The sequence below is a fragment of the Jaculus jaculus genome, chromosome 3 (genome assembly GCF_020740685.1).
Source record: "Jaculus jaculus isolate mJacJac1 chromosome 3, mJacJac1.mat.Y.cur, whole genome shotgun sequence".
NCBI classification, from domain to species: domain Eukaryota; kingdom Metazoa; phylum Chordata; class Mammalia; order Rodentia; family Dipodidae; genus Jaculus; species Jaculus jaculus.
This window is the reverse complement of record NC_059104.1, coordinates 45538074-45610162: the sequence shown is the minus strand read 5'-3', so window position 1 is coordinate 45610162 and position 72089 is coordinate 45538074. Positions and strand designations below refer to the sequence as shown.

At 36.1% G+C, this 72089-nt stretch overlaps 1 pseudogene; it reads left to right on the top strand.

The window, feature by feature from the left end:
- The first annotated feature begins 32296 nt into the window (after positions 1 to 32296).
- LOC101610661 lies at positions 32297 to 52844 on the top strand (annotated as a pseudogene).
- Positions 52845 to 72089: the final 19245 nt, after the last annotated feature.

Genomic DNA, 72089 nt, shown 5'->3' with positions numbered 1-72089 from the left:
GATTTCCATGAGCCAGGCCCAAACAATGTTATGAGTTGGACCACAATTAGGATGTTCAAAAGCCATGAGTACCTGGAGTGTAGACTTATTGATGGTGCATTGGCGTGACACATGGTATAGGAGATGCTTAAGGAGAAAAATTAGAAACAAAATAACTGCCCATAATAGAATATGTAACAATCCAGGGATCAAATAGTCTTTTAGAGCATGTTTGATTACTGAAATAGATTTAGTTAAATAATGGCACAAGGGCTTCTAAAATTATTTTGTTCAATCTTTAAAAGTTTTGTTGAACTGTGGCAGCATAAACCATACATATGAGGTATAGAAAGTAAGCACCTTTATAAATATAGACAGAACCTGTTATAAGTCTTGAAAATAGTACCAATTGATATACAAACTAACTAATTTAACCTAGAAATTATCAGAAAAGGACAGGTAAGACAGTATAAAGTCTTAGCACTTGCATTTGAAAACATCTTTATTAGTTCAGATACCTGTGTTGGTACTAATTACCCAGAGGACATTAGAAACAGAACCACAGAGCTTGAGTATTATTTTTCTCAGATGAGGACCATTGTTTGAGCATGAGGCTGTACCCTAAAGTAGGGAATATTTGTTAAGAGTTAATTTTGTTATAAGCGCTGGTTTTAAAATGTCAGAAATGAGATAGTAACTTTACAAACAATAGAGCAGAATCTGGTCTTTTCTGAGACAAAACAGCTAGCTAAATTTTAGTATAACCCTTGATAAATCTTTTTTGAAAGAAAAGACACCACTTTACAACCAAGGATTTTGGCTTCATCTTGATAGCTATCGATTTTATGTACCATAGAATTTTGGGGGGGAGGGGATTTTTTCTTTCTTTTTTCTTTTATTAATTATTTATTTATTTTTATTTTTTTAATTTTTATTAATTAGTTTTCTATTCAGCAAATACAGGCAGTTTGGTACCATTATTAGGCTCATCCATGGCCTACCCCCTCCCCATTGGCCCCTCCTTGTTGAGGTATATGGGTCATGCCTTGTGGAGTTAGCAGTTATTGGTATAATAATTTCTCTGCATATACTGACCCAACATGTGGCTCTGATGTTCTTTCCACCCCCTCTTCCTTAAAATTTCCCTGAGCCATGTTGGGTTCACATAAAACAATTTTATGTGTTGCCCATGACTTAAATTTGATAAGCTTAAGCAAACTATCACAGTATATGTTGGCCTGAAAATTAGTTTTTTGTTTTAAGATTTTGTTGAAAATCTCTAACTTTAGACATGGTAGATATCTAGGTTTAGCCTGAAAATTCTTTCCTACACATGCACATCTTCATACACATACTTTAACACTTTGATCTATTTACCACTCAAAAAGCATTTTTTAATGAGCATTCTATGTCCCAACAATGAAAACTTCCTTCCCATTTCCTTCAATCAACTAATTTCATCCCATTATAAACATCTTTCTTATAAGGCTATTAAGAAAAACTATACCATATTAATTAATCCTATTACTCACTAAAAAGCAAGTCGTCTAAAGACAATTTTATGTCATTAATACCAATAACACACTTGGAAATGACTTTATTAGGAGTAACTAAGGCAAATTTTGTTGCTATCTTGCAGCGGGATGGCCTAGAAATCAGGTCAGTCGCCTCCTCCTTTTAAGAAACAGGACATTACAATCTTTTTTATTTATTTATTTATTTTAGTACCTGACAAATTATAAGTTACCACTTCAGAGAGAATTCTTTTTTTTTTAAATAATCTTCTATGTAAGTTGAAGTTGACCTAGAACATAAACTTAGTAATTATATTTATGATATCATGTAACAAAGTATGGCATTGTTAACATAAAACTTCAGTTCACCAGGACAGAGTTAAACTTGACCTTATTTATTCATTTATTTATTTTGCTGCTTCTTGGTGCTGGCGCTGTGGCGGGTATGACTTCTTCAGGAGAAGACTTCAAACTTGCTATGATGGCAAGGGGCAAGGAAAAGAACCCTCATCCATAAGTCTGGGTCCCACATGTTCTCTGGAGAGATCAAGGGTGGCAGTATTGCAGCCTCATTCCAAAAATCCTCCAAATCTGCAGACTTAACCTTAAGTTCCCGAGTTACAAGAAAGTATTTGAGTGCCCTGACTTGGGTCTTCTTGCAGTGTGATGGCAGGTGCCCATCTCATAGGCAAAGCGATAGTAGAAGAGACAAGAAATGTGTCCGACTTGAGTGTCTTGTGCTTAGCGGGGACTTCCGTGGTTCCTTAGGCCATGGCTGTATGCCCACATAGTGTCTCCGGTTAAGGAGGGCCAGTCGGGTGACCACCCAGAGGTTCCTTCTCCTGGGGGGTCAGCCCTTATGGTGCCTGGAAAACCGAGAATGAAGAATATACCTCCCTAACATTCAGGTGGACAAACACGGAGAGAATAACAGCGGACCCCTAGCTCAACTTCAAAGGGCAAAGAACATGGAACACAAAAGGGGCCAACTTACTGGGAAATCACTGAGTAGGGGGCAACGCATCATGCCGCGTGAGAGAAAGAGTTTTCGCAAGGTTGCCAGCAGGAAAACTCAAAAGTATAGCTAGCAAAAGGGAATAAAAATCAGGACCTAAATGGGAGGTGAGAACCTGTGCCCACATTGGTAAGGAGCACCACATTGGGCGCCAGCTGTTTCTGGATCCACCCCCTCAGCAGCCCTTGGGGGTGGGATTAAGAAGATTCAGAGTCAATGACACAGACTCCAAGAGTCAGGCGAGAAGCTGAAAGCAGAGTCCTTTATTGAGGAAAACAGACATCTCTATATACCCCTTCCCTGCTTCCCATTGGTCCCTTTGTGTACACCTTCCCTTCTTCCCATTGGTCCTTTCATTGCTTGGCATGTGTTGTCCCTTTTTCATTGGCATATGTAGGAGAAGCATAGCCAGCGGGACCTGGGACTAGGCCCTGAGATTACAGCACATGTACTAAGGCTACTTCCCCTGTCAGCCAACCTAAACCCTGCCTAAACACCTGGATACCGCTGATGCAGGAAGCAAGCCAATGAAAAAAGGAAAACACAGAGCCAAACTATGAAAGGACCAATGGGAAGTGGGAAAGGGGCATATAGAGATGTCTGTTTTCCTCAATAAATGAGTCTTCTTTCAGCTTCTCACCTGACTCCTGGAGTCTGTGTCCTTGACTTTGCACCTTCTTACCCCCATCCCCAAGGGCTATCTGGGGGATCCAGCAACAGGAATGGATAGTGAGTTTTCTGCCATAGCCTCTAGAATGCTGGGATAAAACCATGCTTTTGAAATGAAAACATTATAGGTGAACTCATGTCACTTAGAGGAATGAGATCCTAGCTCATTTAGTCCAAAACACCAAGAATAAAAGATAAAAAGAAGAATTCATCTCCTATATTTAGAAAGATTCACTTACATTCAAATGTAAGAAGCCTATTGTCTGTTTAGCAAATTAAATGGACATGCTATACAGCAGTCTCTAAAATAGAGTTCTGATGCATCCAATAAACAAGCATGCAGTCCTGGACTCTACTGCATTGCCTGTGATGATGGCATCCCAACAACTCTTGCTGTCATTCTATTCTGGCTGCCATTTAAACTGCCATAGATGGCCTATCACCACCACATTTGCATGTGTCTTTCTGTATATTCAAGTAATCTAGGATAACTGGATACTGGCTAAGCAGGATGAAACCTCAAATAAGCTTTTATTTATCATCTGACTTTTATTTTTTAAAATATTTTTAGATGCTTATATGCCATTCGCATTTCTTCCTTTGAGAATGCTCTATTTAGCTCCATAGCCCATTTTTTTATTGGCTTGTTTGATTCCTTATTATTTAACTTTTAATGTTCTACGTCACTAGTCATCAGAGAAATGCAAATTAAAACTACATTGAGATTCCATCTCACTCCTGTCAGATTGGCCACCATCATGAAAACAAATGATCATAAATGTTGGCAAGGAGGTGGAAAAAGAGGAACCCTTCTACACTGCTGGTGGGAATGCAATCTGGTCCAGCCATTGTGGAAAACAGTGTGGAGGTTCCTAAAACAGCTAAAGATTGATCTACCATATGACCCAGCTATAGCACTCCTAGGCATATATCCTAAGGACTCATCTCATTTCCTTAGAAGTACATGCTCTACCATGTTTATTGCTGCTCAATTTATAATAGCTGGGAAATGGAACTAGCCTAAATGTCCCTCAACTGATGAGTGCATAATGAAGACGTGGCACATTTATACAATGGAGTTCTACTCAGCAGTAAAGAAAAATGAAGTTATGAAATTTGCAGAAAAATGGATGGATCTGGAAAGGATTATACTAAGTGAGGTAACCCAGGCCCAGAAAGCCAAGTGCCACATGTTCTCTCTCATATGTGGATCCTAGCTACAGATGATTGGGCTTCTGCGTGAGAAGGAAGATACTTGGTAGCAGAGGCCAGTAAGTTAAAAAGGAGACATAAAGGGAAGAGAAAGGAAGAGAGGAGGATACTTAATAGGTTGATATTGTATATATGTAAGTACAATGATTGTAATGGGGAGGTAATATGATGGAGAATGGAATTTCAAAGGGGAAAGTGTGGGGGTGGGGAGGGTGGGAATTACCATGGGCTATTTTTTTATAATCATGGAAAATGTTAAGAAAAATTAAAAAAACAAAACAAAAAAGTTTGGCAATTGAAAAAAAAAAATATATATATATATGCAAGCAGGGAAAGAGAGATTGAAGAAAGACAGGCAAAGAGAATGGGCATACCACGGCCTTCTACTGCTGCAAACAAACTCCAGGTGCTTGTGCCCCTTTGTGCATCTTGCTTTACTTGGGTACTGAGGAATTGCTCCCCCATCATCAGGCTTTGTAGGCAAGCACCTTCTGTTGACTCTCCATCCCCCTCATTTGACTTTTTAGCAGTGAATTTACCCTCCCTTCTGCAAATAACAGCAGTAGCAGAACCCAAATTCCTATTATTTGAGAAAACATACTAGAAATAGTGGCTTCCAGAAAAAGGTGAACTGATCTAAATATGGAGAATAAATAAGCCTTGTATTTGTCCAGTCATATTACCTCAGATTTTCCAAGCCATAGTGAAGGGAGAAATATCCATAAACATAATGTGCTGGCTTTCCAGCATTGAAAACATGAAGGTAAGATTCCATGATCCAGGAGGGAGGCCCAAATTCCAAGAACAAATCATGGAGGAATAAAGGACTCATGAAAAGGAATTCTGGAAATTTTGAAGATCTACTTGAAGGATTCACTCCTGCATGGTTAAGAGTTTTGGATAAAACTGAAGCCGTTAGCTGCTGCAAACAAGCTCCAGATGCATGTGCCACTGTATCTGTCAGTACTTCATACTGGGGAAATGAACCTGGGTCGTTAGGCTTTGAAGTCAAACACCTTAGCCACTAAGCCATCTCTCCAGCCCAAGAGTCAGTAGTTTTAAACCCTCAGTATACAATTACTCCCAGACTGGGCCCTGCTGAGATCTTCATGTAAATTTTAAAAACAATGAACAAATAAATTTTTCCTTTCTCACATAATTAATGTTTTCCATTAAATGTTTTGTGAATAGAAATCTATCTAGCATCCAGTTAAGTAAAATCCACAATATATGACATCAAATCAAAGATTAATTATGCAAAGTAGAAGCAAGAAAAAAATATTGAAGGTTAATAATCAAAGTCAGCCCAGAAGTGGCTCACAAGTTAGAACTGACAAGGAATGTTGAAAGAGGCATAATTAACTTTTATTCCCAGAAGTTCAAAACTATAGACAGATAAAGATATTTAGGTTTAGAGACAAGATGAGCCATTAAAGACACCTGCTTTTAAACCCTGCCTGTCCAAGTTCAATTTCCCAGTACCTATCTAAAGATAGCTGGATACAATTGTATAAAGTGGCTAAGTTTCCTCTCTCTCTCTCTCCCTCTCTCCCTCTCTGTCTCCCTCCCTCTCTCTCTCTCTCTCTCTCCCCACACCACACACATACAAATAACTAGCTAAAATAAATATTTTAAGACGGAAATATTTTGAAAAGGCATAGTCAAATTCTAGAGAGGAAAACCACAATGTCTGAAATGAAAAATAAGAAAAAAAACTGATGGAATAAATTACATATTAGATATGGCAAAAAAAAAGTTTTTGAATTTCAAGTAATAGCAATCATTAAACCAAAAAATGATATAGACAGACAAAATCAATGTATAAAAAATTAAATGAGACTATAGGGTATAATATGTATACTTTTATACCCACTTTAAATTACATTCAAATGGAAACAGAATTTTTGAATGAATAATAATTACTATTTTCTGAATTTGACACAAACTATAAATTCATACTTATAGCAGAATCTCATCAAAATGTAATAATGAGCACTGGAGAGATGGCTCAGAGGTTAAGGTCCTTTTCTGCCAAATATAAAGACATGAGTGCCCATGTAATGCTAGATTTACAAGGTAGCACATGCATCTGAACTTAGTTTGCAGCAGCTTGAGCCTTTGGCACACCCATTCTCTCTCTCTGAAATAAATAAATAAATAAATAGATTTTTAAAAATATAAGCATCAGTATATATTTGACAGTGCATGAACATAGACTGAGTATTGGGATGTATAGACATTTGGCACTTCCAAACTTTGGACTCTATTTAACATATTTTAGTGATAATACATTCACAAAATTGACTTATCATTTATAAGAAAATATGAAGGTCTGAAAGCATTGGTTTATTATTTAATCCTGATAGAAACACTCTGTGGTTTCTTACATTAATAATCTCTTTTCATATATCAGTAAACCTCTGATAACTATGAAGCTTTAGTAACTTGCCTAGTATTTTATACTATGTTGTGGTGGTCAAACATTATTTCTTGTCTAAGGCAAACATTATGATACTAATATTTTTTGGTCAATTTCTGATTATGTTTTTTTGAAATAATGATTTTACTATTATTAAGTACAAACTTTGCATGGACACATCATATGTTGCTACCATCCTTCCCATCATCACTTCTCCTACTCCAGAGAGGCTTCTCCTTCATGTGATTGCCCTGTATTCACCATGGAGTTGTGGGTTTTGAGTTGTGACAGCAGCAGTCTGTCATTGGGGAAGGTTATGGCTCTGCATATTCCTTCCAAGTTTGTGGTACTCACAATCTTTATGTCCCCTCTTCTGCAAATTTTCCTGAGCCTTGGTGGGTGTGTTTTAATTCTACATTGGGGTTGAGCTCACAGCAGCTTCTGGATTGCTGCTGCTTTGGTGCATTTGGAGTATCCTCAGTGTCTCTCTCCATCACCCTGGATCAGGTTGTCAGGCTCACAGTGGAAGCAGTACTCTTGCTCATCTCACCAATTCCTCTATCATTTCACCTGATCCCTGGATATTGTGTGAGGTGTGGTTCATCTGCTGCCAGGGAGTGAGCAATCTACCTTTGTCTGTTGATAGATTTTGGTTCTCCTTGGTTCTCACTGATTTCTGAGAAAGAAAAACCAGATTCTCCAATGGAGAATGAGACAAGCATAGGTTAAATGGGATAGACAGTGTTAATTTAGAGAGATTTTGATGGATGTAGCCTCACTTTTGGACAAAAACTGGTTGTAACTTCTCATTGGAATCCATTATCTTGGTCTCCATAAGATTCTCACTTCATTCCTAGTACTAGGTATGGGTTCCTTTCCACTGAGCAGATCTCATACCAAATTAAAGTACCTTTGGTTATCCATCTAGCCTGTGTGCCACTATTGCACAGCTGTGTATGTCTTTTGTTGTTGTTGTTGTTGTTGTTTGTTTTTGTCACCTTGGTTGACTATTTTCCCCCAAGAGTTCATGTAGAAATTTTTCAGTACTATATGGTATAAAAATCCAGAAACTAGCTTTCTTCCAGATTCGGTTGGAACTCTCAGTTTTTGTGCTGGTAACATGTGATGTCTTTAGAAATGCCCCATGTGGATAATCAAGTGCTTTTGACAGAAGCCTATCTTGTTTTGAGGACCTTGAGGTCTCTCTGATCAACACCTCAGGATAAATTTTAACCAGCTTCTGGTACTGGGAGTTACAAGTCAGAGCCACTTGTTTTATGGCTAGGTTTCATCCAGCCTTATCTAGGGCCCATCTTACCAGATGATGCTCCATGCATCATCCAGTTGACCCGGCCTTTACTCTACTTGGCATCTACCCTTAATGCTACACTCTTCCCTACAGAGATATTTGCTCAAACATGTGTATAGCTGCTCAATTCACAATTGCTAAGAACTGGAATCAACCCATATGCCCATTGTTTGACAAATGGATAATGAACAATGGAATTCTATTCAGCACTAAGGAAAATAGTATAATGAAATCTGTGGGAAAATGGATGGAACTGGAACCAATCATACTAAGTGAACTCTTGCAAACACAGAAAAGCAAATGCCACATGTATGTTCTCATCTGTGGTTCCTAAACTAGAACAATTTGAGTTACAGACATACTTGACAGACAACTAAAAGGACAGATAAGAGAGATGGAAGGGTTTGGGAGATAGATACTAGAAGGAGTGAGATATACACAAAATCAAATCTAAAATGAGTTGGTATTATAGAAACCATCCTCCTGGATATCAGACTAAAAGATTTAACCCACAATAGAAGCATGGAAGGCTGATTGATAAAGGTGGATAATGCTTTGGATGCATTTGGTTTGCAAGGATTTTGTTTAGAATTTTTTCACCTAAGTTAATAAGGGATATAGGTCTATAGTTTTCATTTCTGGTTTTATCTCTACTTGGTTTTCATATTAAGATGATGCCAGCTTCATAGAAGTAGTTAGCATGCAGTCTTTGTGCTCCAGGTACATAAAAGAGCTTAAGAAAAAGTTATTTCAATTCTCTGGTGAAAGTTTGTTAGAATTTAGATGAGAATCTATCAGGTCCTGGATGTTTCCTTTTGGGCAGATTTTTAATGACATTTTCAACCTCGGTAGATGTAGTCAGTTTGTTTTGTAGATTTATCTGCTCTGAATTTAGTTTTGGTAAGGAAGTGTGTGTCTAGACATTCATCCATTTCTTCCAAGTCATCCAATTTTGTGGAGTAGAGGTTTCGTGGTTCCTCCCGATTTCATAGATGCCTTTTGTGACTTCTGCCTTTTCATTTATAATTTTATTAGTTTGAGAATTCTCTTTGTTTAGTTTGATAGGAGTTTATCAGTCTTAATTATTAAAAAATTCTCTTGTTTTGTAAATTTTTCATATTGCTTTCTTAGTTTCCAGTTCATTCATTTCTGCTCTGATCTTAATTATTTCTTCCCATATGAAACTCTTAGGATTTGAATGTTCTTTATTTTTAATGCCTTTGAGTGGATGGATATATTCCTAATTTGAGATCTCCCTGTCTTTGTTATGAAGGCTTTAATGCTATGAATTTTCCCATTAGAACTGCCTTCAAAGTGTTATACATTTTGGTATTTTGTATCTTCATTATCATTCAGTTCAAGAAGTTTTATGATATCCTGGGCTAGAGAGATGGCTTAGCAGTTAAGCGCTTGCCTGTGAAGCCTAAGGACCCCGGTTTGAGGCTTCATTCCCCAGGACCCACGTTAGCCAGATGCACAAGGGGATGCACACATCTGGAATTTGTCTGCAGTGGCTGGAAGCCCTGGCGAGCCCATTCTCTCTCTCTCTCTCTGCCTTATTCTCTGTTAGTCGCTCACAAATAAATAAATAAAAATAAAAACCAAAAAAAAAAAATTAAAAAAGTTTTGTGATATCCTTTTTGATTTCTTGCATGGAACGTGCATTACTTCACATGCAATCTCTACAAGCTGGTGTAATTTCTGCTGTTGCTCTTGTTACTAATTTCTAGCTTTAACACATTGTAGCCCAATACCATGTAGGAAGTTATGTTAATTTTTCAAACTTATGGAGGCATGTTTCATGCCCTAATATATGATCTATTTTGGAGGAGGTTTCATGTGTGTTCTATAGAATTAGGGTGGAATGTTTTAGTTTTAGTTGATTATGATGCTGTTAAGACCTATCATTTTCCTGTCATTTCTGCTTGGATTATCTGTCTACTGAGGATAGTTGGGTATTGAAATCCCCTACTATGATGTCACTTAGATTTGTTTCTGGTGTTTTGTCAAGTAGGTTTTGTTTTATAAAATATGGTACATCTGTGTTTGGTTCATATATACTTATACATGACTGTGATTTTGTATTATTCCCTTGGTGAGCAAAACGTGACCTTCTTTGTTCTTTTTGGTTACTTTTGGTTTGAAGTCTATTTTTTTTAGGTATTATTATAGCTACACCCTTTGTTTCTCATTTCCATTTGCTGGAAACATCATGTTACATTCTTTTGCACTGAAGAAGTACCTATCCTTAGTGTTGAGGTGGGTTTCTTGAAGACAACATATAGAAGTGTTCATTTTTTTCTTATTCACCCTCTTAACTTGTATCTTTTGATGGGAGAGTTAATACCATTAATATTTAAGGTTATACTTGTGAGGCTTTATTTAACCCCTGTTATGTTGGAGGTTTTATGGAGCTTGTGCTTTCTTGGGCTTTTTTTTTATTTTTGTGCCTGCTCTATTTTTGTTGTTGTGCTCTTCTTGTGTGCTATTGGGGTTGATTATCTGACTTTTCTCTGTGGAATATTCCTGAAGTATTCTCTGCTTCATTGACAAAGTTTTAACTTTTTGTCCATATAGTCATAGTGCTGGCTTTTATCATGGAAGGTTTTCTTTTCAATATCTATTGTGGGGTATATGTTTGCTGGGTACTGTATTTTGGGATGGAAACCAGTTTTTCTTTAGACATTGAAGTGTTCCATTCTAAGCTCTTCTGGCTTTCAGGGTTTCCACTGATAAATGTGAGTTAGTTCTGATGGGATTACATATGTAGATGAGTTGCTTCTATCTTTCTGCTTTTTGCATTCTGTCTGTTTTCATTGTTCAAGGTTTTAAATATGGCATACCTTGGAGAGTTTCTTCTTTGGCCCAGTCTGTTTGATGTTCTTTGAGTTTCTTGTATCTGGATTGGTCTTTCTTTTGTGAGGGTAGGAAAGTTTTCTTTAAAAATTTTGTATTCCCATGTCATTAGCCTGAATTCCCTACCCCTCCTTTTGGTGTAGCCATGATCCTGATGTTTAGTCATTTTGGGGTATCCCGCACTTGTCTTATATTCTGTTTGCATAATTTTGGTTTTTTTACTTATCAAAGGATTATTATTTCTTATTAATTTCTTCTGTCTTGTCATCCAGATCAGAGGTTCTGTCTTCCACATGTTATTTACTCTGTTATTGAGGGCTTCAAGAGGCTTTCAAATGCTCTATTTGATTTTTGTTTTTAATGTGTTTTTCTGCATCATGTCCAACTCATTTTTGAGGTCTGCTTTTAGGCTAAGGTTTGATTTTCTTTATGTCTCCTGGAATTTATTCTTGTATTTCTTGTACTTTATTATGTCTTCATTAATCTTAATCAGCTGGTTATTGAGATCCTCTATTTTTGACTTACCTTTGGGTTTTCCCTCTCTCAAGGTGTGGGGCATGGAGGAAAGCTAATTGCCTGACTGACTGTCCTGCCCATCTGAGCTCAGCCTGCAGTACTAGGCATCAGCTCACTCCAGAGGCCAAATCCTAGCAATACCTGAAGACATCTAAGAATCATACACCCCAGTGGCCCCCCAGTGGAGGTCCTTCAAGACCTACCACTACTGAAGCATCTCTCAATTCCTGCCTTATATTTTTCACAGAGCTCTAGGATGGGTTGTGAGTGCACCATCTTCACCAGAAGTGAAATAAATTTAATAAATGGTCTCTTGTTATTAAAGAGACAAATGAAAAGTGATTCAAATAAAGAGACTATATGAAACAACCACAATGACATGTAGGTTATGAGCACAGTCATGTTAAAGGACAAACTCTAATTAATGTCATACTCTACAATATTATCTCAAATAGATTATATCTTTGATGCTCCTCAGAAAGTGATAATCACAGTAACTGTAACTGGGAATGTAGGTATAATTTTGTAAGGCCACAAGATCAATACAGTTTGCAATTTAATATGAGATCCCAAGATTTTTGTTTTTTATTTGCCAGTTATTATGATAAAATTATCTTTAAATGACTAATATACCAAGTAATGATTAAAATTTATTATTAAAATAATAAAATCATATGTCAAAATAGACATATTTAATTGAGAAGACAAAATATAAAACTCGACTTCAAAACTACTATGTAGTCGTTGAAAAGTCAGTCTCTAATTTTAACATAAAACCAATATACACATGAATTTCTTATGTGATCTCTTTATCTTGCTATTTTATCTATGTACATTAAAAATCCTTCTAAAAAGTCATCTTAGGATAATTTAATATAAAACTTAGCATTTAATGTATAAGTCATTACATAAGATCAGAATATAAATTTTTTCAATAAACATTGTGCCTGACTATGAAATCTGCTTGATTGGATCTTCCAGAAATGATAGCCATTCTGTATTATTGCCAATCGCAACAAGGGAACATTGTGAAATCTCAATGTGGGAAAAATGCTGATGGCACAGTCAATAACCATAAGACTCCATGAAATAAACACCACATGGGAGAATAACTCACAGCAGGACAATAGCAATGTACAAAATCTTTACAAATGTCAACTGGTATCTATACATGGCCAAGAAGTTACTGCATTTCATTTGAGCAGTTGCTTCCTGTATCATGATTTTGGATAAAAGCTTAAGCTATATAGGTATGGACAACTTAAACACTATCATTAGGTTTTCCTCATAAAATCCATATTTCTTCAATTGCTGTTCAAATTTTAGCAAATTTCTGTATAAAATATTGTTTAAAACTAGGATAGATTTTTTTTCATTTTAAAGAACAGTTGTCATATGTGCATGTATTTATACATAAATATATTTATGCTATCAATTATGCTTTAAAATTTCTTTAAAATACAAATGAATCAATTTCATCTATCTGTATGATTTATGAGTATCTTTCATTATTATAGTGTCCACTACTACAAAGTCTCATGTTTATATGATGTTAAAGTAAGTTAGGACACAGTACAGCAAAATAAAATATATTATCAAAGGCTTCAAAATCAAATAATATAGATTTGTGCTTTGGCTTGGGAAGAAAGGGGGTATTTAAATCAGTAAATGAAGTGATATTAAGCAAATACCTAAAATATAATGTAATAAACACTGGTAAATATTAGTTTTCAAATCATTATTGTCTGCTTATACAAGAATTATGTGTAAGATGTCTATGAAAAGTTGTTCTTCCACTGATGAAGGAAACTATTATACTTCTTGTTACAAATGAGTACTTATTGTAAAAAAAAGTAATAATCATAAATTAAGTCTAAAATATAGTCCTTTTTCTTTCTTTACTTGGTGATAGTGAAAATGCACTGTCCCTCGAATTTTACTAGAAAAGATTAACCAAATAATTTTTGAATGTATGAAGTTTTTGTACTCAGCAAATACCGTGAATGTGATACCATTGTTAGGCTCATCCATGTCCTACCACCTCCCCCTAGCCCCTCCTTGTTGAGGTATATGGGTCATGCATTCTGGAGTTAGCCCACAGTTATAGGGAGGATAAATGTCTCTGCATATCATGACCCAACATGTGGCTCTGACATTCTTTCCACCATATCTTCTACAAAATTTCCCTGAGACATGTTCTGAGGGAGTTAATGGGAACTATTACCATCAGCAATGTTTGGGATTTTGAGGGTCTCATTTATGAGTACTTTTCTGATGTACACATATGCAGGGGCAAATATAATGGCCTAATAATGCAAAGTAAGTTTTGACATAGTACAGCACAATGAAAGGTAGTAGCAAAAGCTTTAAACTCAAAAGGCATGGTTTTGTTTCTTTGACATGGGAACAACTAGCCTAGGTTTGAAAGAGTGAGTGTCATTATGAAAAGCTGTGGGAATTCTCCAGTAACATTGGGAGGTAGATCTAATGCACATGAGTGAAAATCTAATAGTAATTCCATCCATTTACGGCAAAATGATTGTTGTGGCATATGTATTCCCACATAAGGATGTTAATATGAAGTCCAGACAGCACCATGTTCATTGCCACTATTTCATGGACATCTAGTGGTAAGAGATAGTAGAACACAACCCAAATGACATATGCAGGATATTAGCTCAGAAAAAGCTGTTTCCTTAATTTTTCAATTGTTCTTAAAGAAAGCTTGATAGAACCAGACTTCAGTTTTCCCTTTGCATCTATTCAGGGTGAAATTATTCTACCAAGTAGAAACTATAGGGATTGTTAATTGACTATTCACTTAAACTTTGTAAAAGAAAGACTTCCAGGGTTATTTTCAATTTTTTTAAAAAATTTTAATTTATTAATTTTTCTTTTGCTAATTAGTTTTGTACTCTGTGAATACACTCAAGTTAGTACCATTGTTAGGCTCATCCATGTCTTATCCCCTCCCCTTGGCCCCTCCTTGTTGAGGTATATAAGTTATGCATTGTGGAGTTAGCCCACAGTTATGGGTAGGAGAAATGTCTCTGCATATCACGACCCAACATGTGGCTCTGACATTCTTTCCTGCCCCTCTTCTGCAAAATTTCCCTGAGCCATGTTGGGTTCATTTTTGGTCTGCTTCAGTGATGAGGTGATGGGGGTCTCTGGGTCTCTGGATATCAGATTGGAAAGGAGTTGATTGTTCTTTGGGTTGATCTCCTTCCCCCTTGTGCTGGTACCCTTTTCACCAAGAGAACAGCACCCTTGCTTGTTTTGCCCATCTTTCTTAGTTTCAGCTGGGGCCCTTAACCAGCCCATCAGACTTCCAGGTTTTGAAATAACAATAAACCCTATATTTAAAAAAAAAAATGCTAGAGCTGTCCATCACTGAAAAGTGTGGAGCAAGTTGGGCAAAGTTCTTCCTTCCAGGCTTTTCACACCTCTGCAGGAAAAGATCCCAAAGTATTACTGATCTGTAGCAGCTGTTACAAATCAGTACTGCCAGGAGACAAACTTGTTATCAGTTAGCAAATCTCCTGCCAAACTTGTCTAAAAAAAGAGATTAGGTGATCTTCACAGTTGCCTACATTACTACTAAGTCAGGATTGAAAAAATCTGCCTACCATTTTCCACTGTTGTCATTCAAAAGATTTTCAGTCTTTGGGAACTTCATAAATGCATTGCCTTCTATAAGATTATATGTTCTTTTTAAAGAAGAACATTTTATGTTTCAATCAGCAGAAAATTCATCTGTAATATACCAACAAATAGATCCATGATCAGATTCTTTACTTTCCATTTTTGTTTATCTCCCATAGGTACACAAGACTTTAACTTGTAATTACTGTCACATTATTGTGATAAGCACCAAAACACAAGTGAATGAAGGGACTAGAGGTAAGGTGTTTTCCTTTCTTTTGGGGGTGGGGGTCACAGTCTCATGGGAAACCTTAATATTAGTAGAGGAAAGCATGGCGTGATTAGAGGTTGGGTATAACCTTTTCTGCCACAGCAGGTAGAAAACAGCAGCAGAAAAGTGACCCAAGTCTTAGGAAGGGGAGCTGCCTACAAGTCCACCACCACCACCATCGCACCTCCTCTACAAGTTTCACCTCCCATACTGCCACCCCGAGTAAACCAAGCATTCAGAACACAGGAGTTTATGAAGGACATCTGATTCAAACCCCCACAAAAGTTACATTTTATCCATTTAATTTTCTTTTGAAACACCAAAACTAATTTCTTCTTTGATATACACAAGTAGCTGATAGATATGAACATGAAATGCAAACGTTCATTGACTCTCACATATAGAATTGAAAATTTTCTCTGGCCCTTACTAGCCTTTTGCTAAGCATATCCCTTAAAGACCTGTGCCTCAAATTCTGCATCAATAGTTTGAGGTGGTAACACAGGCTTGGTGATATTCAAGTATCCTTGTCCTTCAACTAAATTTTTCTAAGCATATAAAGACAACTATTTTTCACAACTTATATCTTGATTATCAAAAATGCTACTGGTACCTCCAGAAATATGTATTTTGACTACTTTTCAATTCCTCCAGGTTTTTTTTTCCCCCATCATAGGTGTAGTGCAGATAAAATAAGACTAGGAAACTCTTAGCAACAGCCCAGAGTTCAGGTGTGAATATTGCTCAGTAGCAGAGCCTTAGCCCACTGTGTTTACAGCCCCAGGTTCAAGATCAAGCACCAAAACAAACTAAAAAAGTATCTAGATTACAGTGTTCCCTGGTATTTTCAGTTTTTTCTAGAGTTGATGAATCATGTCAAGCTAAATAAATGTATCATTTTATCTTATTCTCTCTCTTATTACAAGGAACACAGCCATAAATATTGTGATGAGTGAATAAAATGCTATTATATTATAAAGAATTTAAGTTTATAGTCAAAGCATTCTCCAAAATAGAATCTCAGAATATAGTGGTTAAACTACTCAGTATTTCAAATATCTACAGGAAAGAATTGAGCTTACACAAAATGCTTTAAAAATAGAGACAACCTCCTAGAAAACAGACTATTGTAAAACATACCTAATTATTTATAGAAAATAGAAACTGCATATGGATATTCTTCATAAACCTGAATAAATGTAACCATTTAAAGGAGTAATAGCAGAAGAATAGAATTTAGCTCAGAGATGTAAAGTTGATTAACATTATGAAAATAATATTAATGACCATTTTAATCAAGGAAGAAGAAAATATTATACATTTCATAGATGTAAAAAACAACTTGTAACAAAATTAGAACTGTAAAACAACTTGTATTTGGGCATCAGCACACCCATATAAAGCATAAACAGAGCAATTTCATTTCAAATTTGAGATTGAAGATAATTTAGACAAATGATAAGCTATTGAGAAAATAAGATATGTTTTCATGCCCTGTTTCTTTACTTGAAACGTTCATTTATTTATTTGAGAGAGAAAGACAAAGAGAAAATAGGTGTTCCAGAACCTCTAGCCACTGTAAATAAACTCCAGTTGCATATGCCACCATGTGCATCTGGCTTATATGGGTTCTGGGGAATTGAACCAGGATCCTTTGGGTTTGCAGGCAACCGCCTTAACTGCTAAAGCACCTCTCCAGCTCTCATTCATTATTTCTATTTAAATGAAATGCTGAGTTCTATGCAACTTTCAATTAGGTCAAGGAGGTTAATATTTTTAATATAGCCTGTACTCAGTAGTAAAAATTTGTCAAATGTCATGATATGGGTAACAGGTATTTAAACTATTGTAAAAGCATAATACATATGTCTTAGAGGGTAAGAAATAAACCAATAAAATATTACTTTGAAACGTTTGTGGAAAAATTTGATATTTTTCTAATGAATGTTAAAATGTTGGTAAGGCAACATAGATATTACATGTCTCAGATTTTCTGGGAATTTCTTGTTCTACAGAAGTTTCATTTCCAGCCCAGTAATCAAAACCCTAAAAACTGAAAAATGACATGGATCTGCAAAAAATTAATATAAGAAGTTACAATACTTGAGAAGTAACTTGGATAACTATTGCATTCCATATATTTTTCACATATATTATTTTTCTAACTTTTTCACAAGAAATAAAATATTTAAATATTTAAAAATTAAAATATTTAGGGTACTATAAGTTAAATTAAGGCTTATATTTTAAAATCAGTACTTTTTACAAAATTATATTTTAGAATACATAAATTTTTATTTAGAGAAAAGAGCAGAGAATATGTGGTTCTTTTTTATGAAGATATCTGGAATGATGTAAAGAAGATGTTTTAAAATCATGTTCATTGATGTTTAGTGGAAGTGTTTGTATTGTATATACCATGTTAAAAAAGCAGCCATTTCAATTTATTTATTTATTTAGTTTTTTAGTTTTTTAAGAAAGGGTCTCACTCTGGTCCAGGCTGACCTGGGATTCACTATGTCACTATGTAGTCTCAGGGCAGCCTCAAACTCATGGCAATTCTCCTACCTCTTCTCCCTGAGTGTGGGGATTAAGGGTGTGTGCCACAATGCTTGGCTCAAATGTATTTTATATATTTAGTTTCTTTATTATGTCTTATTTAAAAAAAAAGATACCTACTGTGTATAAAAGTGACACAGCAAATTTATCTTTATTTCTGCATCTAAAATTGGAATCATGATAGACTTGTGTTATGGTTCAAATGAAATGTGATTAAGCATAAAAAATATTCAACATGTCCATAAAAAAAATGTGAGCTATACTGATATTTTAAAAGCTAAAAATATCTATTTTAAGCATATTAAATGGTAAGAAATACATAAACTAGGTCTATCAAAAAGTGGTAAAAGTATTTTTCCATATCCAAACTTAGAGATTCATGTGCTTTAGCTGTTAACATCCTTCATAACGATCCTAAACTAAAAAAGTTTATTTAAATTAAAAATCTATACAATAAAATGTGTTTTACTTTCAAACAGATTTAGTATTATTAAGGAAATGAATTATGACAGTCTCACATAAAGAAAAGAGAATCAAAGTAAAATATAGCATTAGTTATGTTTACAGTGCAAAGACCAGGAGACAGGTTTTAATCCTGGCTCCTTGAATCAGTATTATTACCAAGGAATATAGAGAACTTAATAAATCACGAGGTGTGTAAAATTAATGACTCAGAAAACAGCTTAAATTCTCAACTCATTTAAAAAATCTGTCGTTAACATGAAAAATGCAAGAACAGTGGCTAACTTGGAAGTGAAGAAGACCTTGTTGAATTACTTATTGACAAACAGAAGATAACAAAGTACTGGGCTCATATTAAAATGAGGATAAACAAGCAGGTTGCATCAGCTGAATTCCAGAGAAAATTAGAAAATCTGCTTACTCTGTCGAGCTGTATTTTAAAAGCAAGGGAAATTGCAATGATTTATTGAAAGAGAAGGTGATGATAGAGACAGGAAACAGGAAAGATTTTTAACTTTGTATCATGATGAGATACTAATAAGATATATATGCTTAGTAACCCGGTCATAGCTTCTTATTTTCTACTAAAAGATTATTAAAATATAAAATAGACAAAAAAAAACTTTAAAGCCTAAGACTAAATAAAAATTAGAATAGTTAAATAATGCAATGTTAAAATTTACATGATATATGAGTTGATTAATTTTGGGTATGGATTTGACTGAATTAAGAAACCTCTAAAGAAGTGGTCACACATTACTTGGGGCTAGTTCCAGTGAAGGGTTTGACAGTGGACTATGGAATGGATATTTGCCCACAAAATGGACTGACACCATCCATCTAATGGTGTGTTCACATAGAACAAAACCAGGATAGGAAAACTTTTCTATCTTCTGGACCTGAGATGCAAATTTCCTTTCTACATTTTAACAGTAGGCCTAAAGGTCCTCTAGCCGTTATTTGTCTGTGGCTCAGGGATCCTGTAAACCTCTGATCCTGGACTAGGAATTACTGCCAAGATTGTCTACTTCTGAACTTCTGGGAAAAATTAGTCTCAATTTGGGATACTCAAGGTCTGAGTGTTATAGTTGTCCGACTGGGGATTTTCAGGCCCCCATAAATCAAGGTGTCTGTGTTACTTAACATACACCTATGTACGCAGGCACACACACATACTCGTACTCGTGTGTGTGTGTGTGTGTGTGTGTGTGTGTGTGTGTGTGCATGTGAAAAGAAATACCAAGACTTCCCAGAATGAGAAAAACCACATGTTCTTTCTCATATGTGGATTGAAACATTCAATGTTATACATAAAAAAAAAGGAATATAAAAGTGGAAATAAGCTGTGGAAGTAGGCAATCAACCATAAGAGAAGAACATCTGATATTGAGAGAAAGGGTGGGACAGACAAAAGGACATATGTGGCACCAGAGGAGACTGGAGGCTATGGTATGGGGAAGGCACACGGATGGAAAGAATTGGGAAGAACCTGACTAAAGAAACAGCAAAAACACATTTTGTTTGAAAGGTAACATAATAAAACCTAAACCTTTGTATGCCAATATAAATTAAAATTGAAAAAAAACTCAAAGTTTTTAACTCAGATAAATAAGGTGACTGAAAAATAATACCACTTTCCTTCCATGTCTACCTTCTAGTAATTCCTCTTACTTAAGGCCTCAAGAAGAGTACCCTTGAACTCTCTTCTCAACCAACTTCCCAAGATACCCAAATAAATGAAAGGCAAAGTAGAGCAAGTAAATATGAACCCTTGAAAACTGTTTAGGATAAACTAAGCTCCATTAGTATTATATTTGGGATTTGGGAAATACCAGTTTTCTCACCATCTTCATTTCGATCCTTGATTATACAGAAAAAATCGATTAATATTGTACTCTGTGTGCTCAGTTCATTTAATAGGTAGGGATAAATTCTAAAATCAGTACCAACTGTATTAATTCCCCAAGACTAGGGTATATGAGTCACTATGTGAACCTTGACGGATCTGAATCAGTCTTGGGGTTTAAATCTTGTAGGTTTTATTTTATCATGCACTCCTTCTTTCTATTCTTCCCTCCCTCTATTTTCCCTCCCCTCATTCATTTGAATATATTAATTTTCTGGTGTCTTAGAAACTTTAGGAGTTGCAGCTAGCTTTTCTTTGTGTATAATATTGCACTTTAATGCAACATTGTAGCATATCTTTGATTGACTTAACAACAACAAATTGCTGTTCTTTTGCCTATACTCTATTACTATATGCCTATTCTCTAAGATGTCAGAAACCTAAATACTACTGGTCAAACATATACATTCTATTCTTATTCCTAAGATTCTAGACAGTTTATTTCATTTCCTTTTTTTAAATTTAGGATTTTTTTTTTATTATTTTCCACTTTAAGAATTAAAATGTTAGAGAATTCTAGCTTCTTCCATTTAAATGCTACTCTATGATAAGAATACTGCAAATTTGTTAGTTCTTTTGTATATTTATTTCTTACCTAATTTTACATCCATCATGTCCCAATTATCTTCTCCTTGATGAGGCAAAACTGACCAGAAACAGCATGTATAATGAAAGAGTTAATTTCAGCTTATCACTTGAGGGGAAGCTTCATTACAGTGGGGAAAATATACCAGATCAGGCAGCAGAAGGATTTATATCTCTCACAGTAGCAGAGAAGAAATGCTCTCAGTGAGCTAACCATGAACACCTCATAGGCTGGAGTAAGAAAACTCTAGGTTCTCCACAGCAGCATAACTCCTACAGGAAGTTCTTCCTTCCCAAAGTTCCATCTGTTGGGAATTAAGTAGGAGATCTAATCACAAATACTTGAGGATATGTGGGATATTTCACATTCAAACACCACACATGTTCTATGCTCATGCCTCATCTCATTTACATATCCCCTCTCTAAGAAAGCAGGTGCAGTATGATACTAGGGTCAAACTGAGAACATTACTTTGTCGATTAAACTCTTTTATATTTTTTTTATTAGCTTTCTATTGTGCAAATACAGGCAGTTTGGTACCATTATTAGGCTCATCCGTTACCTACCCCCTCCCCATTAGCCCCTCCTTGTTGAGGTACATGGGTCATGCATTGTGGAGTTAGCCCACAGTTATTGGTACCATAAATGTATCTGTATATCAGGACCCAACATGTTGCTCTGACATTCTTTCCGCCCCCTCTTCTGCAAAATTTCCCTGAGCCATGTTAGGTTCATTTTTGGTCTGCTTCAGTGATGAGGTGATGGGGGCCTCTGGGTCTCTGGATATCTGATTGGGAAGGAGTTAATTGTTCTTTGGGTTGATCTCCTTCCCTCTTGTGCTGGCATCCAGTTCATTAGGAAAACAACACCCTTGCTGGTTTTGCCCATTGTTCTTAGTTTCAGCTGGGGCCCTTAGGATCTGCATCTATCTGAAAAAGAGAAGCAGATGCTCCAATGGAGAGTAAGTTATCACCAGGACAAATGAGATAACACTTTTTTTATAGAGAGTTTAATAGGTGTAGGCCCTCTTGTAGCCCATGATTGATGGTAGCTTGATATTGGAGAGTGGGCTTATGTTTGGATATGGATCTGACTTGTTTCTCAGCTCCAGCTATGGGTCCCATACCACTGAGGGGATCAGTTAGCCAAATCAAGAGCAATTGGTTCCCCACCATGGCTGTTGCATGACTATTGCACTTGTGTGGGCATCACAACAGGTTATTTGCTGCTAAGTAGGTTGGACCATGAGTTGCTTGGACATATATTGATCATTTCCCCCAGTCGCCCATGTAGCACCTTCTGGCACTAGACGCACTGACTGGGGACTGACTCTCTCCTGGCTTCCAGCCATGCTGTTCCATTTTACGTGTCAGCTGCATATGGTGTCTCAGCAATAGGGTCTTACCACCAACCTTTGGTGGGTCATCAATTACTCTGACAGAAATCTGTCATTCTTTTAGGAAACCTTGTAGGTTTCTCTTATCAAAAGCTCATTGTTGGTGATAGCCCCATGCTGGTACTGGGAGTTACATGTCAGTGCCCCCTAAGAAAATGAGGGTTCAACATACAGAAATCTATCAATGTAATACACCACATAAACTCTTTTAAATGCCTCATATTATTTAGGAAAAAGTTCAGCATCCTTGTTTCTTAAGGTGATGAAACAATATTAACTAGACTTTTTTTTGCCTGGTCATACATGCAGACATTTCAATGAGAAGACAAAATTATAGAGCAAAGGAACTTATTGAAAAGATGTGAGAAATATTTGAAAAAGCCGGAAGCTGTGATGCACCGTATGAGGTCTTTTTCTGATGGGGACTGTTTTCTGTGGCCTGCCTTGACAGGTAGTTATACAGAAGGTGTAAATGTTGTCAACGTTTTACACTTTTTACAACCTTACGTAATTAGTTCCACTGAGGTTCTTTCAAGTTATAAGATTTTGACTGAATCCTTCATGAAGCTAGTACAAGAAGACATTGTAGTCTCTATGGTTTACTATTGAAAATCTTTTCATTTCCAATGATTAAGAGACCTTAAGTTCTTTGTTGGTGGTTTTCACATAAAGGTGTGTAATACCAATCTATAGTAGTCTGAATTCTTGACTGAAATTGTCTAGTGAATGGATAGTCAACCAAGTACGAATGGTTGGACCCTTGAATATTTTTCTCAGGTCTCTATTACATATCCCTGAATTATTGAGACACATTTAACAGTCATAGCACTATTTGCAGGGAAGCATAGAATTATGGATCAAAAACACTATCCAATGGACAGTAAAACTCTTATCATATAAATAAAATACTATGAACATGAAAATAACAGTAAGAGAATGGGTGGAGATGTATCAACAATTCAAAATAAGTTTTGATGCTATAATGTAATAAATAAAAAATGTTTGCAATATGTGAAGAGTAAGATATAAATATTAAATTTTATAAATATTAGATGTGAAGAATAAAGTTAAATATGCCATATAGTAGTATATGAAACAAAGAGAATTAGTCTATAAAACAAATTAATGATTTCAAATCTTATATCTATTTTCAACCTTGATGAAAAAAGGAATGAGCTTAAAAGCATAAGAGGTTTCTTTTCCTTTGATCAAGAAATAATACAAATTATTTTAGGGAATATAACATACTTATGAAATAAGTATAAGTAAACTTTCATTAAGCTACAAACTAATGTAGGCAAATTGCATAAAATGAATCAGAATATTTGTGTTCAATAATATAATCAAATTAGCAATAATAAACCAGACACATTTTCATATTCTGGTAATAAATATAACATAGTAAAAATAAAATTTTGAGACAAAAGTAAATTCTAAAAGAGGTTACATAATATTTGGAAATATTATGTAGTGAAATTGTGTAAGACAATGAAAACAGTTTTTAAAGACATTTTAATATTTCATTTATTCATGTGAAAGAGAGAGAAAAAGAGAGGCAGAATTAAATAGAGACAGAGAAAGAGAGGGAGAGAGAGAGAATGGGGGCACTAGGGTCTCCTAGCCACTGCAAACAAACTCCAGGTGCATTTGCCACCTTGGGCATCTGGCTTTACGTGAGTAGTGGGGATTTGAACCTGTATTCCCTGGCTTTGTGGACAAGTGCCTTAAATACTAAGCCATCTCTCCAACCTGAAAGCAGTTTTAAAAAGAAAATGTACAGCATTAAATGAAATCATCACAACACAAGAAAGTAGCCGGCAACCCAAGTAAGTAAACTGGTTTATCATTTAAGTCAGGTGTTTGGTAAACACATAACAAAACCAAAGAGGGAAAAAGGGAAAAGTATAGAAAAAATATTAGACATTACATCACCATAGAATATTATTTATGATAGGCCCTCATTAGTCTTTGGCCAACGGAGGGGCTATATCCTTCAAACTCTCTAAATTAATAATGCTTATCCCATTTAACCTATGCAGAATTCATTCTTCATTGTGGAATCTGTTTTTCCTTTTCATAAAGTAGCTAGACCTGAGAAGATAAAGCACTTCTCACACTTCAGCCAAGGCCCAGGTGAAACAACAGATAAATTGGTTAGATGAGCAAGAATACTGCTTCCATGACAGCCTGACAGTCAGGGCCAGGGTGAAGGAGTCCCACACCGGGAATACTCAACACATACCAAAAACAGAAATCCAGGTGCTCCTGAGAGCCCAACACTAAAGTAGACTTAAATAACAGCCACCATGGCTCAGGGAATTTTGCAGAAGAGGGGTCAGAAAGATTGTAAGAGCAATAGTTTTGGATATTGCCTACCTCCCCACGGACTGATGCTGCTCTCATAACTCATAATCCACAACCCCATGGGGAATACCAATAACCCTATGGAGGAGGGCCTTCAGTGGAATAGGGACAGGGGAGAGGAAAGCAATGGTACTAACATATGTATGTTGTGTCCATACAAATTATTCTAATAAAAAAATGAAAAAGAAGAAAACTATTTTGTTTAAAGTCTTCATATGGAGCCTTTGAAAGAATGTTTTAAAAAGGGAATAAAATAAAATAAACAAAATAGAGAAGAAAATGTTCTGGATAAGTTCAGATAAAGGGGAAACATACATTTCATAGTGATTAAAAATTGAACACATAAAATATATTGAGATAGTACAAAAGGATTTTTTAGTAGCAATAAAGAAAACCCTATTTAGTTTATATTATGAGAGTATTCTACCAAACTCTTTTTGGTATCATAGTTACTTTATATTATTTTTACTTTTTATTATTCATAATTATTTTATTAGTTATGTGACTTGTATGTACATTTTTCCTGTTGGTCATGTTCACATTGGGTTTTACTCTTCTCTCCCATCTCCTTTGCCCTGACTCCAATGAGGGCCCTTCTCATAATGGTAGAATTATTAAAAACAACTAGTAAACAAAAAAAAAAAAAGAAGAAAGCCACAGAAGAAGAAAATATTCACCTAAGTCTAGAAACAGACTCATGCATAACTATGGTTTTCAAAAGTATGCACAAAGAAATGTATGAAAGATATTATCAAATATATTAAAATGAGTGTAAATAAGTAAAGGCACAATGTATAGATCAACAGAAGAAAAAACAATTGAATAACCGAGAACACATGAAGGCCCCTACAGAACTCTATCAGATTCATTGTTCTGAGCTTCAGATTCAAAATAACAACAAAAGATTCTTGGAATTATCTTTCCTGTTTTAAAATAAATTATTTATTTGAGAGAGAGTGATAAATAGGGAGAGAGATTAAAATAAAATGTGCATGCCTGGTGCTTCAGCCACTGGCATGAACTCCAGACCTATGTGCCACCTCATGCATGTGGTTTTCATGAGTACTAGGGAATTGAACTGGCTCCTTAGGCTTCCCAGGCAAGTGCCATAACATTTAAGCCATCTCTCCAGCCCTCCTTTTTTTGTTTAATTTTTGTTTGTTTGTTATTAAGAATATACATTGTATGGACACATCATAGGTTGGTACCATTTTTCCCTCCTCCTTGCCCTTATTCTGCTGAGGGCCCTCCTCAGTGGGTTTGCTGGAATTCCCCATTGGGTTGTGGGTTATGAGTTGTGAGAGCAGCAGTCAGTCATTGTGGTGGTGGTGGTGGGGGGGGGTGGCAGTCAATGCCTCTTGATATGCCCTCCCAACCTGTGGCTCTTACAGTCTTTCTGCCTCCCATTCCACAAAATGCCCTAAACCATAGTGGGTGTGTTGTAAGTCTCCTTCAGTGTTGAGCTCTCAGGAGCATCTGGATTTCTCCTTTGATATGTGTAATAAACAGTTTCAGGTTCACTGAGATGAACTTTCAAATCAGACATAGTTATGGAGGAAGGGATATTTACTGAAGTTTGCAGATCCAGGAAACGTTCCATAATGGTAGAAGAAGCAGGCCTCCCTTCACAGGTCCACGTAGAGAGCAATGCCCCATGTGTGTTTGTGTGCTTATTTATTTGTGCTTAATTTTTGCAGTTCCCTTCAGTCTCTGATTAGTAGCCCTCTGTCCAAAGTATAGGTGTCATAGATTTTTCTTCCATTCTGTAGGCTCCCTATGCACTTTGCTAATATTTTCTTTTACTGTGAAGAAACATTTGAAGATTCATGAATCCCCATTAGTTGATTCTTGGGAGGATTTCCTGTGCTGTCGGAGTCCCGTTCAGAATGTTCTTGCTTATCCTATATCCTGGAACGTTTTGCCTATTTTTTATTTTTCATTCTCTATCACTGTTTGTGCTTCAGATTGTAGATTAGGGTATTTGATCCACTTGACTTGATATTAGAACAGGGAAAGAGGTATTGACCTAATTTGATTCTCCTGAAGGTAGATGTCCAGTTTTGTCAGCACTTTTATTAAGTAAGCTCTCTTTATTGGCACTGCAGAGTTGTGACATCTTTGTCAAAGATTAGCTGGTAAAAGCAATATAGGTCAACTGCTTGTTCTTTCCTTTGGTTACCTTGGTCTGTAGGTTGCTTTGGTGCCAGTGCCATGCTGTCTTTATCACTGCTGTACCACAGGAAATTTGAGGTCAGGCATTGTGATGCCTCTTGTTGTGCTCTTTCTCCTTAGAATTAATATGTTATTTCCTGCTCTTTTGTGGTACCATAAATATTCATGGTTGTCTTTTCTAGCTCTGCTAGGAATGCCATTGGAATTTTGATGGAATTTTCATTGCATATATGCATTACTTTTGTTCGGATAGTCATTTCACAACATTAATTCTGCCAAGCCTGAAGCATGGAATATATGTGAAATTCCAGGTCAGTCTGAGCTAGAGTGAGACCCTACCTTGAGATGCCAAAAATGGAAAGAGAAAGATGTGTGTGTATATACATATATATATATATGTATATGCGCACTAGGTAAAGTTTATGATTTCTATATAATTGTTAACATCATTGTTCACACACCTACAATGCTTGCAATGGAAATCTAAATAATTTAGAAAATTGTGCAGTACTATCTTCAGATTATAAAATGACAATCAAACACATTCAAGCAATTAATACAGGGAACAAATAAAAAGGCAGAATAAAAAAAAATCCCTACTTATGCCCAAATCAAAACAAAGCATAATTATGATATGAGTTTTTAATATAGAAAAAACACACTGAGTTTTCCAATTATTCAATTTGTTTATAGATAGATGTATGAATATGTAATAGGTAGAAAAGCAGATAGAGAAAAGATTGATACTTTGATAAAAAAACTTATATTCTGTAATTTTATATATTTTTTTCTATGAATTAATTTTACTAAATATATATAAAGTTATTGATGACTAAATGCAAATGCTAATTTTATAGAAATAAGTGTGTAGTTATTTGAATCTGTGCTGATTAGCATTAAGTACAATGATAATAACCATTTAATAGCTTTATAAATTAGGATAAAATGCTCTTGATAAGCTTCATTTGCTAAAAGCATCCTTTCTCTGATTCTGCAGAGTGGCTGACAGGTTCTATCTCAGAAAATTTAAAAACGTTTTACAAGTGGAATTTTTTAAATTTGTGTATAATTATTTATTAATTGCTTTTTGATACACTAAATATCATTTTATAGAAAATATTTATGTTGGAATTGACCTTATCAATACACAGACTTCTTGAAACCCATAGTATACTAAAAATTATAGAAGCACAGGTCAGGTGTAATGGTAAACACCTTTAATCTCAGCACACAGGAGGCAGAGGTATGAGGATCACCATGAGTTTGAGGCCACCCTGAGACGACATTATGTATTCCAGGTCATTCTGAGCTAGAGTGAGACCCTACCTTGAGAAACCAAAAAGGAAAAGAGAAATATATATATATATATATATATATATATATATATATATATATATATATATATATAACATACATACACATACATACATACACACACACACTGGGCAGAGCTTATGATTTCTATATAATTGTTAACATCATTGTTCACAGTCCTATAATGCTTGCAATGGAAATATAAGTAATTTAGAAAATTATGCAGTACTGTCTTCAGATTATAAAATGAAAATAGGAGAGTGACTATGAACTAACATATACAAAATGAAAGTAAATATATTCCAGTCATGTTTGTGTTAAGGTTAAAATAAATTTAAAATATTATTTAATAATTATTATACTTCAGGCAGTTAATTAGTCCAAGAAGCCTTTTCTCTTTTAACTGTATTGATTCTTTTTTTTTTTAATTTGATTTATTAGTTGTTTTTTTTTTCATCAAATACAGGCAGTTTGGTATCATTGTTTAGGCTCATCTATGATCTACCCCCTCCCATTAGACCCTCCTTATTGATGTAAATGGGTCGTGCATTGTGGAGTTAGTCCCCAGTTATTGGTATGCTAAATGTCTCTGTAAATCATGACCCAACATGTGACTCTGACATTCTTTCCACCCCCCTCTTCCGCAAAATTTCCCTGAGCCATTTTGGGTTCATATTTGGTCTGCTTCAGTGCTGAGGTGTTGGGGGCTTCTGAAGCTCTGGCTCTCTGATTTGGTAGGAGTTGATTTTTCTCTGCGTTGGTCTCCTTCCCCTTTGTGCTGGTATCCGGTTCACCGGAAAATATTACCCTTGCTTGTTTCACTAATTGTCCTTAGTTTCAATTGGGCCCCTTTTGAGGTATGTTGAGGCAGCTCTCTCCATAGGATCTGCATCTATCTTTTTCTCCCTGGTATTTGGAGTGCAGCTAGGCGGTCGCCATCTTGGCCGGAAGTCTGCACATGATTCTTAAGAAGCAGTCCCTCTTGCCTTTATTTATTCTCACTGTTTACTTTTTTGTGTCAATTCTTACAGAAAAGTGTCTCTAGATGAAATAATATTTTTCCCTAAGTGAGGTCAGGGGAAGAGATTGAGTAAGGAAAGGAGGAGGGAGGGCTAATCAAAATCTAAGAGGATATAAATAAGTCATATGGAAACCTATTTTTTTGGACAGTGGAACACACAGAAGCCATAGATTGTTACTAGAAAACTTTCAGTGTCAGGGATGGGATACCTTCCAGTGAGTTGTTGGCCAGGGAGGTCTCTGATGTTCCCCAAACATTACAGGTCATTGCTGAGGCACTTGGTTTCTCATCAGGAATAGATGGTAAGACCCTATTGCTGAAGACTCCACATGTTTGGGCTGCAAGGTCACTGAGAAACCCTGCTGGAGCTGAGCTGAAAACCTCCTTCATGTAGTCCAGCTGACAGAAAACTGGAAAAAGCCACCACACTGCATGCAATTCAATGGGAGAGAGAGAAATCACCAGTGAAGATGCCCCACATTGGATATTGCCTTATATTTGTCCAGCCATGCAAAATGAGTCAATGGGTGCAATTGTGGCACATCTGGTATAGGAGAAACCAACAGCTGTCAAATTTGACTAGAGGTTTCTAGATTCCCTGATACTAAAAAGCTACAACAGGGATAGCATGAGCCCTAGGAGTGTAACTTCTGCTGCTGTCTGGATAAAAATACATACTATGCTAACTAAACTGCCCAGTAAGCACTTCTCTTAATATTCATACCCTTGTATTAGTGCTACTCTCACTTTTAATTAGAGAAGCTTCTCTTTTCAAATTACAGTGTCCTTGAAATGACTCAGAAAGCACAGTGGTGCTGAGAAGAAGTGATAGATGAGAGCTCAGCGCTGATATATCTCAAAGACACCTTCCATGGCTCAGGGTCCATCGCAGAAGAGGTGGCGGAAAGAATGTAAGAGCCAAAGAAGGGGTAGGACTCCTTACAATATGCTCCTCCAGACACAAAATGGTCTGGATATCCATGACCTCACAGTGCCTGATACTACCTACCCATTCCATCATAAAAGGAAGATCATGACATCAAAATAAAAGAGAGACTGATTGAGAGGGGAAAGGGATAAGATGGAGAGTGGAGTTTTAAAGGGGAAAGTTGGGGGGAGGGAGGGTATTACCATGGGATATTGTTTACAATTATGGAAGTTGTCAGTAAAAAATAGTCCAAAGGTATTTCCCTTCATTTTCATAGTCAAGTGAAGGAAGGCATACAATAAAAATTATATAAAATTTATGGATATTAGGCAGGATACCTAGTTGTGAAGTATCTAATTTATCACTGTTAAAAATCAAAAAAATGCCAGTTTAAATTCAGAATCTACAGTGTAGATCTTTAACTTTTATTGTTTTCTGATATAATAGACTTCTTGGAAGAGATGTAGAATTCGTAAAACACTCATACAGCATAGTGATCCATATGCAGATGCCTTAATATTTCAAGAGATAAATACTTGAAGTGATTTACTATATACTTGTAGCTTCTAGTTAACAATGAGCTTTCTTTTCTGCCATATATTTATATATGTTCCTGTTTAACTCATTCTATTCACTTCCTGCATATGTCAACTTAAAATATAGGCGATTCTTATACTTTTAAATCCCATCATTTTTGCAGTATATATTGAAAATATTTTGTGTTATTTAATGTCTCCTAATTATTTTGACTGATTATAGCTGTCATTTTTTTTTCTTTTTCTTTTTCTTTTTTTTTTTTTTTTTGAGGAAAGCCCAACAGATTGGCATTTTTTTTTTTTTATGTGAGAGAGAGAGAGAGAGAGAATTGTCACACCAAGGCCTCTAGAAACTGCAAATGAATTCCAGACACATGTGTCCACTTGTGTGCATGTGTGACATTTTGCACTTGTGTCACTGTGTGTCTGGCATACCTGGTACCAGGAGAGACATACATTAGTCCTTAGGCAAGCACATTAACCCCTAAGCCATCTCTCTAGCACTAGAGCTTTCTTTAGTACAATGCTATTCTACACTGTCTTTTAAAATAGTTTCCAGTATGATTCCTCAGTCTTCTCAGTATTTTAGTGGTTTGATTCAGGTATCCCCCAAACACTTATGTATTTTGAATGCTAGGACCTCAGTTGGTAGTAATTTGAGAATTGGCACCTACTGGGGGCAGTGAATTATGGAGGGCAGGCTTATGGGTGTTATAAATAGCTTTTCTTTGGCAGTGTTTGGCACACTCTCCTGTTGCTGTTATCCATCTGATATTGGCCTGCAGGTGATGTCCACCCTCTTCTGATGCCATCATTTTTCACTGCCATCTTGGATGGAGCTTCCCTTTGATTCTGTAAACCAAAATAAACCCATTTTTTCCCACAAGATATTCTTGGTCAGATGTTTTATGTCAGCAATGTGAACTTGGTTGCAACAGTAAAATTGGTACTGATAAGTGGGATCATTTTCTGCTAGAAACCTGACTGTGTGTCTTTTGGGCTTTGGGAACTGATTTTTGGGAGAAATGTGGACAAATTTGAAACATTGGCCTTAGAGATGTCTAACAGTGCTGTAAGTAGTTTGATGGACGATTCTGGTCAGAGGTGAAAATCCTGACTTCACTAAGAGCTATGGACTGTGAGGTTAAGATAGGAGCATGAGAAAGAGCTCTGGCTGTACTGAGCAAGAAGCAGTTTGTTTGAGAGGCTTGTTGTGTTCTGCCTGCCAGTATTCTAAGAACTTGTTTAGGGTTGCATTGCATAGAAATGGACTGGGGTGAGTAGAGAAATACGGAACACAATAAGGAATGAAATCTTTGCCCTGAAACTTCTGCCTGCTCAGCTGCAATTGTATGAGAGATCACCACCTTTGAGATTTGGCCAGCTCAACTGCACTGAAATGACAGGAAGAATGCAGATACTCTTGAATGGGTCTGAATGCTAAAAGAATGTCCTGTTCTTGTAAGTCTGCTTTATCGCCCCTGGATTAACAAATTATCAGCCTACTTGGTACTACAGAGTATAACAAATGCAAGAAAGAGAGGGTCATTAACTTTGTAACATGATTTTATATTTTGGAAATGGCCATTGGCAATATGAAGCAGGCTTGTTAGATTACCTTTATAGAGAACCAATAGAGCCATAAGGATGAACTATGGGTTGCCATGGAGATCCAAAGATACAAGGACTATCAAACAGATGACAAGGTGAGCTGCTGGAACCAGATGAAGTTTTCTAGGACTGTGAGTAGCTTAGCTGGAGGGGTAGAATTTGAACTCCAGAGAATCCACTCTTGTCAGAATTTACTTAGAGACTCATCACTGGCTAGAGGAGTTGTTAGACTTGGAGCTATAGAGCTTGATGTTTGCCCTATTTACATATTGTTGGGCTCCTTCCCACTCAGGTAGTGCCCAGGGAAGAACCAGGCCTGCTGGTTCCTCCCTAGGGGTTGAGGGGATGATGAGCCTCTGATGACTCAGAAACCTCTCCTGACCACCAGAGAAAAAGCACACTGAGTGGAGAGTCCTTTCAAAGCAGGAACTTACTTTATTGTTACAGGTGGGTGTTTATATAATGTTGAGAACAAAGGCGGAGACTTTAGGGTGGGGTGAAATGTAAGGGCCAATAGCATACCCAGACCTCTGAGATGATTGGTTCCAAGCGCCCACTGGGGGGGACTCTAACTTCCTGTGCAGAAGTGGCAGGCCAGAGGCCATTTGGACCCCTGCTGAGTTCTAAGTGCCCAAGGGCAGGAATTCTAATTTCCTGTGTGGAAATAGTAGGCTAGAGGCCATTTGGCTCCCTGCTGAGTCATAGCTGGGCGGAGGCAGTTGGGCTCAGGAAGTTCCACTAGGCCTCAGGTCCCAGCCTCTCAAGGCCCAAAAACATATTGTATTGTTTGGATATTTATTTGTTTTGCCCAATGCCATTTTTTGCCATGTGAATGTTTATTTTGTGCCATTATGAGGTTTTTCTTTCTTTTCTTGTCTTAATGGCTCAGTTAAAAGACCTTGGCTTTTGAGGATATTTGAGCATCATTGGGACTGATAGAAACTATGTGGACTTTTAAAGTTGGACTTAATGCATTCTATTTTACATCATATACACTGTTATCAGTTTATGGGGGTGAGGGGCAGAATGTGGTGGCTTGATTTCATTGTCCTCCATAAACTTATGTGTCCTAAGCTCTATTTCCTCAACTGAGGACACTTTGGGATTTGGAGCTGCCTGGAGGCAGTGTCTTGTTGGGGTGGGTTTATGGTACAATAGACAGCTTCCCTTTGCAAGTGTTTGGCACACTGTACTGCTGCTTTTGTCTATCTGATGTTGGCCAAGAGGTGTTGTTTACCCTTTTCTAATGTGACTGTTTTCCCCTTCCATTTTGACCTTCCTTTCATTTCCCCCACAAGCTGCTCTTTGTTAGGTGTTTTCTGCCAGCAATGTAAACCTGACTGTAGCCATATTCTACTATTAATTGAACTTTCCTTTCAAAATACTTTTTGTGATACTGATATTGAAAACAGGACATCATACTGAAAGATAGGATAGAAAAATTCAAGATAAACTTTGTAAAAAAACAGATGGTGGCTGCAGAACAGCTAAAGGGGAATGTAAACTTTATGCCCCAGGAAGAGTAGAGTTAAAAATAGACAAGATATAGATTGAGTCAACAAGTTTTGAGAAAAACAGGAATGAGGAAATGGTCTCCAAAGATAGCCTAACCGGAGATTTGAACCCTGGTTGAGTAAAAATAAGATGTTTTGACATAACTGTACCAGTAAAGTTGCAACAAAAATTAACAATTTCTGCTTTGTAAGCATCCTTGTAAAACCTCCCCCTACCTGCTCTTGTTATAAAAATCCTATAAAAAGAAACCTCTCAAGGGTCTGGGGGTCGATTCCTCTGTCTCCTGCGTGAGATAAGTGTCCACCCCAGAGCTCTGGCCTTCCTGAATAAAGCCTCATGCTTTTGCAGCAAGCTCGGTCTCCTGTTTGTCTTTGGGTGCGTGCTCTCCTGAGACTTGAGTGAGGGTCTCCCTCAAGGGAGTCTTTCAATACTTACTAAGAAAAAGAGTAATAGCCATAGCTCCACATTGTTTAGAAACTGCAATGCTCCCATCCCTCCATTTTTTTTTTTTTTTTTTACCATTGTATGTTAGAAATATGAAACTGATTTTCTCATGTCATGGGAGTCGATAGTTGACAAGCAGACTTTTCCCTTGCACTTCTGAATCGAGTTGAAATGGTAAAGACATGGGGAATTTTGAGAAGCCATACATTCAAGACAACAAGGTGGAGAATGTTCTGAATTTAAAATGATACACTGGAGTTTCAAGTTGACAAGGAATGGAATTGTGATAAATAAGCACAGTCATCAACTTGAAAAGATTTAGAATCACCATGGAAATAAATCTCCAGATATGCCTGTGAGGGAATTTCTAGATTAGATTAATTGTCAGGGGGAAGTACAACCCTAAATGTGGGTAGCACCAATCCATAGGCTGGATCCCAGAATGAATTCAAAGAGAAAGGTAGTCAAGCAGCACCATTCATTGCTCTCTGTTTTGAGACTGTGAACAGAATGTGTTCAGATGGTTCATGCTCCCGCCGCCATGACTTTCTCAGGAAGAACTGCATCCCCTGGAAACGTAACCTGAAAGGAACCCTGCCTTCTTTAAATTGCTTTGTGTAAGGTATTTTGTTGGAGCAATGAGAAAGTAGTCAATGCAATTTTCAATTATCATGTGAAAAGGTGTAAAAATGACTGGCTGAGTTTTGGGGAAGAGACATGAATGTTGTGAGGAAGGAATAGTTTGAATGTGAAACAGGAAATTTATAGATTGTTGCCTTTAAAAGGCAAGGCATTGGATTCTTGCTATCCTTGGGTTTTGCCTTGAATTCAGTAGAATCCCACATATGCTGTTGTAACTCAGTAGCAAGTGAGTTACTGCTTTGTTTTGCCAAAGAAAAGCAACTTGATTGTCAAATTGGCTTCAAAACTCTGTGCTTACACCCAATGATTATTGCTGATATTGCCTGCAGTCTGAGAAGAAGCTTCCTGTGAAGCTTCCTTGTCTTCTACAGATTTTTCTTGTTTTTCTTTTTTAGTGAATGATGGTTACACCAGAGATTCATAATTTGCCAGTCTTCTAGGCGTAGTTCTATAATTTCTGCTGTCACAAGACTTCTTTTGAGGAAAAAGGAGAACATTATAGTAATAGCCAGGTCTGTAATAATGACACAGAGATTATCAACATTTCCTCTTGCCTCAGATGCACGTGTTCTCGGGATGGTGGGTAGTAGAGAATCTAGGAAGTGGAAGGCTGACTGAGTTTCTGAGTGCTTCAGTGGTACAGCTGAGAGGATTTTCCTTGTGAGCTAGCTGCCTTTGAGTCACCATGATTCTTTAAGTAACAACAATAAATCCTTTGTTTCAGCAGATTGTATTTGAATGGTCTCCTCATTGCCCTTTCACAGGTGAATTTATGATTTTTAAAAATATTTATTTACTCATGAGAGAGAGAGAATGACCTCTTGAGGGCCTCTAGCTACTACAACTGAACTCCAGACACATCTGTCAGCATGTGTATCTGCCTTACATGGGCTGTGGGAAGTCAAGCCTGGTCATTAGGCTTCTCAGGCAAGCACCTTAACCACTAAGCCATTTCTCCAGCACACTTTTATTTTTAATTTCTCCTCAGAAAAAGTCACACAAGACCAAGAATAGCATCTTGACAGTGGAAAATCACCATGTATTCTTTCTAGTAAACAATTATAAGCATATAGTTGATAAATATAAAATAATATTTAATTAGCTAGTACTATGAATGAGAAAGTTTTCACAATTTTATTAATAGTAAAGATGATTTATATAAGATAAACAAAACATTAAATTTATGATTCATTAAATAATCTAAAGATATGGAGGAAGACTTACAATTTGTAGATAAATAGAAATAATGAAAACTTATCTTGAAACTGGACAGTAAGCCATAACATGAAAAGAAAAAAATACTAAAGCTTATATTCAGGGTAATATTTTCTACTCTTAATAGGGACTTCACTCTTAAAAACAATCTCATTTTCAGGCGTTGTTTACAAGGACAAAGCATCTTTGTTTCTGCTCTAGGAGTTGTTACTTCTCATTGAAGTATATGCAAAAGCACTGGAAACTTGAAAACATGCTTCAAATCCTACACAAAGTGCAATATTATTCAAAATTGCTAGGGGTCAATGCTTCCATGATCATGATTTACATGGCTCTGCACATTGTGGATTTTAAGCAAAATTGGAATTGCTAGTGCCCTATACAATCCTGATTATCTCAGCCAAATGCCAGCTCTCTTGTATTATTAGACCTTTGATAAGCATTTTTCATGCTAACTTTTTGATTCACAATCAGTATGTAAAAATATGATATTTTGTTTAAAAAAAATTAATTAAAAGAAAAAACAGTGTTTCTCAGACTTTTGAGTGTTGCATCATTTAGTGTTCATAATGGACACCAGAGAAGTCAAGTGTTTATGTCTATAAACATTATGAATAGAATTAAAGGCATTGTTGAGTTAATAAATATTCTATAACTTAGACAGTAGTATTATTCATTGGTTTTATTTTAAGAAGAGATAAAATTCAACAATACACATATAATTGTAAAATATTTATGATGGAAAATCTAGCTTAATTTGTCAAGTTTCTATGATTTCATCATTTACTTCTAATTCCTTGCTTCAATATACAAACATTGACTGAAGCATAATATTTCTAAACTCATGAGTTTAATTAGAAAATATTTAACTTATAAGACAATAGGAATGTGAATGCTTATATTAACCCAGACTATTATGGCTAGATGAGTTTTCCAGCAGATTTCTAAAATCAAACACAATGAGAGGAGAGATAGAGAAAAGTGAAGAAAGAATGAGATTTATCAACTACTCCCTATAACACATATATATTATACTCATTGGTTTTAATTCACTAAAGCTCTCAACTAACAATCCATTTATCATAAGGTTGAGCACAGTCAAAAAATCCATGCTGGTACTTTATTAGTTACACCATGGCTTCCATAGATCAAGAAAAATTTCCAATTTTACCTAAGGATCCAATATTAACCTTTATGCCACATAAAACTGCAGGCCTGTTGAGTATCTGTGCTGGCAGTCACAGAGGCTAACGACTGATGAACTGAACGCTTTGTACGTTCAGTTTCCTAGCAGTCATGGCATCTTTAGGCTGACATTGAAGAGGGGAAATTGCATTTTGTTATGCCTAGAGGAAAAAAGTTCTTTGTCCGTTTTGTGGTTGACCTTCATTCCACAGGGGCTCACAATTTTTCTTTCCTACACTGGAAAAAAAAAAAATGGTCTAAGCACATTGATTTTTGACAGACATTTTAGCAATGACAAACTTTAGTTTTGTTAGTTTTGAATGTAAAGGAAAAATTACATTAATTGAAAGTTAATTATTTAATAAATTTCACACCAGTTATATCTGAATTTTATTCTTTAACAAAGAAGGGTTTTGGTGATTTAATAGGTTGAAATCTATCAAGGTTTATAAATATTTCTTTTGAACCTGACATCCTTTTGACCTTATCTGAAATCCATTCTGGGGTCTCAGCAGGAACAGCAATCTATGGAAACTGAGATGTTTTTCTTTTGACTTTTTGATTTACCAAACTTTACAATAACCTTCATTCTAGTTAAAACTACTTTTGAAGGTGAAGCTGACTTTGGTGTGATATTGTGTTTTTCCATTTTAAATTATATAACACAGAGTATCAGAGAAGAGCCAAGACCAGGCTCCCACACCTACATCAAATGTTTTCATTAAAAATAAAACAAAGTAAAACTCTTGGCTTCCTGATAATCTAAATATTGAACCATAGTTTGTGAAAGTAGTCTAAACAAAAGAGATTTTCATATCATATTGTGATTGAACTAAGTGATTAGCGAACAGAAATAAATTGCTTTAATTTCCAGGATTTATAGTCATAAATGTCAAGGAAAATGTAATGATTAAAGACTGGTTTTAAATTTTGAAATTCAATAAACAAAATTCAATAGTGTCCCTACGATTTTTACTCTAGCAAATAGAAACTATAAAAAATATATTTGGTTAAGCTGTATATTACCAACTGATTCTTGCAAGTCTTCCCTAAATACTTGTTCGTGTAATTTCAAATGTTGTATTTTCCTAAAGGGGAAAAATCAACAATCTCTCTTTCTTTTTCTATAAAAACATACAAATTTATTCAAAACAAGTTTTCAAGTAAGGGTTTTATAGAAATATTCTCTGCTGCTTAACTTCTTCAGGCAGTTCAAAGTCAACCTGAAATATAATACCTTGTAAAGGAAAATAAAGTAGCAATCACATCTGGTTTAAGAAAGCAAACAAATGAATTTCATTTTGCTTTGAGTTGAGTTTTTTTTTTACACGGAATTACTGATTTATGCCAGTGTCAGATTTCAATGCATATAACACAACTTTCTCAGATTGAATCCAATTGATTTTCTATAACAATGTCAAGCATTCAATACATCACAGGTGCAGTGAGACTGTAATAAATAATTCTTCCAGGATGAAAGTGATACTTCTTTCCTTAAACACATAGGTAAATATTGTTTTGTTTTTTTTGTTTTGTTTTTTTTTTTTTGCTCATTCTACAGAAGCTAAATATGTTCTGAATCTTCATTTTCATAGTGCACATATTAAATCCATATCATTTCCTATGAAATTTCTTCTTGACATTGTTTTCTTCTGAGACAAGTGATGTAACTAATTTGATTCTGAGTAAAGGCTGAAGGACTGGCATTTTAAATGAAAGTAAAGGAAGCTGTTCTTATTCCAAAGTATTTTTATAAAAATGCTCCCCTCAAATTAATGAGATTTTATTTCATAAAGGATAGGAAATGAGTCTGAATTCTCAAAATGACATCCAGTTTTCCATACGCTAAATGACACAGTGCAAGCAATAAAATATGCCGTCACCTTATATGGGTGGCTGCAGGACTTGCAAAGTTGCTACCTGATTTGGAAATTTCTGCAAAGATGGCAACTCATCAAGTAGCCACCCTTATTTTAAAGTAGCAACACATGTGTCTGAGATGTTTGCAGCTGTGCAGGTGCAGAGAACACACACAACCTTCAACTGAAGGCGTGCCACAGTACAGCAGAGCCAGACACGACTACCTTGCATCAACTGGTGTCTCTATACTCATTTTGCTACACACAGGGCTAAGGACCCTAAATCATCGTCTTTCTTTCTCTCTTCCTCTCTCTCTCTTCTTTCTTTCTTTCTCTCCCTCCCCCTCCCTCTCCCTCTCCCTTTAGTTGTAGTTATCTTCCATCGCTGGGACAAACTTCTCCCCAGAAATAGCTTACGGGAGGAAAGGGCTTATATCAGATTTACAGAATCCATGGAAAAATCATCAATAGTGGAAGAAGCGAGCTCACTTCCCCAGATCCGCAGCAGACAGATATCACCAAATAGCCAGCAAACCCAAACAGCCAGAGCCCAAACTGTGCTCTCTACATACCTAATAGGGTTGTACTAAAAGACCCAGCACCAGTGGCACTTCCTCCATTAGGCTGCTGGAGACTTAAGTAGGAAGCGTAACCTTAAAATTAAAAATAAAGTAAAACAGGGACAGAGCGGGCTCCCCGCGTGTGGCTTGTGGGGAAGTCACCTGCCTTCCCTTCTCATCCCCCTCACACGTTGCCCGAGTCACTACCTGGGCAGCACCGTGTCTGCGCTGCCGCAAAGTCAGTCGAAAGGCGCTGGATTCCACCCTGTGGGCCTCAGGAGGCCAGCCGCAGCTTCCGGGGGTCGGCAGGGTGTGGGGGGAGCATCAAGAAGCAATTGAACACACTGATGAAGAACAAAATGAAGTGGACAGCCTTCATGAATAAGCCAGTGAGGAAATTTTGAAAGTAGAACAGACTTCCCCAACCTGCCAACCTTTTATTTTTTAAGAAGAGGTCAGGATTGATCGCCAAAATCCCAAATTTTGGAGTAACAACATGTGTCAACCATCCACAAGTGTGTGCACTGCTTGGGGAGGAAGACGAAGAGGTGCTGCCTTACCTGACCAGAGATGAGGTGCCAGAATTTGAAGATATGAAATCAGGTTACAGAATAGATTTTTATTTTGATGAAAATCCTTTCTTTAAAAATAAAGTGCAATCCAAAGAATTTCATCTGAATGAGAGTGTGATCCATTTTCAAAGTCCCCAGAAATCAAATGGAAATCTGGGGGCTGGAGAGATGGCTTAGTGGTTAAGTGCTTGCCTGTGAAGCCTAAGGACCCCGGTTCGAGGCTCAGTTTCCCCAGTACCCATGTAAGCCAGATGCACAAGGTCACACATGCATCTGGAGTTCGTTTGCAGAGGCTGGAGACCCTGGCAAGCCCATTCTGTCTCTCTCTCTCTCTGCCTCTTTCTCTGTCACTCTCAAATAAATAAATAAAAATAAACAACAACAACAAAAAATGGAAATCTGGAAAGGATTTTACGCAATGCTCAAGACAGACAGAGAATAAAGCCAGTAGGAAGAAGCAGAGAGCTTCGTGACCTGGTTTACAGATGTTCTGAGGCAGGTGCAAATGAGTTAGGAGAGGTCAAAAAAGGTGACACTTGGCCAAATCCCTGGCAGTACTACTTGGTTCCTAATCTGTAAGATGAAGAAGGAGAGGGGGAAGATGATGATGATGATGATGATGATGGAGGATTAGAAGATATTGGCAAAGAAGGGGATGAGGATGAAAGTGAAGAAGATGATGACCAGGAAGGAGAGGAGGATGAAAGAGAAGATGACTATTGGAAAACAATACTGATGGATTCCAACTTTTTATTTTTTAATTTTTATTTTTTTAAATTTTCTTCAGTCCCTGGGGCAAGTTGCAGTCTTTACTCCACACAACCTCTCATGCTCAGTAGCCCTATTTTTGAGGTCTCCTTTTCTAAACATCATAGTTCTCAACTTATTTTGGGGGGTAATACCCTGATCAGAATACAACTGGAAAATAACTTTTTTTTCAATTTGTTCTAACTTCAATTTTGTTTATTTTTACTTATTTATTTGAGCATGACAGACAGAGAGAAAGAGAGTGAGTGAGATAAAATAAGCACATCAGGGACTCCAGCCACTACAAATGAGCTCCAGATGCATGTGCCCCCCTTGTGCATCTGGCTTACATGGGTGCTGAGGAATCAAGCCTTGAACCGGGATCCTTAGGCTTCACAGGCAATCACTTAACAGCTAAGCCATCTCTCCAGCACTCTAACTTCATTTTCATTTCTTCCTGTCTAAATAAGAACTGTATAGAATCAACACCACCATGATGCTTTGTGGAAAAAATAAATGCCTTCAGCTCCCTTTGCTCTGGCGGAAGCAGGAGGGTGCCAGCCCTGTGTAGTAATGCATAGGTTCTAGCTTCTTTCCTCCTTTCTCTGTATATTATGCTCAGAGATTACACTGTGTCTTTATGTGAATATGAAAAGTTAGCATTTACCAACATGTACTTGTCTACTTTCTCTTATTTAATATAAAGACATTTTTTTAACAAAATGGGGTATAGATGGGCAGCAAAGGGTGGGTTTGAGATGTCTGGATGGGTTAAGTGGGCATTTTGACAACATGGCTTCTCTTTGGCATGTTTAATTGTGATATTTAATGGACATTAGTATAGTTTAATATGAAACTTTTAAAATAAAATTCTCTCCTAATGATGACTTGAACCCTGCTATTCTATGGAAGAATCAGCAGAACCTGAAGAATTTATTTGAATTTGACATTCTCTATTGTAATTTTGTTTTATTTTAAAACTTTCTTTGTTTGTACTGAACAGGAAAAAGAAAAAAGCAGTAGCTCAGTTTTAAACGTTAAGTGTACCAGTTGCTTTGTTACAATAAAACTAAATGTGTACACAAAATAAATAAATAAAATAAAGCCTGAGGCCATAGGGGATATTCACTCCCATTCAAACCACCACAAGCTACTACATACTGAATTTTTATCATATTTAGATGCATATTTGTGATAGTTAAGAAATCTTGCTATGGTGTTTTCTGAGAAGGAGGATTCAAAGTCTGTAGGAGATAGACAGTTTCCTTGGCTAGACAAACAGATATGGAAAATGATAACTTAAGTTGGTGAAGCTGGTGACCCCCTTCCTCCTCCTTATTTATGGCTTAAATGAATTGCCTAGCTGGTAGGCTGGCATGGCTTGCTGACTCTGTAGGCCTTACTGGATGCTTCATAGACCAATGAGTTCCTCGATCTTCATTTCAACTGACCAATCATAAACTATGTATAATTGGGCAGGTTTTCCTCACTGGATTAAAAAAAAAATGCCCTGCTCCAGTGGAGATGACAGATCTTCCAGCTCTGGAATCTACTACTCAATGAGGAATCTGTTCTCTTTGCTTTCTTTTCCACTTATTTAGAAATAATCTTTATTTTTTTTAAATAATAATGAAATAGAATTAGACTAGATAACTGCTGACAGATGAATGGATAATGAAAATGTGGTACGTGTACACTGTGAAGCTTTTCTCAGCAGTATTGAGAAGTGCAATTATTAATTTTCAGGAAAAATGGAAAGATCTGCACAGAATTAAGTTAGGTATCCCAAATTCAGAAACACCAAAACTGCATGTTTACATTCATATGCAGATCCTAGTTTGTGGGTAAAATCGATGTAGTTAAAATGGTGACCAGGAGCCTGTATACAGGGAGGACTAGGAAGGGGAATGGGAGAAGGGTGAAAGGACACAGAGGAGAGGGCAGGTATGGGGAGAGAGGAGACTTAGGGACAGCAGGAGAAGGAGAATCAAGTTTAAAAAGTGTAACTAGGGCTGGAGAGATGGCTTAGTGGGTAAGCGCTTGCCTGTGAAGCCTAAGGACCCAGGTTCGAGGCTTAGTTCCCAGGTCCCAAGTTAGCCAGATGCAAAAGGGGGCGCACGCGTCTGAAGTTCGTTTGCAGTGGCTGGAAGCCCTGGCGTCCCCATTCTCTCTCTCTCCCTCTCTCTTTCTCTCTGTGTCTGTCGCTCTCAAATAAATAAATTAAAAAAAAAAAATTTTTTAAGTGTAACTAAAAATGCCACAATGAAAGATGTCTATAACTAAAGAAAAAAAAAAATGAAAAAGGTTTGGAGAGATGGCTTAGCAGTAAAGCACTTGCCTGTGAAGCCTAAGGACCCCGGTTTGAGGCTCGATTCCCCAGGATCCATGTTAGCCAGATGCACAAGGGGGCACATGTGTCTGGAATTCATTTGTAGTGGCTGGAGGCCCTGGCACGCCCATTCTCTCTTCCTCTCTATATCTGCTGCTTTCTCTCTCTGCTTGTTGCTCTCGAAGTAATAAATAAAAATAACAAAAAAAAATGAAAAAGGGAAATCAAACTGTAGATAAAGTCTGACTAGTAGTTGCTTAGGGCTGGAGGTGGGTAGAGGAAACATAAAATAGCTTATAATCAGTATGACTGAGGAAAACTTTCTAAACCTATTGTGCTTTCATTTGGTATCTTTGTAAACATGTTATAATAATTTGAACTGTACACTTAAAAGTTATAGTGTGTGCCTGTAGGATGTGTTTGTTTTATGTGTAAATGCGGCCAAGTACGTGGCACAGCACCTGAGTGGAGGGGATAAATCTGGTGTTTGGTCTTGTATTTTCCACCACTCTTTCTTATTGTTTCCTCTGCATTTTCCACCTGGACCACAAGCTCCAGATTCTCTTCTATCTGCACCCTTCTCTACACAGCCATATTGGAATGAGAGAAGATCATGCTACATGCTTAGCTTGGGTTCTGAAGATCCAAATTGAGGTCATCCAATTTGTTCAGGAAATACTGAACCATCTTGAGAGGCCAGATTGCACAAGTTTAATGAATCAACTTCATGTTATGTGATTATTTCTCTAAGCTGTTTTTATAAACGGAACAGTAATTTGAAGAACAAAGCTTAAAATGGAGTGTAATATTTGGAAATGCCCCACATACCACTTAATAAATCTGCTTTCCCCCTTACTACAAAACATGATTGTGCAGCTAGATATTAACAAGCAGATCATATGTCTTAAAAGATCATTAAAGTAGAAGATTACTATAGGGTCATGACAGGTTGTCCTAGGACAGAAGTCCTTACACAAGGAGAAGCTGAGGGGCAGCAAATAGAAACTTGAACTGGAATATCTCAAGCAGTTACATAGGCATAGCTAAAATGTGAGTTGTAATATAGCATTTTGTGTCTTGACAGCGTTTACTTTGGTTAATTCAGATTGGTCATAACATATTTTCCCTGACATGTTGAAAGTTTCCTATGTATACCAATTTATTAGAAGGCTACAAAATGCAGTTTAAGGAGAAAACTTCTCTAACATTTGGTTTGTTTTTTACTTTATGTCACAAAATAAAAGAATCTCACAGACATTGTTTGATTTGGGGTGAGCTTAAATAAAAGTTTGAATAACAAATGCATATAAGTGGAGGAATTGTATAAATACAAATTATAAATTCTACAATCTTATGGAATCTTAAGGGTTTTTTTATTAGTTATGTACATACTTAGCCATGTTTGTAGCATCATTAGCCTCTTCCCTGTCCTCCCCCCCCCCGAAGAATCTTATGTTTAAACATTTTTTTTTTTCTTACATACAAGATATTTAGGCTTTAATGTACTATCAGCCACTTGAAAGTAATGCAGAATGACACAGGCTACTGCCACAATTAGGAACCAGCAGGGGCTTTTATGACATTTACATTTTATGTGTTTACAAAGTTGAAATCTAGTGGCATTTATTTCCCTACTTACTGTCTCTCTTGTCTCATGGGACAGCAGGACACATAATGAGTAATAAACATGTTATCGTTAGGATTCCACTAAATGAAAATTTAATTAAATCACAAATTTTAAAAGATTTCCTTTCTGTGTCATCCTGCATTTGATATCTGCAACTTAGGTTCATTTCTATCAATGTTTCCATACTAATTTGTTAAGACAGGTTAAAATAATTGGATGTATATTTAATACTTGAAAGAATGAAAGAACTTTTCTGAATCTATTAGTACATTAAAATTATTCAATCTTGAAGAAATAAAAACTTATATAAATCTGTAATTTAAAATATTCATTCACTCTCCTACTTGTAGGCAAAAGAATGCAAGACATAAATATGAAATAAACAGTACAGATACTTAATTTAACTTAAATGTTGGTGTACTCCAGTAAACCCAAGATTTATTAGGTGGAGGCAGGGGGATCAGGAATTCAAGGATAGCCTCAGCTCCATAGCAAATTCAAGGTCATACTGAACTCATGAGTCCCTGTTTTATTGCTATATTTTGTACAAGATACATTTACTCTTATGTAAATATACTTGATATTTGTCTATGGTCTTAATAACATTTGTTTTTATCTTTGTAATAGTATTATTTATGGAAGTAGAAATTATTGACTTACTTAAGAAATACATTTCTTAGAAAGGAATAAAATGCAGGTAGTTACTTTCAGTTTCAAAAGTGAAATAAAACGGTAATTATGTCAAGTACAGTTTCTCCTGGCATTTTAGAACTCTGTAAGGGCAAAGAGAAAAGGTGGAAAGGTGAAGATGCAACCCATATAATTTGCTCACATCAGTGTATTACAAAAATATGAAGACTTTGCTGCATTTTCATTTTAAAATTGAGAAGAAAATTAATAGAAAAAGATGATTTGTCACAGGAATGGTGGATAGTACTTAGAATTAAAACTTGAAAATAGTAATAATCAAAGAAATAATATGACAAAGGTAGCTGAAATCTAAAGAATTTACAACAAATGAGAAAGATGTATAATTGATCAAGTTGAGGAAAAGTTCAAACAGATGTACAGCTATTAACATCATTTGTAATAGTTGCAGTGAAGCAAGTGCTTCGGTTCAAGAAATTCAGCAGTATAATGGCAAGGGATATTTAAATTAGATTCAAAATAGTGAAATAATCAACTGAGATAAGGAACTACATATAATTCCTTATATACAATAAGTTAGAGTTTAAGCAAAAAATTAAAAAACCTAGCTGAACATTAATCAAATATTTAAATCATCCTACATATATGTACTTCCCAAGCATTAATTTATTTTTTAATTGAATTGCCTTTACATACCAATATTTAATGTATATTCTACACTTAATTTGGCTAAAATGTAATTTATTAAAATGTATCCACCAAGACATTGAAAGCAGGAACATGAAGGCTTTATGTTAGATTGTGTCTTTGGGCAATTAACAAACAGCTGAATGAATTGACCTGAGAAATGAAAGTAGTACACTCTTCATTCGCAGTTTCTATTTCTGTGCTCTTAGTTCCCTGAGGTCAAAAGTGATTGGAAAATATTAATGCAAGTCTTCACAAAAGATATTTAGTATTTAAATTGCATTCTATTTGGAGTATTACTTTTTTCTTTTATTAGCTTGATTCAAACTACCAAGAACGTAATTATTTCTGTCTGCTGTATCCATGTGACATAGAGCACCAGGTAGTTAGTCTGACAGTATCCATCTTTATTTTCAGACTGATTGTATTGTTGCATGATGACCATTTAGAACTTAATTTAGAGAATAATCTTTTACCAGCAAAAGAAAAGCTGAAAGTGCTTTCATTAAGTTCTCATATAGTTATGTTTTTTTTTGTTAAGATGCAAACCATAATATTTATTTTCTCTCAATTTTTATAGCAGAATTAAATATTTTAAAATAAAATGGCAAAAGAACATTATAGTGCTTATAACAGAATAGGCAGTATTTATTTCTAAGATGTCTATATTTATTGTGAGAATATAAAAATATTAAATCTGTAACTGAAAGATCTCTGTGAGGAGATCCTATATTTTCTTTTTTTTTCAATCTTTTTTTAAAAAAAATTTTATTAGCATTTTCCATGATTATAAAAAATTATCCCATGGTAACTCCCTCCCTCCTGCCACACACTTTCCCCTTTGAAATCCCATTCGCCATCATATTACCTCCCCATCACAATCATTGTACTTACATATATACAATATCAATCTATTAAGTACCCTCCTCCCTTCCTTTCTCTTCCCTTTATGTCTCCTTTTTAACTTACTGGCCTCTGCTACTAAGTATTTTCATTCTCACACAGAAGCCCAATTGTCTGTAGCTAGAATCCACATATGAGAGAGAACATGTGGCACTTGGCTTTCTGGGCCTGGGTTACCTCACTCAGTATAATCCTTTCCGGATCCATCCATTTTTGTGCAAAATACATAACTTCATTTTTCTTTACCACTGAGTAGAACTCCATTGTATAAATGTGCCACACCTTCATTATCCACTCATCAGTTGAGGGACATCTAGGCTGGTTCCATTTCCCAGCTATTATGAATTGAGTGGCAATAAACATGGTTGAGCACGTACTTCTAAGGAAATGAGATGATTCCTTTGGATATATGCCTAGGAGTGTGATAGCTGGGTCATATTGTAGATAAATCTTTAGCTGTTTTAGGAACCTCCACACTGATTTCCACAATGGCTGGACCAGATTGCATTCCCAGCAGTGTAGAAGGGTTCCTCTTTTTCCACATCCCTGCCAACATTTATGATCATTTGTTTTCATGATGGTGGCCAATCTGACAGGAGTGAGATGGAATCTCAATGTAGTTTTAACTTGCATTTCCCTGATGGCTAGTGACGTAGAACATTTTTTTAGATGCTTATATGCCATTTGTATTTCTTCCTTTGAGAATGCTCTATTTAGCCCCATAGCCCATTTTTTGATTGGCTTGTTTGATTCCTTATTATTTAACTTTTCGAGTTCTTTGCTTATCCTAGATATTAATACTCTATCAGATATATAGCTAGCAAAGACTTTTTCCCATTCTATAGGTTGCCTCTTTGCTTTTTTCACTGTGTCCTTTGCAGAGCAAAATCTTTGTAATTTCATGAGGTCCCAGTAATTAATCTGTGGTTTTAAGGCAATTGGGGTTGTATTCAGAAAGTCTCTGCCAAGACCAATATGTTGAAGGGTTTCCCCTACTTTTTCCTCTAGCAGTTTCAGAGTTTCAGGTCTGATGTTAAGGTCTTTAATCCATTTAGACTTAATTCTTGTGCATGGAGAGAAAGAAGAATCTATTTTCATCCTTCTGCATATATATATCCAGTTTTCCCAACACCATTTGCTGAAGAGGCTGTCTCTTCTCCAAAGAGTATTTTTGGCATTTTTATCGAATATCAGGTGGCTATAGCTACTTGGGCTTACATCTGGGTCCTCTATTCTGTTCCACTGATCTACATGTCTCTTTTTGTGCCAGTACCATGCTGTTTTTGTTATGATGGCTCTGTAGTATAGGTTAAAATCAGGTATGTGATACCACCAGCCTCTTTTTTGTTGCTCAGTATTATTTTAGATATTCAAGGTTTTTTGTGATTCCAAATGAATTTTTGGATTGTTTTTTCTATTTCCATGAAGAAATCCTTTGGAATTTTGATAGGGATTGCATTAAATGTGTAGATTGCTTTAGGTAAGATTGCCATTTTCACAATATTGATTCTTCCAATCCAGGAACAAGGGATGTTTCTCCACTTTCTAGTGTCTTCTGCAATTTCTCGCTTGAGTGTTTTAAAGTTCTCATTGTAGAGATTCTTTACTTCCTTGGTTAGGTTTATTCCAAGGTATTTTTTTTTTTTGATGCAATTGTGAATGGGAGTGATTCTCTGATTTCATCCTCTGTGTGTTTGTTGTTAGCATATATGAAGGCTACTGATTTCTGTGTATTTATTTTGTATCCTGCTACATGGCTGTAGGTTTTGATCAGCTCTAACAGTTTGCTAGTAGAGTTTTTAGGGTCCTTTATGTATAGAATCTTGTCATCTGTAAATAATGATAACTTGATCTCTTCCTTTCCAGTTTGTATCCATTTTATGTGTGTCTCTTGCCTTATTGCTGTGGCTAAGACTTCCAAAACTATATTAAATAAAAGTGGGGACAGTGGACACCCTTGTCTTGTTCCTGATTTTAGTGGAAAAGCTTCCAGTTTTTCCCCATTTAGTAATATGTTGGCTGTAGGCTTGTCATAAATAGATTTTATTATATTGAGATATGTTCCTTCTATTCCTAGTCTCTGTATGACTTTTATCATGAAGGGATGTTGGATTTTGTCAAATGCTTTCTCTGCATCTAATGAGATGATCATGTGATTTTTGTCCTTCAACCCATTGATATATTGTATTACATTTATAGATTTGCATATATTGAACCATCCCTGCATCTCTGGGATAAAGCCTACTTGGTCAGGGTGAATGATCTTTTTGATATACTCTTGTGTTCTGTTTGCCAATATTTTGTTGAGAATTTTTGCATCTATGTTCATGAGGGAGATTGGTCTGTAATTGTCTTTTTTTTGTTCTATCTTTGCCTGGTTTTGGTATCAGGGTGATGCTGGCCTCATAGGAGTTTGGTAGAATTCCTTCTTTTTCTATTTCCTGGAGAAGCTTAAGAAGAAATGGTTTAGCTCTTCCTTAAAGGTCCAGTAAAATTCAGCAGTGAATCCATCTGGGCCTAGGCTTTTTTTAGTTGGGAGATTATTAATAACTATTTAGATCTCCATGTTTGTTATAGGACTATTTAAGTGATTGATCTCATTTTGATTTAAATTAGGTAGGTCATATAAATCAAGAAAATCATCCATTTCTTTCAGATTTTCATACTTTGTGGAGTATATGCTTTTATAGTATGTCCTTATGATTTTTTGAATTTCTCTGGAATCTGTTGTGATGTTAACTTGTTCAACTCTGATTTTATTAATTTGTGTGTCTTCTCTCTTTCTTTTGGTCAGATTTGCTAAGGGTTTATCAGTCTTGTTTATCCTTTCAAAGAACCAACTCTTTGTTTCTATTTCATTAATTTCTGGCCTAATCTTTATTATTCCTTCCTGCCTACTGATATTTGGTTTACCTTGTTCTTCTATTTCGAAGGCTTTAAGGTAAAGCATTAGGTCGTTTACTTGTGACCTTTCTAATTTCTTAATATAGGCATTTAAGACTATAAGTTTACCTCTTAGAAATGCCTTCTTTGTTTCCCAGAGATTTTGATATGTTGTGTTCTCATTATCATTTTACTCTATAAATTTTTTGATTTCCTTCTTGATTTCTTCATTGACCCATTCATCATTTAGTAGTGTATTGTTTAGTTTCCATGATTTTGTGTATGCTCTATAGCCTTTCTTGCTACTGATTTGTAGTTTAATTCCATTGTGGTCAAATAGAATGCAAGGAATTATTTCAATATTCCTGAATTTGTTAAGATTTGCTTTGTGTCCTAATATATGGTCTATTTTAGAGAATGTTCCATGTGCTGCTGAAAAGAATGTATATTTTGCAGGCTTTGGATGAAATGTCCTGTATATATATATGTTAAGTCCATTCGTTCTATGACCTCATCTAGTCGAGATGCTTCTCTGTTTATTTTTTCCTGGGATGGCCTGTCAATTGATGAGAGTGGGTGTTAAAGTCACCTACTACCACTGTGTTTGGTGTTATCTGTGACCTTAATAGTGTTTGTTTGATGAATTTGGGATCCCCCATGTTAGGTGCATATATGTTTAGGATTGTAATGTCCTCCTGTTGGAGTGTGTCCTTAATGAATATAAAGTGACCTTCTTATCTTTCTTGACTAATGTTGGACTAAAGTCTACCTTGTCAGATATTAGGATAGCAACCCCTGCTTGTTTTCTAGGCCCATTTGCTTGAAACACTGTCTTCCAACCTTTCACCCTAAGATAATGTCTATCCTTTGTAGAAAGGTGAGTTTCTTGGAGACCACAAATTGTAGGATCCTGCTTTTTACCCCCATCTGCAAACCTATGACTTTTCGTTGGGGCATTGAGGCCGTTGATATTAAGAGATATTATTGAAAGGTGTGTATTTATGTTTGCCCTTTTTTTTTTTTTTTTGTGGTTCCGGTTCTACCTGTGCTCTGTTGTGTTAACTAGTGTTTGAGTTGTGCTTGTTTTTTCTAGGTTCCTTATATGTGTGCTTTTCCTTTTCTTCAGCATGGAGGATTCTATCAAGTATTTTCTGTAGAGCTGGTTTTGTCTTCAAATACTCCTTTAACCTGCTTTTGTCATGGAATGTCCTTATTTCTTAATCTATTTGAAAGGATAACTTTGCAGGGTAAAGTAACCTTGGTTGACAGTTGTTATCTTTCAGAATTCAGAATATATCACTCCAAGCCCTTCTGGCTTTAAATGTTTGTGTTGAATAATCTGCTGTAATCTTGATGGGCTTGCTTTTGTAGGTTACTTGATTTTTCTCTCTAACTGCTTTCAATATTTTTTCTTTGGTGTGTGTGTTTGGAAGTTTGATTATAATATGGCGAGGAGAGCTTCTTTCCAGGAATGGTCTGGCTGGGGTTCTAAAGGCTTCCTGTATCTGCATTGGCACTTCTTTCCCAATTTGGGGGAAATTTTCTTCTATGATTTTGTTGAACATGCCTACTAAGCCTTTGGAGTGGAATTCTTCTCCTTCTACTATGCCCTGAATTCTTATATTGGATCTTTTCATAGTGTCCCGAATATCTTGAAATTCCCACTCATACTTTTCTAAAAGTTTGTCTTTCTCTTTGTTGGACTGTATTAGGTCTGCCACCTGGTCTTCTAGCTTAGATATTCTGTCCTCTCCTTCATCCATTCTACTGGTGAGATTTTCTATACAGTTTTTTTATTTCATTAACTGTGTTCTTCATTGCTAGTAATTTTGACTGGTTTTTCTTTATTATTTCTATTTCCTTATTTATGCTGCTGCTGGGCCCACCGCTGCTGCTGCCTCTGCTGCTGCTGCTGTAGCTGCCACTTCTAAAGCCACTGCTGCTGCTGAAGCTGCTGCTGCTGGGTCCACTGCTACTGCTGCCACTGAAGCTGCTGCTGCTGAGTCTGCCGCTGCTGCCACTACTGGGTCTGCTGCTGCTGGGGCCGCTGTTACCGGTGCTGGAGGCACTGATGTTGCTGCCGGGCTCTGCTCCTGTTTGGGTCCTGCTGTTGGCCCAAGTTGGCATGGCCCAAGTTTCTGTGACCCAGCAGAGGAGCTTTAGCAGCAGCAGTTCCAGCAGTGGGGGTGCTGATCCACAGGGCCACAGTTGCCAGGCTCAGTATGACCCACAGAAAAAGCCAGTGCCCAGCTCCAAAAATCAGAATAGCAGCCCAAGGACCCAGGACCGCTGCTCTGTTCGCTGGAGCAGGGCTCAGGCAGTGGGGGAGGGGAAGGAGCCGCAGCTGCTCTGGTTCTCTCGCTGCTCCACGTGTTCTACCTCATGGTCTGCTTCTCCATTGTTCACTGCCCCCTCCCTTCACATTTCTTGAGTTGCGGAGAGTGCCGGTGTGAGTGGAAACTCCCTGCACCTGGCTTTTCCTGTGGCTGGAGCCAAGCCAGGTGGCTTTCTGGTGTGCCGCTGCTGCAGTTGGCAGAGCTGCCGGGGCCCCTTTTGCCAGCCTGTGCGGGCTCTGGATGCTCTGGATCTCTTCTACTTCTCTGCTGCTGCTTCAATTCCCTATACACCTCACGTTTTAGTAAAAGTGGGTGTTCTGCTGAGTTTTTTTGGTCTTTTTCCCCCCCCAGGTTGCTTTGGCAACCTACGCCGCCATCTTCAAGTTCTCATATAGTTATGTTTTAAACGCTATGATGTCATATCCTTTTTGAGTTTATCTATGAAAATGACTATGAATTTCCTGGGAAAATAAAATCAGAACAACATTTTCTCATTTAGTAGTTCTATGTAAACTCTTATTACTTAGTCATGTCATTGTTCTTAAAAGCCCAGATCTCTATCCCTTTAAAGAAAGATGTGCTCTTGAGTATTAAACTTTCTCAGAATTGATAAGTTATTTAAAACCTGAATGAATACTCACAATGTAGACAGAACAGTATTACCACCTAATAGGGATAATGAGATGTGTTTTCCAATAAACTGGAGGCAAAAATTTAAAGTATCTGAACGTTAATAGAATACAAGATTCCCTAAGTATGCTTCTGCTTATTTAATTAGCTTATTCTTCTTTGGAAATTAGGAGTGCAAATGTATTCAGAGAGCAAATAGTCAATATAAAAGAAATATGAGTAGGGTGTGGTGACACACTCCTTTAATCCCACCACTTGGGAGACAAAGATGGGTGGACTGCCATGATTTTGAAGACACACTGAGACTACATAATGAATTCCAGGACAGCCTGGGCTAGATTGAGACTATACCTCAGAAAAAAGAAAGAAAGAAATATGATTATATAGATAATCCTCATATGGCTCATGTCTTACTAAAATAGTCACTACATATAGAATTTTGTGTTTGAGCCATACATTTTTTCTTTGTGTATGTGATGTATGCCTGTGTTTTTGTGTGTGAGTGTGCCATTGATCATTTGTGGAGTTCAAAGGACACGTCTGGTGTTGATCTTCATCTTGTACATCGTGTAAGGTAGTATACGGTGGTTTTCTGTAGAGCACTAACTGGCCTGTGAGCCTCTATAGGTTCTCCTATCTCTGTCCTCATCTAGCTGTAGGTATACTGGGATTGTACTCCTAACTTGGCTTTCTTTCTGTGTGTTCTGGAAATCCAAACTCAGTTCATCATGCTTGTATGGGAAGCAGCTTTATATTAACTACCACACCTGTTTCTTTAATTTCCTGTTTATTCTGCATATACATCTAAATTATTTCAAGATTAATACAAAGAAATAACGCTGAAATTTAATTTTGTTTTTATAAATAAATTGAGCTATGAAGACTTGTGGTCACTGACATTATTTTGTTCTATTAGTGTCATAACAAAACTAAAACACAGCCCATCCAAAATATAGTAAACAACTCAAATAATTTCAGTTTCCTTATATGCTTATATTTAATCATTTATTGTGAATAAAATTTTTAAAGCACATGTAAGAGATGAAAACAGTCCACATAGAGGATGTAATATATAGCAAGTCAGGGGACTGATTTTAAGAGTATAAATACTGTTTTTTTCCCCAAAGTAGAACACTAAAAGAATACTTGCAGGGCACCAAATATTGAAATATATAATAATGGTACATCACATTATCTAAACTTTGAAGAGAACCTTCAATTTTTTAAGATTAAACAAAGGTGTGGTGGAAATCGAATTAAGTTATCAAACATCCTTGCTGTAGATGTTGAATGTTCATGCATCACTGCAAACTAAATTGGAATTGTCTTCCACATATACATCCCAAAGGACTCTTGTGTATATGTAGAATTCACCCACATACACCCCTGACAGGGTTCTGTTGTATATGTATATTTCATTATCCTTTTCAATTTTCAATATTTAAACACACAAATATATTTTACAATGTTTACTGTCAACACTTTTAGCCTGAAGTTATTTTTATTATTGATCACTTAAAGTATACTGCTTTAATTTTTTTTTTGTTGAAATTTTAAAAAAAGCCTATGCACAATTTCTCAGGAATAAAAAAAATGGGTAAGAGTAGAAATTGATTACACTGTACTTCTTAAAATATAAAAAATATAAATATTAATTATCAAATTAGAGTTAATAGTCATACACAGACACTTGAAAGAAACATTTTCAAGTATCACACAACAAAATAAAAAAAATAAAGAGCATGGCTTTGCCAGTTTGAGTTATTTTTCATTAAATCAACAACATAGACCATCTTTCTTTATCTAGCATCTATCTATCTATCTATCTATCTATCTATCTATCTATCTATCTATCTATCATCTACCTCTCTATCTAGATGAACAAATGTACATGTGTGTACATTAATATTATGTTGCAGGCCTAATTAGTCAATTTATGAATTTAAGACACTATTTTGTTTAGATCTCAGAAATGCTAATAAAATAACTAAACCTAAATTCAAAATTCAAAAATTGAATTTTTGTTGAACAAAATATGTTCACTGCTGCTCTAAATGCATTATGAATAAAAACATACATCCCATGCTATAAACTTAAATTTAGAATTAGGAAAACTTCATAAAATTAAAATTTGGTTCTTATAAATTTATTGTCAAACAATTTTAAATATAAAATCATCCATATACACATGCTATAATTATAATAATTAATATGAATTAAATATGTTGTTAATATAAAAAAAACAAGTGTGAATATTGATTAGTATATTTTTAGAAAAACTTACAGCTTGGATTTGTAGCATGATATGCTCTGCTAAAATGTTCAGATATTTCTACAAAGGGAAACGTAAAACTCAAGCTCTTTAAAGATAATAGCTGGAGGATGGATGTGGTTCTGTAAATCATTTAATAAAATCTTGTGGCAGACAAAAAGAAGATATTTGTGGGTCCTAAATGTTTGCTTTCAGCCACCATACTGAAGTGACATATATCTTATAATGGCATGGGTTTTGTGACTTTGTGACGATATAGCTTGTGCTTTGTGAGTGTTAGATACTATATAACTCTTGGAGTTTCAATAAGTACTTCTAAAAACTCAACCAGTTAGCATGATAGTTTTCCTGTTTCTTAAAAAAAAAAAATAAGAGTATGAGGATTTCTAGTATCATATTTAAAACCTGATTCTCTGTAATTTTCCATATAAATACATCAAGGCTGGGCTGAAGAGATTGCTTAGTGGTTAAGGTGCTTGCCTGAAAAGCCTAAGGACCCAGGTTCAATTTCCCAGTACCTACATTGCCCAGTAGCACAAGGTGGAGCACAAGGTGTCTGATTGCAGTTGGCTAGAGGTCCTGGAGCACCCATTCTCTCTAACTTCCTTTTTCTTTTTCCCTCCCTCGCTCATATATAAATAAATAAACAAACAAATAATAAGTCAAGGTAAGGCTGGACTTAGAGGTTAAGGCAATAGCCTGCAAAGCCTAAGGGCCCAGGTTTGACACCCCAGAACGCATGTAAGCCAGATGCACAAGGTGACATATGCACCACCTTGTGTGCATGCATTTGGAGTTTGATTACAGTGGATGGATACCCTAGCAAACCAATTCTCTCTCTCCCTCTCTCTCTCCTCTCTCTCTCTCTCCTCTCAGTCTCCAAAATAAATAAAGCAAAATGAAAAAAAAAATCTTTAAAATTTTGGGAAGGGCTGTAGACATGGCTTAGCAGTTAAAGTGATTTCCTGCAAAGCCAAAGGACCTAGGTTCGATTCCCCAGGATCCACCTAAGCCAGATGCACAAAGTGGCACATGTGTCTGGAATATTTTTGTAGCAGCTGAAGGCCCTGGTCACCCATTCTCTCCTCTCTCTCTCTCTCTCTCTCTCTCTTTGCCTCTTTCTCTCAAAGACATAAAACAAAATAAAAAGACTTCTTTATTTTTTTTAAAGTCCAAGTGGTTTTATTTCTATCTTTCCTTTTCTTTCAAAATAATGACAGCATATTCTCACCATAACTTAGCATGAGCTCCTCATCTTGGAATGTTTACTTGTTTAAAGGATTACTATGCATTAACGTGATACAGTGTGATATTTAAATATATATTCAGCTTGGACTGATCAAGCACATCTTTAGTTTCCAACATATACTCATCATTCTTTTTTAAAATATTTTATTTATTTATTTGAGAGAGAGACAGAGGAAGAGGCAGAGAGGATGAGGGAGAATGGGCGTGCCAGGGCCTCCAGCCACTGCAAACGAACTCCAGACATATGTGCCCCCTTGTGCATCTGGCTGTTGTGGGTCCTGGGGAATTGAACCAGGGTCCTTAGGCTTTGCAGCAAAACGCCTTAACCAATAAGCCATTTCCCCAGCCCTCATCATTCTTTAATATTTATGTCAATTGTTTTACTAATTTTCACAAATAAGTACAAGCCTATGACTTATATCTTTGTGTCTCAATCTTACTTTATTTTATAAAATACCATGAAGTTCTTTTCATATTTCTGTAATGATATGACTTCTTAAGACTAATATTTCATGATACATTTATGCCACTTTTTTTCTTTGTTAATACATCTTTAATTTTTGAAGGAAATATTTTATGTTGAATACTAACAATATCTAGGCTTACATATATTCCCTTCAAAAATTATATGTGTAGAATTCCATTGTGTGTGTGTGCCACATCTTTATTATCCAGTCAATAAATTATGGTCAGCCGGGCTGATTCCAGTTTTTAGCTATTGTGAATAGAGTACGTATAAATTTTCCTGCCATAACCTGCTTCAGGTTGTATATTTTGTCAAAACAATGTGAAGGTAACTGAAATACTTTCTAAATATGCACATTTGTGGAACAGGTGTTATATAAACCATGTAATTTATATCAGAATTTGGAGTTATTTACTTTATCATACTTCTACAGCCATATGATATATACAGATAGATAAGATTAGAGACCTAACCTTTCCTGTAAAACCATGTGATATACATAGTTATTTAGGGGGATTGACCTAATCTTTACTTAAAGCAAGCGAGGTATACAGGTATACAGGGTTATCAGTGCATTAGGTTAAAATCTGAAACTGTTACCTATTAAATAAAACGTATTTGAAAAAAAATCTACATATGGGGCAGGATACATGGCTTAGTAATTAAGTGAACTTCCTGCTCAAGCATGAGAGCCGTCAGGGTGATGGAGGCTTCTAGGGTCTTAATCCTCAGAACCTACATAGCCACTTTATACCCATAACCCCAGTCTGCAGAGGAACTGAAACTTCGGTATCATTAGAGCCCTGCAAGATTAAGAATCATTTCAGAGAAAAACAAAACATGAAAGTGATGGTCCAGGTCACCCAGTGTTCTCCTCAGGTCACTATAGATGAACATATGAACCTTGCCATAACACACCACACACATGCACACCCACATGCACATGCACACACACAGACATGCATACTACAAACTACACACAATAATATTTTTTGAAATTCTTCACATGTCTTTACATAACTCAGATATGCATTTTAAAATAATGCTATGTAAAATTAAATAGACAGTTGCAAAAATATTACAAATAAAGACTATTGGGGCATAATGCATTGATGTCCTCAATCTTTGTGAACATTTTGCACTTATCAATTAAACCCTGCTAATTTCTATTGACCTCAATCTAATACCAACCTTTCATAATTTTAATGGAAATTTGTGATAAGTCAGATCTCTACTTTTACTGGTGTTCTCAATGATTTCTGTCATAGATTTTTCAAATACTGTTTAAATCAATTCTAGTTTTCTTCAGGGTTCAGATGGCTATTTCAGAAGGTCATTGGTTTACTTTTAATGAGTGTCAGGTTCCTTCCAATTACACAGGGATTTTCTATAATGTCAAGCATACAAGACTGGTGAAACAACAAAGAAACTTATTTTTATTCCTTGTTATAGGTTGAAAAGCTTTATATGAAACTTCTCTGTGTGATGTGGTACACCTCTTTCCTTTTGCATTAATTTAATTATATACACTTACACTTGGGGAAGTATTTCTATTCCCAATTGTATAAGCCCTAGTGGCTTATATGTTATTAATCCATGAAATATTTAGCATATTTTTATACTTTACACAATGATTAACTACAAATACCTGTTTTAAATCTTATTTAAATAAATTTTACTTTTATATGTAAGCATATATATATATATATGTGTATATATATATATATATATATATATATATGTATGTATGTATGTATGTATGTATATATTTACCTGAATACTTATCCTTGCTTCTGTTATAAGTAAACCAAAAGCAGAAAGTTTTCTCATTTTCCAGTTTGTTTATTGTTGCCACTTTTCTAAGCAATTTTTATTAGTCAACAATCTGTCTTTAGACTAAATTTACACTGTTCCTTATCATATGCATATATATGTATACGTATAGATATACATATACATGTATATATATATAATTCAAAGAGACATCTCTCCTAGCATCTTCAAGAATTTCCATATTCAATAAGAATTAATTATGAACCTTATATTCTACCTTCTACCACTATTTTTTTTTAATTTTATTTATTTATTTATTTATTTGAGAGCGACAGACACAGAGAGAAAGACAGAGGGAGAGAGAGAGAGAATGGGCACGCCAGGGCTTCTAGCCTATGCAAACGAACTCCAGACGCATGCGCCCCCTTGTGCATCTGGCTAACGTGGGACCTGGGGAACCGAGCCTCGAACCGGGGTCCTTAGGCTTCACAGGCAAGCGGTTAACCACTAAGCCATCTCTCCAGCCCTACCACTATTTTTTTAATTGACAATATTGATAGGATCCTAGGCAAGCATGAACAAGTAAAAATATAACAACTTAACTGTTCAAATGTACATGTAGGAAGAGTTCATCTCAGTGATTGGTCTAGCCCCTGTTCTTTGACATTCCGCAGCTCACACCTTGTCAAATTGGTACTGTTGTGATAATTTTTACTCATTAATGGCTTTTTTGCTAATCTGACCCTCAGAGCTATGTTATAAATTTTTTCATTTGCTAAACTTACTACTTTAGTATATTTGTAACATTATTTTATACTAACTTTACCTATTCCAAATTTAATATAAATTAAGGAGTACATTTTTCCTCCTAGTGTTTTGTTTAGGAGTATAAAAAAAGGCACATTTCAAAGATGAACTGTATTAAACACATGTGTGTGTGTATGTGCATGTGCACACGCATGCACACACACACACACACACACACACACACACTACTCTAATTAATTTGTGAATCCTCAATATTATTAGTCACTTTTTTCAATTATGTCAATTCTAATGTTCTTATCAGGACAAGTATATAAAATCTTTACTGTTTACAATAACAAAAGTTGGGTTGTGCAGATACATAATAGACATCAAATAATTTCTAACTTTTTGATAAAATGTAATGAGGGAAAGGATGGTACAGAAATGTGTTGTTTAACATAAAAACATGAACTTTTAGTATATATATTCACCTGAGCAATATTTACAATATTGAACAATTTTTGAATATATGTATACATATATTCAAATTCAATTATTGTGGAGTTGCATCCTGATGAATGATTATAATTTGACAATATCATAAGCAAAATAAGTTCTTATAAATTTTACTGAAACCACTCAGAGCTATGCAATTATTACCAAAAACAAGTGACTCTTTCTTTATGTTGGTATAGTATTCCCTTTAGATACACATTTTATCTATTAGTTTGGTATTGGACAATAAATCTTACCCCTTGTTAAGTTTTCTCCAGAAAACATATATGTCAAATACAAATAAATCTACATATGAAAATATGTTACCATAATATATATGCCATATATGCATGCATGTATATACATACATATAAGCAAGTATGCATATATGTGGCAGGAATCATAGATAATATTATAACTCTACTATTAATTTTGGTAAACCACCTACTGTTTTTTACAAGGTCTGTGCCAAGTTACAGTTCTACTAATAGTATGCAAGGATCCTATTTCTCCACATCTTGATTAGCACATGGAATTAGAACGATATAGAAATTAGAAAAAAAATCAATAAAGTCAAATGCAAGGACTAACAAAACAGTATTTTACCTATTTTGTCATATTCAAATTAAACTAGTCTTTTTTGTTTTGCTTCTGCAATAGATATCATTCTATTATTAGTAGATGATAAAATTGTAAAAATATTTCAGTCTTATGACAGTACCCACACAGAAATATAAATTATAAAAAAGGCTTTTAGTTGGCTTTGAGAAGTAGAAAACAAGTAACAGAAAAATTCAAAAGTAGAAAATAAAGGTGGAATATAGGAATATAACTAGGTATAAGAATAATATTTGGGGGGCTGGAAGGACTGCTTAGTGGTTAAGGCATTTGTCTGCAAACTCAAAGGATTCAGGTTCAATTCCCCAGGACCCATGTTAGCTGGATGCACAAGGTGGTGTATGTTTCTAGAGTTCATTTGCAGTGGCTGGAGGGCCTAGCATGCCCAATCTTTCATTCCCCCCTCCATCTTTCTGTCAAATAAATAAATAAAAATGAAATATTAAATAAGAATAATACTTTAGGTTCAACAAATGTTAAGTATAAAGTCCATATAAAATGGTCAAATTAATAAAAAAGTTATTTATTAGCAAGTGATTAGTAATGGAAAATGAAAAAAAATCTTAAAATTATTAGCTATTTTCACAAGTAACTTGCAATCTTACAATATTGTTTTCATGTGATGAGAACTAAAACAAATATAGTCCTTTTAATCAGGAGCCACTGGGGTAGCTCTCAGGGGCCTCAGGAATTTGGGCTTGTTGACATTCTTTGATAGAAGCAAATGGTGGGATGTTGATTAAACCTTCACCTGAGATCTTCCAATTGTATGTAATGATGCACAAGCTCAAAAAGAAACAGAGTTTTTGAAGGGTAGATCAAGGGACAGGAACCATTTTCTATAGAGATATGTGGAAATCATCACTCAAGCTAGCATGAGACATTTGCATGGTATGGTTACTCTGGAGTCTGCACATTACTGTAAGTAAACCTTTGCCCATACTCTGCAAGAAAGCCCAGTAAGCTCAATGATTTGCCATGTTGAATTTTTGTGAAATCATCTTTTGACTGTTGGGGACAACCTGCCTTTTAGATTCAAGCACATGGAGGCTATACCCCAGGCTAAAACAAAACAAAAATATAAACAAACAAAACAACAACAAAAATCTTCTGAGCATTGTTCTGTTCCCTTATGTTGTGTTTTATTTTAGAAAGGGTCAGAGATCCATTGGGACATAAGGATTCTTTAAGACCTCCTGTCTTCTTTAAACCTTTATTTGAGAAAAAAATAAGTAAAAACTCCCACTTACTCAGCATTACTTCAGAAAAAAAGGTTACAACAAAACCGATTAAGCAAACATTTTCTGTAGTTATGGTGCAATTGATAAAAATCAAGCTCCTCTAATTGGATTTAGGTTTTTCAAATAACTCTTCACGAAAATGCCAACAAACTACTTATGAGCAAGGATATATATATGTATGTATGTATGTATAGTCAATGTCTCTCCAATGTAAAAAATGCTATTGTTTTTTTAATATTAAGGAGTGTCTATCTACAAACATTGCTTGAATTCTCCTTCTAGAATACCTTTCTGCAGTCCTGAATAAATGAAAACCAGTTAAAATTGATGAGTGATTTGCTCTTTCCACTATTTCAGCCATAACTGTTCTTAGCATTTATAAATAAAGAAAACTGAGGTAGAAACATTTTGACCCATAAACTTCTGATTTCTGCAAGCTTATGGATGCATGATATATTTTATAATGAGTTTAAAATTAAAGATAAGTTAGTTAAAATCTATATTTCCTATTATTCTGTGTATTTTTATATGCTCTTACAAAATAATTTTATCCTGTGTAGTAGGAAATAGCATTGAATTTCTTAATTATATATGAAGGGTCTCACCACAGCACATAAATTTTAATGTATTTTCAAAGCTTTTAATTAAGTTAGATATTTTATTCTAATAGATTAACATGTTAGAGATGTGGACTATTATAATTAGGTACTAAAATTTCTTGAGTCATTCATAACATATGAAACAATTAAGCAGCTTCAGTATTTCCTCACTCATGTACCTTCAAGACTCCAAACACCCTGTACCATGTAGATTATGATGTTGTGTGTGCTTCTGTCTTGAGTTATAGTCTGGAACCATTATGGCAAAATTATAGTGACCTCTTTATGCCCTGCTTCCAAAACAATCCTCAGCAGGGTTTCTATTTCAGATCTATTGCAATTTGTGTTTCTAAGTCAAAACACCTGAACAAAATGAGCTGCTAAGAAGAAAGGGATTATTTTGGCTTAATCTTAAGGGGAGTTTCAGCAAGGCAGGAACAGGATGGGAGATCAGAGGCTGGACATCAATTATTTTCACACCAGCTGGCAGAATTCATCAATTGAGTGACCTTAGCTGTGGCCATTGAGAGCTGGGATAAGACATCCAAGAGCTGCCCCTAGTAACACACCTTCTCCAGCCTGGCTCTGCCCCTCAAACTGTCACCAGCTCAGGGCCAAGCATTGGAAACACAGGAGTTTATGGGGACCTCTGATTCAAACCACCAGAAAGCTCTCTTTTTCAATGAATTTGTAATCTCACAAGCTCATGTCTTTTTTGATCGAGGTCCTGTTCCCAAGAAACATTCCTATTTCCCTAGTGTAGGGCACAGATACCCATCTCTAGTAAATACAGCTGTATTCTCTGAAACTGCATTGCCTACAATTTTAAATTGGCTTCTTTCCTCACTAAACTACACATGTGTTGCTGTCTCTCATTGTAAGCATGGATCTGAGCAGCAAGCTATAACAATGACAGTAATGGAGGCTGATCTTGCTTGAAATTCCTCCATCAGACATAATAGTCCATTTTATTTGAACTAAGCCTTATTTAAGTGCTAAGGACTTGGGCAGAATACGGCCATGATCTATGCCAGCTGTAACACAGGTGCCCTCAAGCCTAATTTCCAATAAGGTTTGTGTTTCCGCTGAAACAACATGAACTAGTTGCCATTGTACACAATTTTATCAAGATTGTGTTCCTCCAAACTTGCACCAGGATGAATGCCTAAAAATTGCTTATAACAACCCAGAACATCTTTGACATGAAGCTCCAATTTTTTCCTATCCTCTGAACACCAGGCACTTAACCAAAGAGAAATGTAGAAATGCTACCAAACTCATTTTAAGAACACAGTATATAGATACTGAAACCAAGAACAACATTAAAAATGAAGACAATTATAAACCAATCTCTGTGATGATCATTCAAAAATTATCAACAGAAGACTTGCAACTCAGGACTGTGAGATGGCTGAAAAGTTAAAGGCACTTTCTTACAAAGTCTCATAGTTTGGATTTGAATCCCCAGTACCCACATAAATCCAAACACACAAAGTAGCACATGGGTCTAGAGTTTACTTATAGCTGCAGGAGGATCTGGCATGCCCCTGCTTGCTTGCTTGCTTAATTCCTCCCCTCTCTCTCAATAAGTAAATAAATAAACACACACTTGCAAGCCAAATTAAACTGCATATTTAAAGAACCATTCATCAAATAAATGGGCTTTATACCATGGTTAATTCAACATACACATACCAAACATAACAAGTCACAACAATAGATTCACAGAGAGGAGTCACATGATAATTAGTCATAGACAATATCTACCACACCTTCATGGACAAAAAAACCCTGACAAAACTGGGAAAAGCAGGAACAAACCTAAATATAATTAAGGCTACATGACAAATTTATAATAGTCAACATGCTGAATGGAGAGAAAAAATGGAAGCATTTCCTTTAAAATCTAAACCAAAACAATGTTCAATAAGATGCCCAAAGTCTTATGTAGTACAAGATAAGAGAAAGTTATAAAGTTATATCAGTAAATAGGAAAGGAAAATGTCAAATTATCCCTATTAGAAGATGGAATACTACTGCAAATGAGAGACCTTCAAAACTCAACCAAAAAGTAAAGAGCTAAGAATAAAACTAAATTAAATAAAAATTGTCTGTAATAGAATACTAAGAAACTAAAAAAATAAAATAAAATGAAGACATTAGAAATGTAAAGATCTCTCATAGATTGGACAAACTAATATGGTTAAAATATTGCTGGGAAATGGAACCAGCCTAGATATCCTTCAACTGATGAGTGGATAATGAAGATATGGCACATTTATACAATGGAGTTCTACTCAGCAGCAAAGAAAAATGAAGTTATGATATTTGCAGGAAAATGGATGAATCTGGAAAGGATTATACTAAGTCAGGTAATCCAGGCCCAGAAAGCCAAGCATCACATGTTCTCTCTCATGTGTGGATCCTAGCTACAGATGATTGGGCTTCTGTGTGAGAAGGAAAAACTCAGTAGCATAGGCCAGTAAGCTAAAAAAGAGATACAAAGAGAAGAGAAAGGAAGCGAGGAAGGTACTTAATAGGATGGTATTGTACATACGTACGTAGAAGAATAGATTAATCAGTGTGAAAAGGCCCAAAGTGAGGTCAGGGGAAGAGATCAAGTAAAGGAAAGGTGGAGGGAGGGATAATCAAAATCTAACAGGATATAAATAAATCATATGGAATCCTACATTTTTGGACAATGGAATTTCATGAGCTGTAGATCATTGCTAGAAAATTCTCAGTGCCAGGGATGGTATACATTCCAGTGAGTTGTTGGCCAGGGAGGTCCCTGATGCCCCTAAAACATTACAGGCCATTGCTGAGGCCCTTGGTTTCCCACCAGGAATAGATGGTAAGGCCCTATTGCTGAAGACTCCTCATACTTGGGCTGCAAGGCCACTGATTTCCTGCTGGAACTGAGCCGATAACTTCCTCCTTGTAGACCAGCTGACAGAAAGCTGTAAGAAGCCATTCTGCATGCAATTCAATTGGAGAAAGAGAAATCACCAGTGAAGTTACTCAACAGGGGACACTGTAAGCCTTATAATTGCCCAGCCAGGCCAAAGGTGCAATAGTGGCACATCTATCATGGTGGACACCAACTGCCCTCTAATTGGACTAGAGGCCTGCTCCACGGGAGGGAATACATCCCTGATACTGAAAACTTAAAACAGGTGTAATCATGAGCCCTAGGGGTATAATGTCTGCTGTTGTCTGGCTAAATGTATTTATTATGCTTATCAAACTGCCCAGTAAGCACTTCTATTAATGTTCATACTCCTATATTAATGCTACTCTCATTTTTGGTAGAGCATCTTCTCTTTTCAGATAGCAGTAACCTTGTGATGACTCAGAAGGTATCATGGTGCTGTAAAGAATCGACCTTAGTACTGCAATATCTCTATCACACCTTCCAAGGCTCAGCATCTAATGCGGAAGAGGTGGTGGAAAGAATGTAAGAGCCAAAGGAAGGATAGGACTTCTTAGAACATGCTCCCTCTAGACACAAAATGGCCTGGATATGCATGACCTCACAGTGCCTGACACTACCTACACAAGACCATCATAAGAGGAGGAAAAGAATATGATATCAAACTTAAAATAGAGAATGATTGAGATGGGGAGGGGATATGATGGAGAATAGAGTTTCAAAGGGAAAAGTCGGGGGAGGGAGTGTATTACCATGGTATATTTTTTATAATCATGGTGGCTGTTAATAAAAGTTTTAAAAAAAAATGAAAGATAAGCCACACCACCAAAAAGGCTATAATATCAAAAGAGAGCAACAGATTCAATACAACCTCCATCAAAATTCTGAAGATATATTCACCTAAATAGAAAGAACAACAAAAATAAATTTAAAAAAAATCATAAAATAAAACAGTTTACTTAGCAGTTATTTTCTCTCTGCTGGTACAAAACACCAGACCAGTAGTAGTTTATTTAAGGAAAAGTTTATTTCCAATATGCTGATTTGAAGGATAGTGTTGCAGTCAGGTTGGCATGGCTGGAAGAAAACACAAAACCAAAAGAAGCTTGTAAGAAAAGGGGGTTATTTTTGTTTACAGACTTGAGGAGAAGGTCCCTGATGGCAGGGGAAAAGGATGACATGAGCAGAGGGTGGCCATGAGCTCCTGGCCAACATCAGATGGACAACAGCAACAGGAGAATAAGCCAAACACTGGCAAGAGGACACTGGATATAACAACCATAAGCCCATTCCCAACAATCTACTGCCTCCAGGAGGCTTTAATTTCAACATTGCCATCAGCTGGGGACCTAGAATTCAGAACAACACCTGAATAAAACCATCACACTCTGCCCCTGACCCTCATGGAAGACTCCACATCTGTTGGATTAAGCTTAATGAAGACTTGATCAAAAGCAAAAATGAATTATGCGAACCATCAAGAAAATCAGAATTCAAATTGAAGCACCTCAGAAAAGAGATGGACAATATGCAGAACATCATAACAGAAAACAAAAACCAGACAGAATTTATGACTTCAATTTATTCATATTTCTTTGGAGGGTTCTAACATTTTCTTCCATCAAGTTAACCCTACTGTCAAAAGCTGAACTCTCTAGGAGGCAATTCTATTCAATTTCATTGATCTAATTCTTGGTTCTTTGATAGTTTGCTCCAAGTTTAGCATTTTTTTAAACCAGGGTTTCATTGGTTGTTGCATTTTCATTTGGGAATGAATTTATGTTGATTTCTCTATGATTTAATTGGAGGCCTCAGTAGTAGTATTAGGCATCCTTGGAGATCGCTCAGTTTTCTGACTTTCGTTGGAACTTTTGCATTCTTGTCTACCCATTTTAGGAGGAGTCTTTATTTTATTGAGGAGGAAGCAAGTTTGTGTCCTCAGGCCCATTCACCCTCTGACTCATGTAAGCAGGGATGTTGTTAGTTAGTGTCCAGTCAAGATACCAGAGGAAAAGGCCTGATTCCACAGCTCACACAGGAGTCAGGCTTCCCTGAGAAAGGCCTATTGGGACCTACCAGGACCAAGGGAGTAAGAGGAGTAAGGTAACAGGGATCTGGCCTACTTAGTGCTGAGCCTTCTGGACATGGATCAGTGCAGGCAACCCAGACTGGGGAGGTGGGTTGGACCCACACACTGACTGGGCAGAGAACTCAGAACTGGGCTGTGGAAGGGGACCAGAAATGGATCTGACCTATTCACTCCAGACAGCCACACCCACCCACCTAGTCCAAGAAAACTTTATCTGGTGCTGGAAGCTCTCCTTTGCAGCCATCACATACTCCTATCATCTCCACTGGGTCTCCACAATAGCAAACAGTTTAACCTTATGGCTCTATCAGGTCTCTACACAGGTAATCCAAAAAGCCTGCTTCACAATGCCCATGGCCATTTCCAAAATACAAAACATTGTTGAAAATTCAATGACCCTCTCTTTCCTGAATTTTTACATTCCATAATACCAGGTGGCCTAACCCACTTGCTAATGGGGGGGGGGGGGTCAGGTTATAGCAGACTTAAAAGAAAAGGATACTCTTTCAGCATTCAGATCCATTCAAAAGCATCTTCATTCTTCCTGTCATTCCAATGCAGATAGAACTGGCCTAATCTCAAAGGTTGTGATCTCTCATAAAAATGCAGCTGAACAGGCAAAATATTCATCCCAACAATTTCATTTCTTATTCTGTGACATATCCATCTCTCACCCAAGTCCATTTCTATGCAATGCAACCCTGCACAAGTTCTCAGGACACAGGCATAAGAGGAAGACTATCACACAAACTGTTCCAGCTCAGACCTGGTAAAGCTCTTTATGACCCTTATAAGCCAAACCTCACAATCCATAGTTCTTACTCCATTCAGGTCTTTTGACTCTGACCTGAATGGCCCATCAAGCTGTACTTAGAGCACTGCAATGTGTCTCTTAGGCAAAGGTTTTAATCCTCCTATCTTCTTACCAAATATCAGCTCCAAAGGGCCAAAAGCCACAAAGTCAGGTTTCTAACAGCAATGACCCCACTTCTGGTTCCACCTTTCCTGTTGCAGTCAAGTTTACATTGTACCCGAAAACACCTGAGCAAAAGCGTGTTGTCAGAAAAGAAAAGGGGAGGGGGGGTTGCCTTACAGATTTAAGTGGAACCTCCATGATGGAAGGGGGAAACAGTGACATAATCAGAGGGTGGCTATCACCTCCTTACCAACATCATATGGACAACAGCAACAAGAGAGTGTGCCAAACACTTGTAAGAGGAAGCTGGCTATAACACCCATAAGCACACTCCCAACAATCCACTGCTTCCAGGAGGCTTTAATTTCCAAATTGCCATCAGCTTTGGACCTAGCATTCAGAACACTTACACTCATGGGGGACACCTGAGTGTCAAACTATCACAGGCCAATTCATTATAGATGGGAAAGCATGAGAGGAGCAGGCTGGTGCACAGCACCCCCACTTGAGGACTATGGAACTGCATGAGGCTTTGGAAGACATTTTATATTCAAACTACCATAGTCCTTAGCAGGACATGGTGGCACATGCCTTTAACACCAGCACTTGTGAGGCAAAGGTAGGTCAATCACCATGAGTTTGAGGCTACCCTGAGAGGACATAGTGAATTACAGGTCAGCCTGGGCTAGAGTGAGACCCTAACTCAAAAAACAAAAACAAGAACAAAAAAAGAGAGAAAACAAAACAAAACAAAAAAACTGCCATAGTCCCACAGGGAACCCAAAGAGACTTTGTATGGCCAAGGCCATCCTGAACAAAAGTTACAGTAAAGAATGTATTACAATATCTGATTTACATTATACTTAGTGTTATAGTAAGAGAAAAAGCAGCATTGTATTGGTACAAAGCCAAGCATGTAAATCAATGAAACATGATAGAGAAATATCAAAAAATCCTTACAACTGTAGATGCCTGGCCTGAATTTGTAGAAAGATGTCCAAACTACACATTTGAGAAAGGACACACCTTTAATGATGGTACTGGGAAAAAATGGGTTTCCTTGTGTAAAAGAATGACACTAGCTGGGCGTGGTGGCATACGCCTTTAATCCCAGCACTCGGGAGCCAGAGGTAGGAGGATTGCCATGAGTTCAAGGCCACCCTGAGATGACAAAGTTAACTCCAGGTCAGCCTGGACCAGAGTGAGACCCTACCTCAAAAAAAAAAAAAAAAAAAAAAGAATGACACTAAATCCATATCTATCACCCTATATAAAATAAATTCACACTAGCAAAGAAAGACCTTAATGTAGTTTCTGAAACTCTGAAATCGGTAAAGGAAAATATCTAAAGTAAAAGGTATAGTCAAGTACTTTCTGAAGAGGACTCAGCAAACGATGCCAAGTAGTGATAGGTTGGATTGCATAAAATTAAGAGACTTCTATATAGCAAGGGAAACAACCAAGTGAAAAGCAACTCTAAACAACTAAACAATAAGAGAAAAACTTTTCTTTCAATACATCGCAGAGCATTAATATATAGAATGCATAAATAATTCACAATTGAAATACTTAAGACATCAAAAATCTCCCAAAATAAATGAATAGTCAGTTCTCAAAAGATGGAATACAAGTGGTAAGCATATATGACAAAAAAAACAAACAAACTTCATTCTCACTGACCATCAGAGAAAAGTAAATCAAAACTACATTGAGATTTCATCTTTTTCTAGTCAGAATGACAGTGAAGAGAACAGCAACAACAAAAAAAATCAAAACGGGCTGGTGGGGGTGTGGATAAAATGAAACCCTATACAATGCTGATAGAAATGAAAACTATTTCAGCCACTAAGGAAATCAATATATAGACCTACCATGTGTCACAACAATAGCACTCCTGAGGATGTTTCCAAAGGACTTTAGTCCACAAATCACACAGACCCCTGAACATCCATATTTATCATAGTACTTTTAACACTAGTTGATTTTTATAATTAGTGAGCATATCTATCAACAGATGAATGGATAAACAATGTGAAATTTATATATATTTAAGTTTTATTCACCCAGAAGGAAAAATTAAACTATATCATTTGGTTGGAAAGGGAATCAAAGACCATCAAATTAGTAAAAAATGATCTCATCTGAGAAAAACTAGTATTTCATGTTTTCTCTTTCTTATGGATCCTAGAGTATGCAATGATGTTTATATATTTATGATATGAATCTAGGAAAACATGATACACTTAAAATAAATTGCTTTTATGAAACCAAGAACTGTGTACAGTAAGCCCATACCAATAACATAAATAACTAATGAGTTAACAGTTTAATTATTTGCCAATATAAATGACATACTCTTTGACACAACATAATCCAACACTAAAACCCAAAGTAAAAGTTATAAGAAGAAGATTATATTCAATATAACTTACAAGTGTCATTAGGCTGTTTGGTTCTAGATTCCATGGCATTTTTTCTGTCAAAAAAATAACTTGGATTTTGAATTTATCAAACCTTTAGCTATTCTGACAAATTTCTCTTTTAGAATACGTAGAATGTGAAAATATTATAATTAAAATAACTATATACAAGGTGTTTCTTTAAATAGCATACAATTTTACATTGGTCTTTGAATGTGTATCTTAATATTTTAACAATGAAACAAAATTGTATGTGTTTGGAAAATATATCCAATTAAAAATGTTCCAAAGGGCTGGAGAGATGGCTTAGTGATTAAACACTTGCCTGTGTAGCCTAAGGACCCCGGTTCGAGGCTCAATTCCACAGGGCCCATGTTAGCCAGATGCACAAAGGGGCGCACGCATCTGGAGTTTGTTTTCAGTGGCTAGAGGCCCTGGTGTGCTCTCTCTCTCTCTTTCTCTCTTTCTCTCTCTCTCCCTCTTTCTCTCTCTGTCTGTTGCTCTCAAATAAATAAATTTTAAAAAGAATAAAATATTTTTTTTAAGTTCCAAAAATCCTGTTATAGCTCTTATAAAATTTTAAGTACTAATAGTATACATTGTATATTAGCAGAAAAGGTCTTTTCCATGTTTCCTGGTTTAATTTTTAGTATATCCTACTTTTTAATGTATAATAATGCACTTAGATTTTGTAAGAATGATTATATTTACAAAAAGGAGTTAGAGGCACTTAGTAATAAATTATATGCTTTAAATAAGGCAAGAGACACACATAAAAGGGATACAAATTGGAAAGGAAGAGATCAAGTTATCATTATTTGCAGATGACATGATTCTATACATAAAGCACCCTAAAGACTCTACTAGCAAACTGTTAGAGCTGATCAAAACCTACAGCCATGTAGCAGGATACAAAATAAATACACAGAAATCAGTAGCCTTCATATATGCTAACAACAAACACACAGAGGATGAAATCAGAGAATCACTCCCATTCACAAATGCATCAAAAAAATAAAGTACTTTGGAATAAATTATATGTTTTAATAAATAATAAAAATAATTAATTTACAATAAAAGGATTGTTAAATCTCCAAAATTATTTTATTCACTTTTCACAAAGTAAAGTGGAAAGAGGAAAATTATGATATGTTACTTCATTCATCTTTCTGTCTTACTGACTCTTCTATATGAACATCAACTTTGTAATATGATGGTGATCAATTTGTCT